Source organism: Lepus europaeus, chromosome 2 (genome assembly GCF_033115175.1).
Source record: "Lepus europaeus isolate LE1 chromosome 2, mLepTim1.pri, whole genome shotgun sequence".
Classification (NCBI taxonomy): domain Eukaryota; kingdom Metazoa; phylum Chordata; class Mammalia; order Lagomorpha; family Leporidae; genus Lepus; species Lepus europaeus.
In genome coordinates, this window is record NC_084828.1 from 23,463,615 (window position 1) to 23,535,703 (window position 72,089).

Sequence of the window (72,089 nt, forward strand, 5' to 3'; positions counted from 1 at the left end):
CTATCTTGTTTCCAAATCCCAGCCATTGTTATGATTTTAAAATCATTTTCCTGCAGTGGTTGCCTGTTATTGATATTGACATAATTCTTTATTCCTTAATTTTTGTTTCATCTTGTTGAAGGAGAAAAATATCACTCACTCCAATATGTGCTAGGTTATATCAGAGGTTTAAATTGATATTTTTCCCAACCATGGCCATTTATTCACAAATATTTTTCTTCAAGATAGTGTTTAAGGGGAAAGGCTTTGCAGGAAACCACTGGCTCAGACACTTGACTCTAAATCACAGCTTTAACACTTCTGAAAATCAGAATGATTTGCTGCTCATTTGGTAGTGAGGGCAGGTTGTGTGAAATAATTTCAATGAAAGCTTATTATCTTAGTGATGGATAAATAGTAACAGTCAAGAACCTGTGAGTAACAGTATTAAATCATTAATAGTATTAAATAATAATACACATTATTTCTGTATTTGTTAAGTATACAGTAAATCCAAAGAAAACAACAGGAAATGAGAAATCTAAAAAATATTGTTGGGAATCTACAGAATACTATTAAAAACCCAACATTCGGGTTCTAGGAGTTCCTGAAGGCATGGAGAGAGAGAGAAACTAGCAGAGAACTTCCTGGGTTTGGAGAAGAACAGAGAGGAAGCTCATAGAACCCCCAATAAAAATGACCAAAAGAGATCCTCACCACGACACTTTGTAATCAAACTCACCACAGTGAAACATAAAGAAAAAATCCTAAAATGTGCAAGAGAGAAATGTCAGATTACTCTCAGAGGATCTACAATTAGACCCACAGCAGACTTCTCATTAGAAATCCTACAAGCTAGAAGGGAATGGTGAGACATAGCCCAGGTACTAAGAGAAAAAAAAAAAAAAAAACTGCCAGCCCAGAATATTATATCCTGAAAAGCTCTCATTTTTGAATGAAGGTGAAATAAAGACCTTTCATAGCAAACAGAAATTGAAAGAATTTGTCACCACTTGTCCAGCCCTGCAAAAAATGCTTAAAGATGTGTTACACATAGAAACACAGAAACACGGCCATCAATATGAAAGACGGTAAAGTAAGAAAACCTCCCAGTTAAAGATCACAAAGCATATATTAGAAATATCTTTGGGAAAATGGCAGGGAATAGTTAAAACTTATCAATAATCACATTGAACATTAATGGCCTCAACTCTCCATTTAAAAGACACAGACTGGCTGAATGGGTTAAGGAACAAAACCCATCTTTCTGCTGCTTATAAGAAACTCATCTTTCCAAGAAAGATGAATACAGACTGAAAGTGAAAAGTTGGAAAAAGATATTCTATGCCAACAGAAACCAAAAAAGAGCTGGTGTAACTATCTTAATATCAGACAAAATAAACTTTAACACAAAAAATATTAAGGGAGACAAAGAGGAGGCACTACGTAATTATCAAGGGATCAATTAAAAAAGGAAGATGTAGCTTTTATAAATGTATTTGCACCTAATTAAAGGGCACCAGTTTATTTAAAAGATACCTTAAGGGACTTAAAGGGAGACTTAGACTCCAATACAATAGTATTGGGGGACTTCAATATTCCACTTTCAGAAATAGATCAACCGGACAGAAGTTCAACAAGGAAACAGTAGATTTAATTGACACTATAGCCCAAATGGACCTAACAGATATCTACAGAACTTTTCATCCTACACATAAAGAATTCACATTCTTCTCAGCAGTACATGGAACCTATTCTAGGATTGAACACATACTAGGCCATAAAGCAAGTTTTAGCAAATTCAAAAGAATTAGAATCATACCATGTAGCTTCTCAGACCATAAAGGAATGAAGTTGGAAATTAGCAACTCAGGAATCCCTAGAGCATATGCAAGCACATGGAGATTGAACAACATGCTCCTGAATGAACTACTGGGTCATAGAGGAAATCAAAAGAGAAATCAAAACTTTCTGAAAGTAAATGAGGATAACAACACAACATATCAAAACTTATGGGATATAGCAAAAGCAATGTTAAGATTAAAGTTTATATCAATAGGTGCCTACATCAAGAAATTGGAAAGGCACCAAATAAAAGAGTTTTCAATGCATTTCAAGGATCTAGAAAAACTGCAGCAAACCATACCCAAATCTAACAGGAGAAGAGAAATAATTAAAATCAGAGAAGAAATCAACAGATTGAATAAAAAAAAAACTATAAAAGATCAGCCAAACAAAGAGCTGGTTTTTTGAAAAAAAAAAATTGACACATCATTGGCACAACTAACTAAAAAAAAGGAAAGACCAAAATCAATAAAATCAGAGATGAAAAAGGAAATGCAACAACCGACACCACAGAAATAAAAAGAGTCATCAGAAATTACTACAAGGACTTGTATGCCAGCAAACAGGGAAATCTATCAGAAATGGACAGATCCTTGGACACATACAACCTATCTAAATTGAACCAGGAGGACATAGAAAACCTAAACAGACCCATAACTGAGACAGAAATTGAAACAGTAATAAAGGCCCTTCCAACCAAGTAAAGCCAAGGACCAGATGGATTCACTGCAGAATTCTACCAGACACTAAAAGAGGAACTAACCCCAATTCTCCTCAAACTATTCAGAACATTTGAAAAAGAGGGAATCTTCCCAAATTCTTTCTATGAAGCCAGAATCACCTCGATCCCTAAGAATGAAAAAAGATTCAGCATTGAAAGAAAATTACAAACAAATATCCCTGATGAATATAGACGCAAAATACTCAAGAAAATTCTGGCCAATAGAATGCAACAACACATCAGAAAGATCATCCACCCAGGCCAAGTGGGATTTATTCTTGGTATGCAAGGATGGTTCAATGTTCACAATTCAATCAATGTGATGCACCAATTAACAAACTGCAGAAGAAAAATCATATGATTCCCTCAATAGATGCAGATAAAGCATTCGATAAAATTCAACACCCTTTCATGATGAAAACTCTAAGCAAATTTGGTATAGAAGGAGCATTCCTCAATACAATCAAAGCAATTTATGAAAAACCCATGGCCAGCATCCTATTGAATGGGATAAAGTTGGAAGCATTTCCACTGAGATCTGGTACTAGACTGGGATGTCCACTCTCACCACTGCTATTCAATACAGTTCTGGAAGATTTAGCCAGAGCCATAAAAGAAAATTAAAGGGAAAAAATTGAGAAGGAAGAAGTCAAATTATCCCTCTTTGCAGATGATATGATTCTTTATTTAGGAGATATAAAGAACTCTATTGAGAGACTACAGGAACTCATAGAAGAGTTTGGCAAAGTAGAAGGTTATAAAATCAATGGACAAAAATCAACAGCCTTGGTATATACAGGCAATGCTATGGCTGAGAAAGAACTTCTAAGATCAATCCCATTCATAGTAGCTACAAAAACAATCAAAAACCTTGGAATAAAGTTAACCAAGGACATTAAAATCTCTAGGATGAGAATTATAAAATTTTAAGAAAGAAATTGAAGAGGTTACCAGAAAATGGAAAAATCTTCCATGCTCATGGATTGGAAGACTCAATATCATGAAAATGTCCATCCTCCCAAAGGCAATTTATATATTCAATGTGATACCAATCAAAATACCAAAAAAATTCTTCTTAAATCTGGAAAAAATGATGCTGAAATTCATATGGAGGCACAGGAGTCCTCGAATACCTAAAGTAATCTTGTACCACAAAAACAAAGCCGGAGGCATCACAATAGATAATACCAGATTTCAGAACATACTACAGGGCAGTTGTAATCAAAACAGCACAGTACTGGTACAGAAACAGACGGATAGATCAATGGTACAGAATAGAAACACCAAAAATCAACCCAAACATCTACAGGCAACTTATATTTGATCAAGGATCTAAAACCAATTCCTGGAGGAAGGACAGTCTATTCAATAAACGGTGCTGGGAAAACTGGATTTCCACCTGCTGAAGCATGAAGCAAGACCCTTACTGGCCGGCGCCATGGCTCAACAGGCTAATCCTCCACATTGTGGTGCCTGCACACAGGGTTCTAGTCCCGGTCAGGGCACCGGATTCTGTCCCCGTTGCCCCTCTTCTAGGCCAGCTCTCTGCTGTGGCCCAGGAGTGCAGTGGATGATGGCCCAAGTGCTTGGGCCCTGCACCCCATGAGAGACCAGGATAAGCACCTGGCTCCTGCCATCAGATCAGTGTGGTGTGCCAGCCGCAGCGCTCCAGCCACGGTGGCCATTGGAGAGTGAACCAACGGCAAAAAGGAAGACCCTTCTCTCTGTCTCTCTCTATCTCACTGTCCACTCTACCTGTCAAAAAAAAAAAAAGAAAAAAAAGAGAAAGACCCCCCTACCTTACACCTTACACAAAATCCACTCAACATAGATTAAATATCTAAATCTATGACCTGACACCATCAAATTTTCAGAAAACATTGGAAAAACACTGTAATATATAGGCATGGGCAAAGACTCGTTGGAAAAGATCCTGGAGGCACAGGCAGTCAAAGGCAAGATTAACTATTGGGATTACATCAAATTGAGAAGTTTCTGTACTGCAAAAGAAACAGTCAGGAAAGTGAAGAGGCAGCAGTAAGAATGGGAAAAATATTTGCAAACTATGCAACAGATAAAGGATTGATAACCAGAATCTACAAAGAGATCAAGAAACTCCACAACATCAAAACAAACAACCCACTTTCGAGATGGCCAAGGACCTCAATAGATATTTTTCAAAAAAGGAAATCCAAATGGCCAACAGACACATGAAAAAATGTTCAGGATCACTAGCAGTCAGGGAAATGCAAATCAAAACCACAGTGAGGTTTCACCTCACCCCAGTTAGAATGGCTCACATTCAGAAATCTACCAATAACAGATGTTGGCAAGGAAGTGGGGAAAAAGGGACACTAACCCACTGTTGGTGGGAATGCAAACTGGTTAAGCCACTATGGAAGTCAGTCTGGAGATTGCTCAGAAACCTGAATATAACCCTACCATACAACCCAGCCATCCCACTCCCTGGAATTTACCCAAAGGAATTTAAATTGGCAAATAAAAGGGCTGTCTGCACCTTAATTCACAATAGCTAATATTTGGAATCAACATAAATGCCCATCAACAGTAGACTGAAGAAAGAAATGATGGGACATGTACTCTATAGAATACTATACAGCAGTAAAAAAAATGAAATCCCGTCATTTGCAACAAAATGGAGGAATCTGGAACACATCATGCTGAGTGAAATAAGCCAGTCCCACAGGGGCAAATATCATACATTCTCCCTGATTGGTGACAACTAACCAACCATAAAAAAGGAAACCTGTTGAAATAAAATGGACATTATGAGAAACTTGATCTGCCCTTGCCCTGATTGTCGATGAACAACTTAATACTTTATCCCTTTTAGTATTTTTTTGTTCTAATTTAATACTATTGGTTGAACTATTTAATTTACACACAATTATTCTTAGGTGTTCAAATTTAACTGAAAAGATATCACTGTTAAATATAAAAGTGGGGATAAGAGAAGGAGGAGATATACAGTTTGGGACATGCTCAATCGGACTTGCCCTGAATGGTAGAGTTAGAAATTTGCCAGGGAATTCCAATTCAAGAGTCAAAGGGATCACACAAACAAGACTAGTGTCTGCTAATACTAAGTCATAGAATAAAAAAGGGAGAGAACGATCCAACATGGGAAGCGGGATACACAGCAGACTCATAGAATTTCAGATGACCTAAACAGCACTCTGGCCTCTGAATCAGCCCATAAGGCATTTGGATCTATCTGAAGAAGCCATGAGAGTATTTTAGGCATGGAAAGCCAAGACACTCTGTAAAAAAAACCAAACAAACAAACAAACAAAAAGAACATAAAAAAAAACATCTAACTGAAAGATCTCTGTGAATGAGATCCCAGTGGAAAGAACAGGTAATCAAAGAAGAAGGTACCTTTCTCTGAAGGGAGGAGAGAACTTCCACTTTGACTATGACCTTGTCTAAATAAGATTGGAGTTGGAAAACTCAAAAAGGCTTCCATAGCCTTGACAGCTCATGACAAGAGCCTAGGGAGGTTACTGACACCATAAACAAGACTGTCAATTGTTAAGTCAACAACAGGAGTCACTGTGCACTTACTCCTCATGTAGGATCTCTGTCCTAATGTGTTGTATAATGTAAATTAAAAAAAAAATTAATGCTATAACTAATGCTAAACAGTACTTTACACTGTTATTTTGTGATCCCTACCCAACTTCTTTCTCTCTATTTCCCTTTCCATCTCTATTTGTCATAATCTTCTGTCTTAGTCTTGTAACTTACTCATTTTTAAATCATCTTGAGCCATTTGAAGTGCATTTATAGTTTTGCTAAACCCTTTTGAACTTTATCCAGCCTCATTGCCATTGTCATAGTTTCAACTATCACTAGTATCATTTTCTTTACAACAAAATTACCTGAATTCAATTCTATAATTCAAAAATTCTGATTTTTCAATCACTGTAAGTGAAAATTTCAAGTGTATGTAATTTTATTCTCCTCCAGGCAAATCCTTTATTAATTTTAAAATAATAGAATATGTAATTATGCCTGTCTAAAGCATACTGCTATTACCTTACATTAGCCCTCTTATACATCAAAAATTTATCATTACATTTCACAATTTCTACTTCCTGCACCCAACTTCTATTTGCTAGTTTTCTACAACCATATTTCCTGTCTTTAATAATTGCTGTCAATATAGTAGTAAAAGCTCAAAATCTTTTCTAGGAAATTCTATCTACTGTGCAATACAACATCTATGAACTTCTTCAATATGGCTTGTATCTAGATTTCCAATCTGATTTCTCCTAAATGTATTATGTATAGATATGTATATTTGTTGACAAGTGTAAAATAAATAACAAAATTTAATTTTTATTTCATAATTTGAACATTGTTAAAGTTACATTCCTTTAGAGAATGGAAACAATCTGAGTCAGTTTGAGGTTTCCCAGCCTTAGCACCTTTGTCAGATTTGAGTTTAGTTCTAGAAACATAATAGATTCCCAAATCAGGTGCACAGTGGGAATGGGTATAGCACTTGATGAAATCTATCAACACAGACATTTCTCCTGTCCTTCTTGATTCTCAGCTTCTATCTCATTTGGATTGCTGCTGAAGTCACTTTGATTCCCATGTACTTGACCCATTATGTCTTATACATTCTCTGCCTGACATTTGATGCAAGTAAATCACAAATTGGGTATCATGCTAAAATCTCAAGCCCTCCGAGGTTGATTTAGAGATCAGTCTGCTTAGATTTCCTATGCAATCTCCTTATCAGTCTTCTTTCCATATGCACCCAGAGCTCTTCTGCTTCTCGAGTACATAATACTCATTGGGACAGTGTTGCCATACTGAAGTCAGGGTCAAGAAAGCACACAAATTGTCTCCATTTTAGCAATTTAGATAGAGACATTTTAGCAATTAGAGAGTGAGGACAGAATACCTCTTTTTTTTAATTGGTGAGAGATAATTCCCAAGTTAATGAAATGCTTGCTTATGTAGGTACATCTCACAAATATGTAGGAAGATACTCTTTTATCTCTGGTTTCTATTTACATGAATACTCTTTGTGACCTGCTGCAGGAAATAAGCTTCTTGTATAAATAGGGAAGGTAGAGGCCAAAGGGAAAGTACTTCTCTATCTGAAAAAAAAAAAAAATAGAATCAAATCTATTTTAACTATACTGATTTGTTTAAATAAATAATTTTTAAAGATTTATTTAGTTATTTGAAAGAGTTACACAGAGAGAGGAGAGGTGTAGAGAGAGAGAGAGAGAGGTCTTCCATCTATGGGTTCACTCCCCAATTGGCCACAACAGCCGGAGCTGTGCCAATCTGAAACCAGTAGCCAGGAGCTTCCTTCGGGTCTCCCAGGTAGGTTCAGGGGCCCAAGCACTTGGGCCATCCTCCGCTGCTTTCCCAGGTCATAGCAGAGAGCTGGATCGGAAGTGAAACAGCTGAGTCTCGAACCGGCACCCATATGGGATGTCGCTGCTTCAGGCCAGGGTGTTAACCTGATGCACCACAGTGCCGGTCCTTTGAATAAATAATTTTTTTTCTGTGGCCAGTGCCATAGTGCAGTGGGTTATGCTGCTGTATGAAGCACTGGCATACTGTACGGGCTTTGGTCCACATCCTGGCTGCTCTACTTCCTATCCTGCTCCTTGCTAAAATGTCTGGTAGAGCAGAAGACAGCTCAACTGCTTGAGCCCTTAAACCTATGTGGAATACCGAGATGAAGCTCTAGGCTCTTGGCTTTGGTCAGGGCCAACCCTGGCCATGGTCATTGGGGAGTGAATCAGCATTTGGAAAATTCTCTCTCTCTCTCTCTCTCTCTCTCTCTCTCTCTCTCTCCATCTATATATCCATCTCTCCCTCTCTGTAACTCTGACTTTCAAATTAACAAGTAAATAAATCCTTATAAATATTTTTCTTGTCATGTCAGAAAACTATTGGCTATGGTGCTGACTTTGAACTTGGCTGACTCCTTACTTGTACTCATCCATATTCTATCCTTTTCATAATATACTTCAAATTTTATTTCTCCTTTAAACTTACCCTTGAGTACTCCAGATGAAAGTGACTACATTTTTCAGATATCCTATAATATCTAGTGAGACTATTTAAATAATCTATTTTATTGCCTTTAATATTTGCCTTCTGAAAATTCTGTAGGTGCACCTGAACACTAGTAAAACATAGTTGATTGTAGTGAATACGATCCAGACCCACAGGCTCCAGAAGATAACTGGATTATCACAGCTATAAAGCAGATATGAAGGCTATACAAAGGAATTTTAAAACCTTCATAGGAGAAGGAATTAAAAGATAAATTTATTTTATTACAACAAAATTTGAAATCTGTGCATAGTAAGGGTCTTTTGAAAGTCCATAAAAATGTACAGTTTGAAAAAAAATAATTCATGTGTTTTAAATTGTTCTGTAAGAAATAAACTTATCTTTTAATTTTATCTTCCATGAACTTTTTCAAGTTCACTTGGATATAAAATAGATGGCTTCATCTAAACTCTACCAGTATATTTATATAGACTTTTGAGTAAGAATTATTTACAAAATTCATCAAACTTGTGGCTAGAAAATGCTACAGTCCAACAAATCCAGCTATTTGTTAATATTTTTCTTATTGCCTGATCATCTGCTATATATTGAAGCAATAAAGGTGGGGGCCATTGTTTTGTCCCAGCGGGTAAAGCCACAGCTTGCGATGCTGGCATTCCACATAGGTTCCAGTTTGTGTCCTGGCTGCACCACTTGTGATCCAGCATTCTACTAATGGCCTGGGAAAAGCAGCAGAAGATGACCTAAGCATTTGGGTACATGACACCCACATGAGAGCCAGATGAGGATATTAGCACCTGACTTTAGGCTGCCCAATCCTGACCACTGCAAATGTCTGCAAGTGAACACGGAGATAGAAAATCTCTCTGTGTCTCTTCTTCTCTTTCTATAACTGTAACTTTCAAATAAATAAATAAATCTTTAAAAAACAATAAAAATGGAACTTATTTTCTAGAGGACGAATAGTATAAAGGATTAAACATTGCACATATTCCAGACTTCATTTTTAGAAAAATAAAATGACTTAAAATTATGACATATTGTGTTATACTTATCATCAGGTTAAAATTCTGTTTTGAGTTGCATGCTTACTTTCTTTCACTAATGGGTACAAACTGTGTAGTTAAGGTGGTCAAGTAAATTATCCACTGCAGGAAACACAAATTTTAAGTCTTTCAAAAGGCATTCAGTTTATTCCCTGTAATTAGATAATTAATTCTAGTTGAGTTCATAGATTGCATGTAGTGAGGGAGCAAGAAGTATAGAAAAACAGTAAAAAAAATCAAATGTTTCAATTTTATTTTAAAGTTCACCAAACTATGTAAAGAACATCACATTGTCCCCCATAAATACGTGTGGTTACGATTTTCAATAAAATATTAAGTAAATTTTTAAAAAATATTTATTTATTTATTTGAAAGGCTGACTTACACAGAAGCAGAAGCGGAAGCACAGCCAAAGAGAAAGAGATTTTCCATACACTGGTTCACTCCCCAAATAGCCACAACAGCTAGAGGTGAACCTAACTGAATCCAAGAGCCAGAAGCTTCTTCCAGGTCTGCCACGCAGGTGCATGGGCCCGAGCACTTGGATCATCTGATTCCACTGCTGTCCCAGGTGATAACAGAGAGCTGGACTGGAAGTGGAGCAGTTGGGTCTTGAACTGGCACCCACATGGGTGCTGGCACTACTGGCTGCAGTTTCACTTACTATGCCACAGCATCAGCCCCAAGTAAAATTTAAAATGCAGTAAAAGTCACTGAATTATATGTACAAATCAGAAGTATCTAATTGACATAAATAATCTGAGTCACTCAAATTGTAGAGTTTGGTACTTTAATTGTTATCTAGGAGATTTTCTTTTGTAAAGCTCAATATTGTATTTGAATAAAATACTTAGACTATTTTGTAAGTATTGAACATCATTACTTACTCACCTGATTTATTTATGGAGATATATGTGATCTATCCAGGATTTTTTTCCAATGATATTTCAATATAAATACAAGTACCAAGATAACACAGGTAAAGATATAATATTTTTAATTAAAATTAAATTAGCTGTAAATCCAATAAACATATACAGAACTTGTTTGTTGAAAATTGTATATAATGATGTAAAAAATACTGTATACTCTATATAAATAGATAGCTGTATTGTTTTCATGGAATAGAAGGCATTAGTTGCCCCCTAACTGAAATTTGGGTTTAGTGAAATTTATATAAAAATTACAGCAAAATTGCTTTGTGTATATAGATAATGTTATTCTAAATCTTATATAAATCAGCTAATGAATTAAAATAATATTTAAAAACAGACTGAAGTATGAGGAATCAGATTTCTCAATACTTCAAGATTTGTAACATAATATATTCATCATATTCAAGTTGGTATTTTTTTATTGGTAGAGGATTGGCATTTAGACAAACACAGTTGAGCATAAATTCCAAACAAAATTCTCAAGAATACATTTACCCAACTCTTGACAAAGTTACAAAAGAAATTCAATGGGCAATAGATAGCATTCCCACCACAAAGTGTTAGAGCAATTGGACATTCATAGGCACAAAAATGTACCTTAACCTATCTCATTCTTTATGTAAAAGAAGTCAAAATGTATGACAAGCTTAAATTGCAAAATTTAAAACTATAGAGAAAGGAATAACTGTTGGTATCTAGAGGTAGGCAAAAGCTCTTAGAGTTGATGAAAAAGCATTGCTTCTTTTTTAATTTTAATTAATTTTAACAGATTCTATATGACTTGTAGATAAAGTCTAATAACATAATGATATTCCCCTACACCCTCCCTTCCATCAGTCTTCCTCCTACCTTTCTTTGTTTTATTTTCAGTTTTTGAGGTAACATATTTTAATTTCACATTACAATAAAAAGTTTGTCGATTAGTCATTCATAATTTCTTTCAATATAATAGAACCAATGACAGTATAACAACTAAATATATCTTGTGTGGTTATAATTAATCATAAAGACTGTAAAGTTATTTCCTTTTAATAGTTCATGTACAGGAATAATTTTATGCAGATTGCTATGTAAATGATTATATATTACATGTTTTTGTACTCTATTAGTCACCAGTGATCAAGGAAAGCCTATGGTATTTGTCTTTTGGGGACTGGCATATTTCTGTAAGTTTAATGGCTCCAAATTGTATCCATTTTGTTTTGAAAGCAAGGATTTCATTCTCTTATGGCTGAGTAATATGCCATAGTGTATTTGTACCACATTCTCTTTATCAAGTCATTAGTTCACAGGCATCTGGGTTAAACCATTCTTAGTTATTGCAAATTGAGCTGCAATAAGCATGGGGATACATAAAATCTCTGCATGCAGAAGCATGAAACAAGAACCCTACCTTACACCTTATACAAAAATCAACTCAAAATGGATCAAGTATCCGAATATATGACCTGACACCATTAAATTACTAGTGGAGAAGTTTGGGGAACCTCTGCAGGACTGCAGAATAGACAAAGAGTTCTTGGAACATACCCCAGAAGCACAGCCAATCAAAGCCAAAATTGAAAAATGGGATTACATCAAATTGAGAAGCTTATGCCCTGCAAAAGAAGCACTCAACAAAGTGAAGCAGCAATGGACAAAATGAGAGAAAATGTTTGCAAACCATGCAACTGATGAAGGATTAATATCCAGAATCTCTAAAGAGCTCAAGAAACTCACCCAAAACAAAGCTAACAATCGAGATAAGAAATAGGCAAAGGACTTGAACAGACATTTTTTGAAAGACAAAATCCAAGTGGCCAACAGACACATGAAAAGAAGCTCAGGATCACTAGCTATCAGGGAAATGCAAATCAAAACCACAATGAGGTTTAACCTCACCCCAGTTAGAATGTCTCTCATACATAAATTAACAAAAAATAAATGCTGGTGAAGATATGGCAAAAAAGGCATCATAATCCACTGTTGGTTGGAATATAAACTATTACAGTCATTGTTGAAGACAGTTTGGAAATGCCTCAGAAAGGTGAAAATAGATGGACCCTATGACCCAACCATCCCACTCCTCAGAATTCACCCAAACAAAATTAAATCAGCATATGAAAGGTTATATGAATTTTATTTAACAATGAAACATAAAGAAATGGAATGATACAAGATTTCATTACTTTATTTTTATTACATGGAAATATATTTTTTAAGGCGTGAGAAAAATTATTCAATTTTGGATATCAGCCTATGAGGAACATATATCAAAACATGTACATAGGACTTCTAAAAGTTCATGGAAATTCATATATGGAAAATAATGTCTTCTATAAAACTTTGTATCAAAATAAACATTTTGATTCAATTTTTCTATAAAATCCATTTATGTATTTGTCTATTTTTATATTTTAGAAGCAAAGAGACAGAGAGAAACAGAATGTGCCAGTCTGCTGGTTCTTTCCATATATACCAGCAACAAATGCTCAAGCTAGGATCCAGGAACTTAGTCCCACTTACCTACATGGATGGCAGGTATGCAGATTATCCTCTAAACCAAATACTCACCCCAAAATAATTTTAAATATGAAATATTTTTGGGTTGGTATTTAACACAGTGGTAAAGATGTATCTTGGTTTTTTTGCATCCCATATCAGAATGCCTGGGTTTATGTCTTGGATCTGCGCTCCATTCTGGCTTCCTTTTAATGTACATGCAGATATTCTCAGAGGAAGCCAATCAAGTACTCAGGTGACACAGGGATTTAGTTCTTGGCTCCTACTTGGTCCTAACACTGCCCCCAACAATTCTATGCACACATTCTAGTTCTCTCTCTCCTCTCTGTGTGTGTTTCAACAGAACCTGAAAAGTATTTTTAATAAGTATTTCAACAAGTACAATATCCAATTTGTTGACACCATGAATATGAATTTTGGGTATATTCCATTATATTTACAGCATGCAGTGTTTAATGCTTCCATATGAATTGTGTTTTCTGCAAAACATTTTTTTCAAATCTGTTTGAAAAAAATTATTTATTTGAAAGACAGAGACACACAGCATGAAAAAGAGAGAGAGAGATTCCATCTAGTGGTTCACTCCCTAAATGGCCACAATGGCCAGGACTGGGCCAGGAGGAAGCCAGAAACCAGGAAAATCTTCTGGTCTCCCATGTTGGGTCAGGGACCCAAGTACTTGGGCCATCCTCCACTGCTTTTGCAGGCACATTAGCAGGGAGTTGCATAAGAAGTGGACTAGGCCAGCGCCGTGGCTCAATAGGCTAATCCTTCACCTGCGGTGCGCACACCCTGGGTTCTAGTCCCGGTCAGGGCTCCAGATTCTGTCCCGGTTGCTTCTCTTCCAGTCCAGCTCTCTGCTGTGGCCCGGGAGTGCAGTGGAGAATGGCCCAAGTGCTTGGGCCCTGCACCCACATAGGAGATCAGGAGAAGCACCTGGTTCCTGGATTTGGATCAGCGTGGTGCGCCAGCCACAGCGGCCATTGAGGTTTGAACCAACGGAAAAGGAAGACCTTTCTCTCTGTCTCTCTCTCTCTCTCTCTCTCTCACTGTCCACTCTGCCTGTCAAAAAAATAAATAAATAAATAAAAAGAAGTGGACCAGTCGGTACTTGAACCTGTGCCCATATGCAAAGCAGACATTGTAGTCGGAAGCTTAACTTTGCAAACCACAGCACTGACCACTCTTTCAAATCATATGGTAGACATTCATTTCATATCTATTAAGACACAAAAATTCCTGAATAGATTTTCATGTGCAAAAAAGAAGTATCATTTTCCACAGAAACTACCACAGGTCTTCTTTGACGGTGAATACATAAACATGGTAATCAAATCAAAGAGCTTCACAAATATACCTACTAAATTGTTCTAAGTTTAAAACATAATTATAACTAGTTAATAAATAATTAATTTAAGAAAACCAAGTGGGTTTTCTACTGTGGCAGAATTGGTAATATTCTGGCCTTCATAGTATCCCCATGTCTTACAGTTAGGAAGGTTTCTGATGGACCCATGAGCACATAGCTTAAACTACCTTTTCAGCCTCCCCTGCAGGTGTGGTTATAGATCTAGATTCTGACCTCATGTGGGTCAGAGGAGAAGAAATATTTGTAGTCCGATCTTGATTGTGGATGAGCAAAATGTGCCATTCCCTTAAGCAACTACAGTGCGGTTGTGATGCTGAGAGCAAAACAGCCATTTGAGACTATCTGTTCGATAAGGTAAAGAAAGAAGAGAAAAATCCAGGATCCATCCGTGTGAAAATTTCTCTTTCTACCATTATCTGAACATGCTGGATATATAAGAAAAAATGAACTTCTATTTGCTTGAAGAATTGTATACTTTAGTATTCTTTTTACAGATCACAAACTTACATCTTAATTAATACATTTTTATTGTTCATTCGCTGCCATTCTGAGAGATAAAATCATTGTACACTATTAATAATACCCTCTAATACCATTTTTTATTTGACAGGCAGAGTGGACAGTGAGAGAGAGAGACAGAGAGAAAGGTCTTCCTTTTCCGTTGGTTCATCCCCCAATGGCCACTGCAGCTGGCGCGCTGTTTGTAATAAGTCCTAATGATTCTTTGGATCTTCTTTTTTTTCTCATAAAGTGGGCTAATGATTAATCAACTTTGTTTATTGAAAAATAGCTCTTAGTTTCACTGATCTTTTGTATAGCTTTTAAAAATTATTTCTATTTTGTTTATTTTTCTCTGTCATTATTTCTCTACTTTTACTAATTTTGGGCTTGTTTTCTTCACGTTTTTATATGTTCATGAGATGCATTATTAGATTATTTGATTCTTTGCAAACTGTTTATGCAGGTAGGCACTTTTTTCTGTAAGCTTTTTTTCTCTCTCTCTTTTGATTTTTTACAGTCAGAATGGACAGTGAGAGAGAGAAATACAGAGAGAAAGATCTTCCTTTTCCATTGGCTCACCCCCCAGTGGCCACAGCGGCTGGTGTACCGCGCTGATCCCAAGCCAGGAGCCAGGTGCTTCCCCTGGTCTCCCATGCGGGTGCAGGGTCCAAGCACTTGGGCCATCCTCCACTGCACTCCTGGGCCACAGCAGAGAGCTGGACTGGAAGAATCCGATGCCCCGACCGGGACTAGAACCCAGTGTGCCAGTGCCGCAGGCAGAGGATTAGCCTATTGAGCCGCGGCACCAGCCTCTAATACCATTTTTGATGTGCTATTGGAGACAAAATAAAATCCATCAAAACTTTGACACACCTTTATCTTTGATACATGTTTATGTGCATTTAAATAAATTATTCTTAAAATTTCAACTTTTTAAATTTTTACTTATTGGAAGGTAAATTGATATATAAAGAGAGTACCAGAGGGAAAAAGAGACAGAGTTCTTCCATCTGCTGGTTCACCCCCCAAATGGCCACAATAGCTATGGCTGAATCAGACTCAATCCAGGAGCCAAGAAATTAATCTAGAACTCCCATATGGGTGGCATGGTCCTAAGTGCTTGGCCCATCTTTCACTGCCTTCTTAGGCACATTAGCAGGAAGTGCTATGGGAAGCCAAGAATTCAGGACCCAAACAAGGGTCCAATATGGGTTTTTGACGTCACAAGCAGAGGCTTAATTTTCTGTGCTGCAACCCCTGACTCTCAAAGCTTCAAATTTTACAATTAGCAATTTAATTCAAGATAGATGTGATATATCTGTTACCTAGTACATATTTGTTATATATTACTCTATGTACTTTATTTTCTTACAGAGAGCTCAAGATGCATACACATTTTGCTATTTTTTGAAAGATCACTATTACCATCTTGATCCAATTTACTGTCATGTTTCAGATGGTTTACTGCAATAGTTTCCATATTTGCTCCCAGTCTTTTCTGGGATTCTGTACTGTTCCCATTGTCCTTTTTCAATAGATATCCCCTTGTAGATTTTCCCCTGAAGTTTGTTTCTTTCTGATATTCTCTTGCTCTGATATCTTAGTTGATTGTCACTTCTTTTAAGTTCATGTTCACACTTTGCATCTTCAATTAGCTTTTTTCTTTATGATCTTTTAAAATGCAAATATCTCCTTGTTTCATTGTTTATAGTCCATACTTTGCATTGTCATTGCCATGGTATTTGTCAAAACATAGTATTTACTCATTAGCACATATGTTAGTATCAGGTTTCCACAAAAAAAAAAAAAACTAGTAGTATGTGCACAGACACACTCATATGCACACAAGGGGTCTTTAAAAAATTCATCAAAAATGTGTATCATTATGTTCCTATATCTATATATATGAAACACATGAAATTTGTCTATCTTAAATTAAAAAATGAAAAAAAATAAAATGTGTATTATTTAAAAAAATAATACATGGATTTCTTTTATTTTTTTATTTTGTTTTTTTTTATTTTTGACAGGCAGAGTGGACAGTAGAGGGAGACAGAGAGAAAGGTCTTCCTTTTTGCCATTGGTTCACCCTCCAATGGCTGCCGCGGCTGTCGTGCTGCTGCCGGCGCACCGCGCTGTTCCGATGGCAGGAGCCAGGTGCTTCTCCTGATCTCCCATGGGGTGCAGGGCCCAAGGACTTGGGCCATCCTCCACTGCACTCCCTGGCCACAGCAGAGAGCTGGCCTGGAAGAGGGGCAACCGGGATAGGATCGGTGCCCCGACCGGGACTAGAACCCGGTGTGCCAGCGCCGCAAGGCGGAGGATTAGCCTAGTGAGCCGCGGCCCTGGCTATGGATTTCAAAACTCTTTGCACCAAAATAGACAGTATTTTGACATCATTGTCCATGAGCCTTTTCAAATACCCTCATATATAGAACATATGATTTATGGGTTAATTCATGAATTATGAAACTGGGAAGTCCCATGATTTGTTATATGTGAGCTGAAAAACCAGGAAACGTGGTACAACTCCAATCTCATTTCAAAAGTTTGAGAACCGAAAAATCAATGGTGTAAGTCTTAATGCATATCCAAATAACTTAAGAACCAGAGAGATGATAATGTCAATTTCCAGTCAAAGGTTAGTTAAATCCAGTATTGCACCTTATGCAGAGAGAGAAAGGGAGGAAATTCTCCCTTCCTCCTCTTCCTTCTTCTTCCTCTTCTGTTCTTCTGCCTGCACTTTCTCTTCTTCTTTATTGCTTTATTCAGTCTCTCAGTGGATTGGATGATGTTCCTTCACCTTGGGAAGAGAAATCTAGTTTACTCGATAAATTTAAATGTTTAAACATCCTTATCAACAAACCAGCAAATAATGTGCAACCAGATATCTGTGCATGCTGTAGCCCTGTCAGTTTGCCACACAAAATTAATCATCATGATAAAATTGTAACTGTCTTTCACTTATTGTATGCATACACTTATTGTGTATATATAATGTGCATGTGTGTATATATAGACTAGTGGGAATATTGTATTTTTATCACTATTGTTATGGTTTATTCTAAGAAAGTGTAGAAAATAGTCACTCAATGTTTTATGAAAAAATGAAAGAAGGAATAAAGGAAATCAGAATAAAGCTGGAAGACATCATGTTGAGTGAAATAAGCCAGACCCAGAAAGGCAAATAGTGCATGTTCTCCGTTATATATGGGAACTAAAATTAAAAAAGAAAAAGGAAGGAAAAAGGAAATAAATGTCTGTGTGTATCACTACTGCTGCAAATACAGTTTGGTAAAACTTTGTGTTATACCTTTTTGAAACCAAAGGTTAAGAACGTTATACTACTATAGTGTTAATGATATTTGATTTTGTTAAAATTTACTGTATATGGCTGAAATGGTCATTTTTCCATTCAATTATTATTTATAGACATTGTCTATATTCCCACTAAACTAGAATTTAATTTTTGTTTTTTAACTTGTAAACTTCTTATTTTTTACTATAATGTAAACTTAAAATATGCTATCTCAAAACACAGCACGGGAGAATGAAGGAGGGTGGGAGAAAGAGGGGGTAGTAGAGAGGGAGGCAAGGAACATCACTATGATTTTACAGTTGTATCTACAAAGAAGATTGAATCTATTAAAAACTAATTAAAATAAAAAGGAAAGAAAGAAAAACGAATGAAAAAGAATGCACATGTGCTGGGTTTGAATATTAATTTTGAAGCTGAATTTCCCTCAAAGGCCATAATGTTTAAGGCTTGACTCACAGCTAGGCACTATTGAAAGGTGGTGTAAACTTTAGGAGGTGAAAACTAGTGGGAGGTCTTTGTGCCATGCAGGTATTCCCTTGGAAAATAGTTCTTGTGTGACTTGTTAATTCTCCTGCTATGTTTGTAATAGACGCATGAGTTTGGGCCTGTCTGTGCTTGCTGACTGAAACCATGCCCTTTCATCTGCACATGCTTCACCATTGACCTCTCCAATTCCCACACAAGCAAACCAACAATGTTGTCAAATCTTTGGCCTGAACCTCTAAACTTGTGATGGAAAAAAAAAAAAGCTTTTCTTCATAAGTGATTTGTCATAATAATTTAATGTAGCAATAAAAACTAACACAAAAGGGAATAAATATAAAAGTTTGAATAATGAATATAGGATTCAATAGATGAATTTGTTTGAGACAAAAACTAACTTTAGAGCTAAAAGAAATTAAAAATATGGAACATAAAAATATCAGTGAATTCAATTTAGCTATTGCACAGGATGTAGGAATAGATGATAGGATATGTTGATTCAAGGCAATAGTATGGACCATCTATCTTTATCTTTACATGGGTGTGTTAATGCTGTTTTGCTTGTTGATTTGTTTTTTATTTTTGTTGATGATCAACAGCTGCAGTTACACATATAAAATTAAATATCATGTAAAGAAGATTTTACAAAGCCATACATTGATTTATTTATTCATGCTACTCACAGAATAAAAACCACAAAGATTATTAAGATAGATAGATAGTGAAGACATTAACCCACATACATAGAGCCAACTGATTTGTGACAAAAGTGCACAGTCCATATATTGGAAAAAGGATAATTTCTTTAATAAATGATATATGTGTATGTTTGTGTGCATATGGGATGGAATTATATCCATACTTCTCACAATATACAAAATCAACTGAAGATGGTTCAAAAACCTAAATTTAAGACATGAAACTATGAAGTTGATGGAAGAAAATGTATGGGAAACACTCCAAGATATTGGTGCATGTAATGGCATCTTGGAGAAGACCCTCAAAGTAAAGGCAACAAAAGTGAAATTAAATAAATGGGATTATATGGAATTTAGAAATTTCTGAGTATCAAAGGAAACACTTGGTTGAGTGAATAGTCACCAACAGAATGAAAAAAAACAATAATTGCAGGCTACCTATATAATGAAGGATTAATATCCAGAATATAACAGGAAATCAAAAGATCAACAAGAACAAAAACAACCGGTCCAGTTAAGAAATGGGAAAGGGACATCAATAGAAATTCTATAAGAGGTAAAAATGATGAACAAATATATGAAAAAATGCTCAGCATTACTTGCCATCCATGAAATAGAAATCAAAACCACACATCAAAATCACCTTACCTCTGTCAGAATGGCTATTATCCAAAGACAGAGAATAACAGATGCTGGGAAGACTCTGAAGAAAGGTGGATTGTTATAGAATGTTGGTTAGAGTGTAAACTCGAACAATCACTGTGGAAAACAAAATGGAAACTTTCGCTACAAATAGACCTGCCATATGATCCCACAATCCTACTATAGGGTATATACCCAAAAGAAATGAACACAGTGTATCAGAGAGATATATGCATCACCACCTTTATTGCAGCACTGTTCACAGTAGCCAAAATATGGAATCAATGAAGGTATCCATCATCAGATGAATGGATACAAAATGTGACATATATATGCATACACACAATGGAATATAGTTCAGACATAAAAAGAATAAAATTTTATCATTCACAGCAAAATGGTTGGAACTGAAGGGCATCATGTTGAGGTAAGTAAACCAGACACAGAAACACAAATATTGCATTTTCTCCCTTGCATGTGTGAGCTGAATTTTTAAAAATAGAAAAGCAAAAGCAAAAAAGTAAATACTTATGCATATAATTTATCCCACAAATTTGTGTTTTGTTAAATTTTATTTTATGTTTCTCGTGTGAATTGCTAAGAATGATATCTTGTGATAGTTTTAATGAATTGTGACTGTTTTATCATTTATTTTACATAAAGCAAATAGACATTTTTTCCCCTTGATTATTGTTACTAGCCCTTGACTTATTCATGCTCAATTATGGTCTTTTTCGTTCTTATCTGTTGATGTCTTTTTTAGTGGAGCATTAAACCATTGACTATAAATTAAAAATATGCCATCTATAAATAATAAATAATAAGTAAAGCTCTCACCAATGAGATACAGATGGAAAAGTAAAATATCCAAAATATGATAAGTGAAAATATTACCATGATGAGTTGGGAAAAAGAGAAAATAAATTAAAGCAAGGAAAACAAAATGATATTTATGTACTATAAGGAAAATTGATGGGAGATAAATATTTATTAATTTTGTCCAGTTCTACAATTAGCAAAGAGGTACAAAATTAGAAAAAATAAAAAGTTGAATCAAATGATTACAGTTTAATCAAATCAATCACAGTAAAACTCTTAAATAGTAAGATTAAGGCTACAACAAGAAGAACTACATTTTATGTCACAGGGTAATTTAAAAGGAAATCAAAGTAAACAAAATCACTGTAGTAGATGAAGAAACATTTTCAACAAGATAATACGTAGTGCATAGAAATTAAATAAGGGTGTTAGATTGCTATAAAGCATTTGAAGAATCATGAAGTTTGCTCCTGTAATACATCTATAGTAGCTGACAAACTAGCAGAATTGAAAATATATAAAACAAGAGGTTCTATGTAGCTAATGATCAAAATCCATCAATCTTATTATTCTGGCATTAATTCATTAGGAAACTCATCAATTATTTTTAGTATAACTGTAAATGAAGCAACTTTAAAATGTTTTTAAAGTCAAGTCTCAATGTTTCCCTAGAGACCATTTCTTTTAACATCTTTAGGATAGCAAATTGTGTTGAGGGGATGAGCGCTTATCACAATTATGTAGAAATCCTTATGATACATGAGAGTGCTTTCACCTGTCCCAAATTTCCAAGGTAATAAGGAAATACTGAGTTTTAACAAAATGGTGTTCTGAGTAAACAGGAGATGGCAGTGTCTGATCATTATTTAAAATATGAAGCGCTAGAATTGATCTAATACTTAAGTCTCAAAATATGCCATACACACAGTACAAAGTTCGCAATCATTTTGCCATTTAAGATAGAACATTATATATTTAATTTGACAAAGGCATTAGAAAGGAAAACAGAAATAGCATGTACCTTTGTTTACTGGCACAAAACATTATGAACCAAATTATGGTGTATTTTTAAAAATTCAATAATAAATAAGCTGTAATATTTTATGTAATGTTCTGCACTTTTAGGAAGCTGGTCTTTTTATTCAGTATTATTATAAATTTGATTAATACAATTTTAATGCAATCACTACAATTAAAATCAGGCACCAAAATTTAAAACAAATAAACATTTAAATCTAGGAATAACAATTGGATAACAATTAGCAAAGAAGGAAAGTAAACTGAAACAGAGTTTGATATGTTTGCCTACCACCTTGCTATTTCCATCCGTATAAGTTAACAGATATTGTTTTCTATGCCCCACATTGTTGCCAATCCCTTAAGATCATTTGCCCTCACGTTTCTTTCTTTCCAATTCTACCTCTATTAAAAATAACAATGCTGTCCACTCTGCCTGTCAAAAATAAAAAAAAAAAAAAAATAACAATGCCCAATGCTTGTACTTAGTCCTCTTGTCCTTGAATCACTTTCTGGGAGCACACCATGGGTGACTGGGAGGCTGAAACTGAATTTGCTTCCTGATAAAGGAAAAAGTCATATATGAAGAAGATGGACTTTGCCAGAGTTTGATCAATACTGAGTAACAATGTATTATTGGTGCTTCCATAGCCATTTAACAAACATGGGAGAGATGGAAGCCATACTAATAAAATTGGTAAGACATCATATATTTTTTGCAGCTACTGAAGTAGATGGCTAGAAAATTTTGGAGACTCAGGGAAAAATGAAAATAAAATAATAATTTTGGATCCCTCCTTCATAAAGCAGGATAAATTCTATTAAAGTTAACAGAATATTATCTATAAAATGAAATATACATATGTAAACTTATGTTATTTGAAATCAAATAACATGTCTCCATTTATTATTTTCTCCTGACTTGTCATGTTTTTCTATTTAAGGTAGTTCTATGTTAGAAAAAAATCTATAATTTTAAGTCATTTCTGTGACTTTTGCCATTTATCATTGTACAATTCTAATTTTGATTGCAAATATAAGCACAATTAACATGCATGCAGTCACTGAAGTTACATAATTGATTTAGCTTATAACACATATTTTTATTCCTACCTAAAATGTAAAAAGTTGCACAGCACAAAAACTACTGTTTTTGTTTCATATCTTGATACATGCCCACTCCACAAGCACTCTCTTTTTTTTTTCTTACTGATGTGTAAGAGAGGCATTGAAAGAAAAAGAACTATGTATCATCCTGTCTTTTCCTATAGTACTATGTCATGATTCTGTGTGTGTGTGTGTGTGTTGTTGTTGTGCAGCAGACAGAAGTAGCACAAGGGAGAAAAATGTGATATGTTTCCTTATGTATTCATGTTTCTTAGTATGCCATTCTCTTCTTTTTGCTTTTGAAACAAGTTCTTGTTTAAATAGAAAGTGTGGCCTTGTGGGCCTGTCAGTACACCCACTAAACTGCAGATGTAACTTATTTACCATGTACTTTTGTTGAGAACCACTGGCTTCCACACCTTATGGACCCATTAGAATGCTGCACTCACGGGTTTATCATGAATGTCTGCATGAATGACTGTAAGGAACAGCAAACATGCATAATGTATAGATCTCCACTACTTCCAAGCTCCATTGCTCCACAAGATTTTACCTTCAAAACACAAGTTCTATGATTAAATTATAAAGCATCGTAAGATGCTGACAAGCACACCATTTAAATCAGGCTGGATCTGCTTTTGTGTGGGGTCTTAAACGCTTTTGTAAGTTAGACACCTGAGAAACCAACTCTGATGCTGCATTTTATCCTGAAACTGCTCACACTTATATATATGTGAAAGATAAACAATCCTATCATTTAAGCCACTTATAGATATGTAGTAGATTTTCTCCACTTATCCCCTAGAAACAATCTATAGCTTCCACACTTGTTCAAACTTCTATGTGTCTCAAAAATGTAATGATTTACATATTTAAATATTTACAGTAGTATTGCTCAGCCAATATAAATTCTTTAAGGTTTTGATTTTGAAAGGTTACAGGCTTATAGCATCATAAGGAGGATATCACTCTTTGAAATTGTTAAGATAATGAGCCTGAACTAATAAAAATTATACTTAACATAATGGTGATATTTTCTGCAAAGCAAGTGAGTTAATGTTCGCTATTTATAAATATGTACATATGGTTCACAGCATCAGCACTTGCTTAAAACCCAAAGGGAAGACAAAAATGCATTGCCATTCATGACTAAATAAGTGCTTAATTATATTTACATGCGTGCCTGATAATAAAAACTATCTAATGCATTCCTTTCCATTTTCGTGGGAAAACCGCCTTATGCGTTTTCCACTTTACCTAAGACTTTCCTTGAGGCAAGTATTTATAGTCCATAGCATTGTTATTTAGCTACAAGTAGTTTATCCTCCACATATTGCCAAATCTTAGAGATAATGTGTCTTTATTTATAAATTTAAGTTTTGAGACTCCAGATATTTTTCCTTTTCCTACACAAAATTTACATATAACACCAACAAAAGCTGGAAAAGGTATGAACACATCTACAATTTAGGCACTGTGTAAATCCCAGGCATTATTCCATCACATCTTTTAAGATTTCTTTCTCCTGGATTTAGGAGGTCTTCTACATACATGTTCTGATTTCTAACCAACTGTTCATTTTATGAATGGAGGCTTTAGAGTTTTGTTTCTTTTTGGCTTTCACTTCTCCTATACCCTTCCTTGCAAATTCTTGCTGCTTTGACTTCCATGGGCATTCAATTCTCACCTCAAGTAGACTTTCATAGATTGCCTGGATTCCTTCTTTCTGTATCATAGACTGTGAATATCCTCTGCATAATATAGTTGCACAATCTGGAACAAAGTATTGTTTCCTTTCTTCCGTGCTTCAATAATATGAGTTAATTCTACATATATTTTGTTCATTTAAAATATTTTTAATCTAATGAGTAATTTCGAAAAATGGATAGAAAAGAGAATCAATTTTTCAATGCTCCTGAATTGTTGATATCTAATAGTTGTGCACACTCTTCTGATCAACTTCAGAAATTCTAGTATGTGTATAAGAAAATGATTTGGTTATTTAATCATGTTTTGTCTTTCATCCCAATATTAGTATTTTCCTCTATGTGATTATTAGATAAGAAAAATTTGCTTATAATCAGTAGAAAATTAATAGATAACTCATCCTACTTGCCTCCTTACAATTTATCAACATGTTTTCATTATTTTGTGAATTATGGGAATAACTACCTTTGAGAAGATGAAAGAATTGTGAAAATGTTACACTTTTCATATTTTTATTATGATAATCATAGACAAAATATAAATGCTTTTTCTCTGAGAATCAGGCAGCCTTATCTCCACTATGGCACATCTATGTGAATTTCTATTACACTTTCATAAACCTATCATATCTTTTTTGAAAGTTACAGGTCACAAAATGAAATTTATAAAAGGACAGCCCTATGTTGTTGCTTTCTCCCCAGCTATTGTTAGCTCTTTTCTTTTCTATTTAAATGTCTATGTTATTGTCTCTTCAGTCACTAACATATACCCACACAATATTTCAGCTTCCAAAAAGGATATAAGTGCTGTAGTTATTAAAATGGATGAACTTAACCTCAGTTGGATAATAGAAACCTTTATGTAGTGTCAGCTTAGATACAATGAAATATTATGCTGAAATACTTTGCAATTATGATAAGGAAGGAATACCATAAATTAAATTGGTACCAATGCTGGAAAGGGCTGTTTGCATGTAGCTTGCTCAACCATTAATAACTTAGCCAAGAATATATACATCTTTAAGATATCAAATATACACTGGTGAGAGAAATATCCAGAATCTGTTGAAAATCTTGAAGAATCTAAATTGTTGTAAGTTCTGTGATTGAAACTAAGTTTCTGATATTAAAATGAGTACCTGCTGTGATACAGATGGCAAGATCCTAGACTGTAACAACCGAAGGGCAATACCAAAGCAACAGTGACAGAATGCATTCCATGACATCTGCCAGAGGCCCATTATTCCAAATCCATGGAGTTTCTCAAAAGAATATAGATGGGTTTAGCTGAAACAGGTTCAGATATGAAATTTGAAGAACAAGTGAATCCTCAATTTCCAAACCTGAATCATTTCACAAACTGAATACCTTATCAACAAAAGTGATATCATTGCTGATCAAATTCCCTGTGATACAAATTCAGACACTAAATATATATCTTTCTGTTGGATTTGTTGGCTTACTTTATATAATTTATATAAAGATATCACATATACAGTCTTAAGTGCAAAATGATACTTCCCACACTAGCCTCCATCCCTCCCTTACCCCCTTTCTTCCTCTTTCTTATTTTTCTTTTAATTTTTATAATGACATACTCTCCATTTACTTACTCATCACTTTTTTTTTCAGGCACTAAAATTTAATTATTGAAATGAAAAAAAAAATCTCATAGAAGGTTTTGGATAAAATATAAATGATCAGAAAGTTAAACAATGTAAATAAAAATATTTAAATGTAGAAAGGATTAATCTATGAATTATATAAATGTGCCATTAGGAATTCCACAAATTAATCACAGCAAAAATGAGAAGTAATTAATAATTACCAAAAAATTTTCCAGAGTCAAAGGCACAAATTTGTAGATCATAAAGTTCCAATAAGTGTTTAGTACAACTAATGCAAAATAGTCAAAGCTAAACATGTTACCATGAATTTTCTTTTTTTTTAACTTTTATTTAGTAAATATAAATTTCCAAAGTACAGTTTATGGATTACAATGGCTTTTTCTCCCCCATAACTTCCCTCCCACCCGCACCCCTCCCATCTCCTGCTCCCTCTCCCATTTCGTTCGCATCAAGATTCATTTTCAATTCTCTTTATATACAGAAGAGCAATTTAGTATATATTAAGTAAAGATTTCATGAGTTTGCACCCACACAGAACATAAAGTGTAAAATACTGTTTGAGTACTAGTTATAGCATTAATTCACATTGAACAACACATTAAGGACAGAGATCCTACATGAAGAGTGAGTGCACAGTGACTCCTGTTGTTGACTTAAATTGGCACTCTTGTTTATGGTGTCAGTAATCTCCCTAGGCTCTTGTCATGAGTTGCAAAGGCTATGGAAGTCTTTTGAGTTCAACTCATCACTTCTAAAGAATTACTAAGACTATTTATCACATTTACTCTAAGTGAAGATAGAAAGCTTTTCTAATAATTTGAAATTTATTGAATCTGTACTAATACTAATTCCCAAGAACAGAGAAAATATTTCCACTGATCAGAGTCAAATATTATGAGTCCATACCACAAATGGATATAGTAAATGCAGTTCCTATCAAGAGCTTTCAGAGTTTGATGTTATTACATCTACTCAACCATCCTGTAGCTATTGACACAATCTGAAATGCAAATTGTTAAGCACAGACATACTACACACCTTAGTGCTCTTAAATGGAACTTTTCTCAGGTTCTTGAAATAATAGGAAATGCTGATACCCTCAATGACTCATTCCTCTAAAATTCTCATTGCTTACAGAATTATAATCAGGTGAAATCCTTAGAAAGTATCTTATTGGCAATTTTTGAGTATAATCTAGGACAAGGTACCATATTTACAAATAGAATTGTAAAATTTCCTCAGTGTTTTACTTATAGCAACTTAACTATTACTACAGTAATTGTAATATAGGGACAAAAGACTGTAATTTTAGAACAGTTGTAGTCATTCACATTATTAATCTGACTATAATTCCAGACCCAGTGATAGACTTCATTAATGAGATGAAATAACATAGAATACCTGATATATTGTTGAAGTAGTCAATGATTGGAGTAGACTTATTTGGATAAGAAATTTAGCAATGATTAATGAAATTCCAAAAGACATCCCTTCAAGAAAATTTTTGGAAAAGCATTGTTGAAAGAACATGTGAGATGTGGGTATCTTCATAGATTCTTTGAATGCAGTGAGGATGTTCCCAGGATGTCTGATATTTAGTGACACTTTATTCCATAACAGAGTAGACATGGCTAGCATAATGGACAAGTTTAGAAAAATACGAATCAAAATGAATTTATAGAGTCAAAACTTTTATGGTGACTAACTTAACATAATGTCCCCAAGAACAAACAAAATTGTCCAGCCAGTAAAATGTGGTTTTAAATTACATAAGAAAACTTTTCTAGGTGTGACCAACATAGTTCACAGTTGATAATCATGGCCCCTGTTACATTAATAGTAATGAGTAAAGCTTCAGACTCAGAACTCCCTAGATGAGGGAGGAAGTTGGATGCCCTTGAAGAAGAATCCTGGGATAATTCGAAATTACCGTTAACATTCATTCTGGTCTTTCTCGAAGATACATGTGATCCTTTTCTAAGACAATTGGAGAAAGAAAACTACCACAAATTTGGGCCTGCCGGCAATGCTGGCATTTCATGTGGGTGCTAATTCCTGTCCAGGCTTCTCCACTTCCAATTCAGCTCCCTACTAATGGCATGAGAAAAAAACAGTAGAAGATAGCCCAAGCATTTGGGTCCCTGCACCAACATGGGAGACCCAGATGAAGCTTCTGGCTCCTGGCTTTTACCTGGCTCAACCCCTGCCGTTGCAACCATTCAATGAGTGAACCAGCAAATGTAAGATAATTCTCTCTCTCTTCCTCTTTCTCCTTCTCTCTGTAGCTCTGACTTTTAAATAAATAAATCTTTAAAATGTATATCATAAACTGTTGACAAATAGGGCAGTGGTTTTGAAAGAAATAATTTCTTGTACTACAATCAAGTAATGTAGATAACCTATAGATTTGTGGAGGTCAGATTATTAGTGGAATTTTGGCTTAAGTTTTTATCACATTGAATCTAGTATGATCCTGAATATGCATATTTACTGGTTTCTAGCTGCAGAATCTATAATTAGAATAGACAAATTTGACTAGTAGCAGAATTCTAATTTTGTTTTCTTGACCTGTGTAGTAATTGATACTAAAGTATAGAAGACTAAATAAAATATGTCCCAAATTTCTCTAAGTCTAAGACACTTTCTCAACATTTTATTTCACAGAAATTTTAATTAGTATCAGTAATGAGTAATTAACTCCACTCATCTAAATTCAAGTTACTTATTTAGACTCTACAGAATACAGAATAGTTTTAAACAGTTATTGTATGTTGTAATAAAGAAGATCATGTAGTGATTCTATTGGTACGTGATGTTCAGAAATTTGTTTTTGTTTTGTTTTCATTTTCTTTTTTTTTGACAGGCAGAGTGGACAGTGAGAGAGAGAGAGAGAGAAAGGTCTTCCTTTGCCATTGGTTCACCTTCCAATGGCCGCCGAGGCAGGCATGCTGCGGCCAGCGCACTGCGCTGATCCAAAGGCAGGAGCCAGGTACTTCTCTTGGTCTCCCATGGGGTGCAGGACCCAAGCACTTGGGCCATCCTCCACTGCACTCCCAGGTCATAGCAGAGAGCTGGCCTGGAAGAGGGGCAACCGGGACAGAATCCAGTGCCCCGACCGGGACTAGAACCTGGTGTGCGGGCGCCGCTAGGTGGAGGATTAGCCTGTTGAGCCACGGCACCGGCCCTTGTTTTCATTTTAAGAAAGACTCAATAGAGAGTATGATACCCCAAATGCAGCTGTTAAACTGGAAACTGTTTTTGTTCCAATTCTTGGTAATAAACATTAAAAAAGGCATTTGCTTTCATTTGAAGTAGATATTAATTTATGGTCTCAATTAAATCTCAGAATTACATAAACAATCTGTACTTCCATTAGAACCCGGCTCTACTTGATTAATCCATTTAATGTATAATTCTGTAAAACGAGTTTCTTTGTCAGTAGTAATTATATGTAAGATGGATGTTGGTGACGTCATGATGCCCCATACTTAGGTGATATTTTACTGGTAGGACTTAGAGTAGGGAAGTTGCAACTCACTCGGTCACCTTGAAAATATATTTTCTAGTGAGTGGAAATAAACTCAACAAAATTCAGAGACTTGACATCTCATAAAGTAGATAGCATGTCCATCAGTGTAGAAAATGCCAACATTTTTCATCCAAGGTAAAGTCAAAATCTGACCTGTTCTAGAACTGGAAAAAATATACCCTAGTCAACATCCTTCAAGTTGAGAGGCAAGGCATGTCAACCCATATACTGAGCAATCTTAAAGGATGACAGTTTTGGTTAGGTTTCAGATCAGAAGAAAGCTCTCCAGTTGGTCAAGGCTCCTGAACCACATATTTTTTCAGTAATTTGATGCTTCTTAAGAATCTATGATTGTTAAACATGTTGAAGAAGCTTGCAACAGGCACCTGTAAATGAATCATAGTATAGGTTTATGTAATTTTGGATCTTTTTCTGCCATATCTGAAGAAAAACATTTGTCTTTCAAGAAGAGTCATTTGACTTCCTATGAGTCACTTCCTATGACTGACTGCTGAACATATGACACAAAGTCAACCTTTGTACTCATCGTGAATTAGGTATTAATAGGCTGTCCAAATAAGGCAATAGTGAACTACCATCAAACTGGATAAAGTGTTACAACCATTAGTACACATACATGTGGCCTTGTTCCTTATGGCATAAATACATCTGCCCTGATTTATATCTGTAATTTCAAGGAGAGTTTTCTATTACCAGTTAACTTAGGAAAAAAAAAAACAAAAAAACAAAAAAACAAAACAGAAATCAGACCAGATGGGCAGTGCTGCACAGAATATTGACTACCTTAAAGTGAATTTTGGCTGTTATATAATCTCAATGACCAGTATTTCTGAGAGAACCATGAAGGGAACCTCTTCCAATGGCAGAAATGTAAGCAGTGCATTGCATATCATAATTTTTTAAAACTTCATATCCCCCCCCCCACAAACCAGCTGTATTTTTTAAAACTTCATATTTTCCCCCCACAAACCAGCTGTATTTTACCCAGGCAAACAAGCAATCCTTTGTTACCCTTCTTGCCTCCTGCTACTCAGTGAAATTCAAGCATAATGATATCTCCTTATTCCAGAACTCACCAGACAGGCAATTTCTCATCAATTTTAACTGTTTCAGCTCCTCACATGAATGTTCAAGCTTGCTTTTTGGGAACTCTTCTCATATGAACCATGAATAGTGTGCTGTGCTTGCTCAAGTCTGAAACTGTGAGCAGAAGAATATTTTTACTTTAATATTCCTCTCCAAGTGCAATTTCCAATTCAATGGAATGTTCTTCAAACACAATCCGATTGACTCTCTTACATAGAAAAAGAGCAGGAAAAAGCCGGCGCCGTGGCTTAACAGGCTAATCCTCCGCCTTGCGGCGCCGGCACACCGGGTTCTAGTCCCGGTCGGGGCACCGATCCTGTCCCGGTTGCCCCTCTTCCAGGCCAGCTCTCTGCTGTGGCTAGGGAGTGCAGTGGAGGATGGCCCAAGTGCTTGGGCTCTGCATCCCATGGGAGACCGGGAGAAGCACCTGGCTCCTGCCATCGGAACAGCGCGGTGCGCCGGCCGCAGCGCGCTACCGCAGCAGCCATTGGAGGGTGAACCAACGGCAAAAGGAAGACCTTTCTCTCTGTCTCTCTCTCTCTCACTGTCCACTCTGCCTGTCAAAAAAAAGAAAAAAAAAAAAAAAAAGAAAAAGAGCAGGAAAAAGTCGTATTTTGTATTTATTTATAAGCTATAGCTAGTAATTTGGCTGGATGGTCAGGGAAATGGAAGAAACACCCTTAGACAACTGATAAAAATATTTTTATAAATGAGCACAAATTTGAGATTTCTACCTCAGTTTAAATGACTATCAATTGTAACCATTACATCATAAATAAGTGTCAATTGTTAACAGGAGTCACTGTGCACTTACTCCCCATGTAGGATCTCTGTCCTTAATGTGTTTTACTATGTGAATTAACGGTATAATAGTACTCAAACAGTACTTTATACTTTGTGTTTCTGTGTGGCTGCAAACTGCTGAAAATTTTACTTTGTATATACTAAATTGGTCTTCTGTATATAAAGATGATTGAAAATGAATCTTGATGAAGAATGAGATGGGAGAGGGAGTGGGAGATGGGATGGTTCTGGGTGGGAGGGTGATTATGGGGGTGGGGGAAGCCACTATAATCCAAAAGTTGTATTTTGGAAATTTATATTTATTAGATAAAAATTAAAAAAAAAACAAAAAAAGAAAAAAAATGTAACCATTGCAAAAGGAACTCTTAATTGGACAAAATAATCAATTGTACAGAACTCAGTCATTCGCTTTCCTATATTTTTTTTTTCTGAATATATATCTCAGCAGCTTAGCCACAGGAAAATGAATACAGATTACAAATTCGTTTAGCAATTGAAATTCTATTTGTCAAGCTGATACTGCTCTAGCCAATTTTGTGAAGTCATCCTAAGGTAACCAATTATTGAGTTCCAATAAGTTACTTTTCTCCATGCTATTTGTCCGATGATATGATATTTAATAGAATCTATTCCATTATTAAAGATAACATGTTGTTTCTATCAGAATAACATTTACTCTGGGAATTTCTGTTCCCAGTTCTTAACAGTTTTGTGAAATCACAAATGCATGTATTTACAAAATGACTTATTCACCACCATATGTCATATATGTTGTCACTTCAGACAAAAGAAATCATTTCAAAGGAAAACTATTGAAGTGTGAATCCACACAATTCAATTTTACTATGGTTTCATCACTCTGAAGAAGATGGTTTGATGTGGTGGAATGTCCAATGTAAAATGCATTTATAATATTATTTAAGTGACAAAAAATAAATGGACAAGGGAAAAATTCTCCCTGGATTCACTTATGTTCTAAAAATCTATTAATACACATGATCTGTGATCAGAGTGAGATGGTTCCAAGGTACAGGTTATGTAAGTAGAATTCAATTGGTAAAAATAAAAGTTTAAAAGTTACTACTCTTTTTTTTTTTTTTTTTTTTGACAGGCAGAGTGGACAGTGAGAGAGAGAGACAGAGAGAAAGGTCTTCCTTTGCTGTTGGTTCACCCTCCAATGGCCGCCATGGCCGGCGCACCGAGCTGATCCGATGGCAAGAGCCAGGTGCTTCTCCTGGTTTCCCATGCGGGTGCAGGGCCCAAGCACTTGGGCCATCCTCCACTGCACTCCCAGACCACAGCAGAGAGCTGGCCTGGAAGAGGGGCAACCGGGACAGAATCCGGTGCACTGACCGGAACTAGAACCCGGGGTGCCAGCGCCGCACGGCAGAGGATTAGCTTAGTGAGCCGTGGCGCCGGCAAAGTTACTACTCTTAATCATGAAATCATGAACAGATCTGTCTTCAGATGCTTTACTTAAGTTGGAATTCTTTCCACTTCTTTTTTTTTTAACTTTTCTTCTCTTTGCCTTTGGTCTTACATATGTTTAACTTAATATGAGCCAACTAGTTTTTGTTTATGTATCTGAGAAACAGAAAAATAGATACACAAAAAGACATATACATCCAAATATTCACTTCTCAAATGTCCACAATGTCAGAAACTATACCAGGCAAAAGCTGAAAGTACAATCCAATCCTGATCTCCCCCAAGGTGACAAGGACCCAATTATATGAACCATCATCTCCTTCCTCTTATGGTGTATATTTCTCTCTCTCTCTCTCTCTCTGTCTCTCTCTGTGCATTATATATATAAATCAAAGTCAGGATTGGATTTAATATTTGAACCCTGATATTCAGATGTGTGACCTGTGTTTCAGAATCAAAATCATCACAGCTTGGTCAAGTGCCTGCCTCACTAGTGCTTGTTAAAAGGTGAAAAGTAGGGCAAAGAAGAACCTTTTCCTATCAAAATAGGCCCTTTGTCATGGTACTATATAACATTTTAAGAGAAGCAACTGAATGATAATTTGATCTTCCCGATGTCCCACATAGGTGCAGGGGGGCCATCTTCTACTGCTTTACCAGGCCATAGTAGAGAACTGAATTGGAAGAGGAGCAGCCAGGACTAGAACCAGCACCCACATGGGATTCTGGTGCTGCAGGCAGATTAACCTACTACACCATGGCGCTGGTCCTGCTTAGTCGTTGTCTATACTCTTGATTCAGTGTTTTTTCTACTTACTGCTTGCTGGATTCTTTGCTCAATGGAATGTTAAGTTTGTGATTATAAATTAAACTGAAAGTATGTCATTGTTAAAGTTAAAAGAAAAAATAAGAAAGTCTGTCATTGTGAAAGTTAAAAGAAAAAAAGAAAAAGAAGAGATTGTGGGGGTATGGGAAGTAGAGAAGGTACAGTGAGAAGTATCATTATGCTCTTAAATATGTTTATGCTCTTAAATATTATACTATTAAATTATGCTTTTAAATATGTGTATATGAAATGCATGAAATTTGCTCACCTTATATAAACAAAAAACAAAAAAAAATCATCATCATAGTAAAAATAAAATAATTTTTACCTGTGAAGGTGAGAAGTCTAGGTACATAGACTACTAACTTGAATGTGTGTTGACTTTAGGCTGCTATAACAAAGTACCATAAGCTTGTTGTCTCATACACAACACAAATTTATTTCCCACAGTTTTGGAGACTACAAGCCCATGAGCAGTAGGCCAGCATGAACAGTTGTTGGTAAGGGACATTTCCCATCTTGTAGGCTTCCAATGTTTTTTGTAACATCCCATACCAGAAAGAGACTGAAAAATCTCAATAGATTCCTTTATATAAGGACATTAACTCCATTCATTAGGGCTCCAGTCTCATAACTTAATTGCCTTTGAAAATCCTGAATACCTAATCCCATTGACTTGGGGTTAAGATTTCAACATAGCAATTGTGAAAGGTTTGAAAACACTCAGTTAATTAAAATTTGGTACTGTGAATAGAATCTTGGAATGGAAGAAATTAGGAAAAACTGAAGAAATCTGAATAACATATTAAAAACTACCACGCTAAGATTTGAGCCTAGAAGAGTTTTGCAACAAATGTGAAGATATTTCCCAATAAATTTTAGGTTATACAAAGTTTTTTTTTTTTTTAATGACAGCTTTCTATTTGTCAGAGTCTGTAACTTATGTATGAACATTTTTTGTGCATTAGTCATTAACTTATGACTCAATGAAAATTTTTGTGATAGAAGGAGAATGATACGACCATCATTTTTCTTAGGTTTCTGAAAAGCACAAACTCGATTTCTATGCTAATTAGTGAAAGAGGTAGTATATTTCAAAGCTAGTCAAATTACTACATTGAAACCTCATTTTGGAAAAGGAGGTCACAGTTTTTGTAAATTGTTAGTCATACTCTTTGTAAATGTACAATTTTTATTTTAAACCAATTATAACAAAATATAATCATTAGCACACAAAAGAACAATTTAAATCTTTTAGCATGAAAATATACTAGCATTTGTGCAAATTCATTTAAAAATTAAAAGCTTTATTGATTTTTTTAGAATGTAAAATATTGGCATTTCAAGGAACACTAATTTACATGTTCAATTCTTTAGAAATCAATAAGGATATATGAAGTGAAAATCAATACCATTAGCAATTTAAAATTGTGTAAATATAAGTTTCAAAATATAAGGCATTTTTTCATGGAACCAAGGGAAAAGCTGAATCTATTGTTTGTCATATAAATAAACACTGTTTTGAAGAGAGAATCTGAGCAAGTTACATAATACACAAATAAATTAATGCATAAAAATTGCACACATGCACCCTGTTTAATGTATGTACCTATGCAAATACACACACATATATAAATAGTACATATACACAAATAAACTAATGCTATAACTAGCAAAATAGTAGCAGAATGACAACTTTATTTAAGAAAGGCAACCGTTGCCTGTCAATTGTATTATTACTGAAAGTATGCGTGTGTTTGGTATGTCAGAAATAAATACATTTATAGCAAGCATAATAAGTAGCTAGAATAATAATTTGCCTGTTAGTTGATACTTAATTCTATATTGAAAGCCATACTGTATTACAAATAAACTGAAAATATTTAAATTGTAATATTTATTGTAATATTCGATTCTTCTGTTTTATTAGATATGTTGAAAATAATATCAACACACACTATTTAAAACAGATGAAGATGGCATCTGATTCACTTTCATGTTATTGATTAAAACAACTTATTTATTGGGCCTAATATACTGTAATGATTTTAAGGAACTTTAAAATTATCCGTCTCAATAGTAGAATCATTACAACAGTAAGTTTCTCGATGAGTGAATTTTAAATACATTTATGAAACAAAATAAAACACGTCAACTGTCAAACTACAAGGAATCTCTAATTTGGAGATTGCTGCTGTCAGTACTGCTCTTAAATATTCAGTCACCATCACAATTGTTACTGGACATATCTTGCTATTGTAGAAGCTTTCTTCTTCTACTTCTGTATGGTCAGGTTACATATTATTCACTGCTACCATTCAGCTGTCCCGGCATTTTCTGTAACTGTCTCAACAATCAAATATCAAATGGAGTACCCTTTGCCCAAGCATCAGATCCTGCCTTTAGCTTATCTACTAGCATAAGGATAGTGGATGTACATTTTTACTTAGCATGTACAGTTAGAAGACTCTTCCAGACTAGAAGTGATCAGTGGTGGATTGATCAGATATTTCAATCGATGCAATAGTTCATCAATTTGCTTGTCCAAAAAAAAGCATGCATATTTTTGCCAAAATCACACCCAAAGAAAGTGATATGCATATCAATCCCAATTCAAATGTCCTTGAAATTATTACGTGATCAAAAATTATTACTACTTCCTAAATCCTGATTTATTTTGAAGATAAAATGTGTTTCCTGAATTTGATCAAATAATAAATTAATTTAGGCATTTATTGAATTGGCACGCCAAAATTAATTTTTGATATTATTCATAAGCATTCTTTCTCTTATTAATTTTATGATATATATCAAGTTGTCTATAAGAACATCTATGTGTACCAAAATAACACCAACAGTAAGATAACATAATTATAATGCAATATAATTTATTTTAAAAGGTTTTTAATCATAGGTTTTATTCAGTAATTATATTATGTTTCTTTTCTCATGATCAGAAAATATTTTCTCATGATAATAAGTATACTCCATTTGCATTTGTATGCTGGATGATTTTTGCAAGTGGTTTTGAATGTTGTACAGAAACTCTGATTTTAAACTTCAGCTGATTGGCAGTTATCCTTGAGAGTAAATATTCTTAAGGACTCACGCAGAGATAAAATAATCTGTCTTCAAAATTACTTGAGTTCAAGAGTTAGGTTAAGCATATTTGCCTAACATAATGTATCAAATAGAGTCAAAATTTAATCCTGTATAGAAAAAAAAGCTCTTCAGATGGCAAAAATGAATGTTCAATCTGTTTATAATGAAGTAATTTATGTAAAATAAAATTAGAAAATAAAAATATAAATTTTACTTGATGATTCTAAAACAATCATGAAATTAAAGCCAAAAAAAAATAATTAGCAGTATGCCTCTTCCCAGTCAAATTCACTCTTTCTTAAAGTTAACTATTCTTATCTTCATTATCACAGTAACAATTTTCTTGCTTTTCTGTATCTTTTTGCCACTTATTGTCAATGTTGTTAGCAACAATTTAAGGATAAAATGAAATTAAAATAGGACTTAAGTATATGTAACTAGAACTAATAAAATAAGAAAAAAAATGTGTATTGGAAACAGTGACAGAGTTATGCAACTCCTTACAGAAAAATTTAAAGATCAGAGATGTACTTCATAAAGACTATTCTATCAGTGAAGTGAATAGCAAGTACAAGTTTACAAATTGTATCTTTGCCTCAGTTGTTAGGGATTAAGATGGAGCACTTGTTTTCCTTGTTCACTAGATTTTGAATTTGTTCTGTGCTAACTTTTAACGAAAATGCTAAGAATTGAGTTAGCATAATATTTTAAACTCTTTTCAAGCCAAATCAGTTAAAATTTTCATGATTCTGGAGATGGAAATGAACAATTATCTGCAGAAGTTAAAAGGAGAATGTATCTGAACCTTTCATTTTACACACATTCAACTATTGTTTGCTGAAAACTTTTAGTAAAAAGATGTACATTTTATTTTAAATATTCATCTGTTGTCTTTGGTGTGTGATTAAGACTGGAACCTAGTAGATTTTATTATGTGGTTAGTAGTCTTATAAGGAAGTTTTAATCTTAACCTAACCTTTCAAGTTGGAGAATATTTGACAAGATGTTCCATTTCTTCCACTATTGAATAAGAGGTTGGAAATTCACTGTATGAAATCTCTGCTTGAACTCTGATATGTTTAAAGTTCCCATTTCTTATCTTCATATTGAAAAGGGAGTTCTTGCCCTCTGACTTAATCCAAGGTGGTGTGATAAACTTGGATTTATGACTTTAATCTACTTGAACAGAAATTGTGAAGCTATATTTCTCCCATATTGAAAAGCTGAATTAATAAAGGTATTTGTTTATATGGCCCTTTGGCCTCAAAATCTGATTGAGTTCAAAAATGCAACACTAGCTGATATGTGATCTTTAGATAATCTTGCCAAGAAAAATTATAAAATGATTAAAATTCAACAATATATGTTTTCAAAGAAGCTGGTTCTCTTCTTTCTCCTCTTTGAAGGGCAAACAAGAAATATTTTAAATGAAAGAAAAGATAAACACCATATTGGATAATATTTTCCAGCACTTAGAAGAAACTAGCAGTAACATAAATGCCAAATACTCTGTAAAATCAATGATACGGCCAGTGCCGTGGCTCACTTGGTTAATCCTCCGCCTCGTGGCCCCGGCACCCCGGGTTCTAGTCCGGGTTGGAACACCGGATCCTGTCCCAGTTGCTCCTCTTCCAGTCCAGCTCTCTTCTGTGGCCGGGGAAGGCAGTGGAGGATGGCCCAAGTGCTTGGGCCCTGCACCCGCATGGAGACCAGGAGGAAGCACCTGGCTCCTGGCTTCAAATCGGCACAGCATGCCGGCCGGCTGTAGTGGCCGTTTGGGGGGTGAACCAATGGAAGGAAGACCTTTCTCTCTGTCTCTCTCTCTCTCTCTCTCGCTGTCTAACTCTGCCTGCCCCCCCCCCAAAAAAAAAAAAAAGATGATATGTCTTTGTTGAATCTGGGACCTTTCAAAGCTTTAACTTAGCTCTCGTCCAACAGAGCACATGTAAGCATCTGTACTTATATTGCTCTAAATTATGCATTTTGATGATGTGCTTTCAAATTTTCTTTCTAAATTAAGATCACATATTCTGCCCATGCAAAATAAAGTGCCCTCTATGATCATCTTAAGTTAAACAAAGTTAAAAATCTTGTATTATTTCAAGAAGTATTTATTTATTTGAAAAACAGATGGACAGAGAGAAAGTGAGAGAGAAGATTATCCAAGCACTGGTTCACTCCAAATGACCACAACAACCAGGGTGGGGTTAGCCTGAAGGCAGGAGACAATAACTCTATCTGGATCTGCCAGGTGAGTGGCATCAACTCAAGAACTAGAGCCACCACCCAGTGCCTTCCAGGTGCATTAGCAGTGAACTGGATATGAAGTGTAGTAACTAGGACTCACACTTGCACTCCAGTAAGGGATGCAGACATCACATTCAGTGGTTTTGTAGCACAAGATTGGCCCCCAGAAATCATTTCCTATCAGCTCCTTATTTTGTGCTTGCAAGGATTGATTGTTTATTATATATTTCAGCAGGTAAAAATTATAAATCATGCTAACAACTGCTATAACAAACCATATTCTGAGTAACTCTTTTGACAAATATCTTCACATTGACCATAACACTATGTTCAACTTTAAAGTTGAACATGCACTTTCCAATTCCTTGCATTTCCTGGTCAGTGGAGTGCAATCTATCCTTTTTGTCTTTCACTCCAGCAGAGTCTAGTGTGTATCCAAGTGGCTGAGAAGCCAGCATGCAATTCTCTCTCAGCTACTATCTAAATCTTTGTGAGTGCACATTTATAGTGCATTTTACACTCACGAAATGTTTTAGTTTCAATGTATGAGAGAAAACATGGTATTTGTGCTTCTGTGCTTTGCTTATTTCACTTCTCATAAAGTGAAGTGATTTCAATAAAGGTTGGAAAGACTGAGGGGTGGGAGGATAAAAGAATTTTAGCAAGGAGTATCAGAATATGTCACATAGAAAGAATAAATATAGAGTTCCAAAACACAGTGGGATGACTCCAGTATGCAATGACTTATACTGTAGTTTGTAAAGAAGTAGAAACAAGGAGTTCAAAGACTACAAACATACAGAAGTGATAAGGGCCTGAAAATGTCCATTACTGTGATTTTATCATAGCATGTTCAATAAGTAGTTTGAATTATTACACTGGACTCCATAAAATGTATAATTAATACATGTTAATAAAATATATAAAAGCCATGTAGAACATAAAGTATATTAATAAGTTTTTAAATATAGTCCATTTTCCCCTTAAGGAATAGATAAGAATAGAGTATTATGAATGCCATACATGTGATGTTGGATATGTCATCAAAAATTTTTAGAGGTCTGGTTTAGGAGGAAGGATGTTAGTGGAGACAAGTCCTTGGCCTGTCACAGTATTAGTCATGGGCATAAGTTCATGGTACAAGAGGAGGCATTTCCTGGCATGGACAGAGCTCAAGCACTTACCTTGCCTATATCTAAAGAAAATACTCCATGTTGTCTTCTCTATGAGAGCAGAAGCTATGTCTTATTCATCTTTATATCCTCAGGGTATTTGACCCTCAACAAATTGATTTTGCTTGTTTTATTTATCATTTATGAATGTGTAAGTTTAAACCGAGAGACATAATATGATTGTGACTAGACCTTATAACTCCTGAATGTCAAAACAGACTTAAAATTCAGACAGTAAAACCAGAATCTCCTGGTTCCAAAGTGTTTATATTTAGTTACTGTTTCACCCTGAGTACTGCCACTAAAGAATATATAAGGAGAACCATAACAGGCATTATTCAATCAGAGGTCGATGTGCTATAGGAGCCAACTGCAGGAAAGATTAAACTAGCTTGCGAATATGAGATACAGTTCTGTGGAGGAAGTGTAAATTGGTCAGGGTCATGCAAGTCTATATACTGTTTAGTTAAGGATAGACAAGGACACCAGATCTATATTTTATATACTTTATTCATCAAGAATATAGAAAAAAAAACATGCTGAAAGCAAATTGTCACTCAAAGTAAGTCATCATTAAATTGATGTAGTAAAAAGAATGCTATAAAATTTTGCTTTTGATACCTCTACAACTTTCTCTATATGTCGGGCACAACTTATTGGAAATTTTTAAAGAATGTTTTTATTTATTTGAAAGGCAAACCTAGAGAGAAACAGAGATGGGGTAAGGGTCCTCCATATACTGATTAATTTTCCAAATGGCTGCAAAAGTCAGGACTGGGTTGGAATGAAGCCAAGAATCAGGAACTCCATCTTGGGTGGCAGGGGCTCAAGGATTTGATCCAACTTAAGCTGATTTCCCAGAAGGGTCAGTAGGGATCTGGATTGGAAGCAGAGCAACCAGAACTAAAACTAATGTTCAGATATGGGAATTTCAGTATCACTGGAGTTGATTTAACCCACTATACCACAACTCTGGGACCTCAATTGAAAGCTTTGCATATTATTTTGAAGACAAAATCTTAAATGAATCTATTCAAACCAATATATGTAAAATCTACCCCCACTAGTGGTCGGCCTTGTGGCATAGCAATTAAGCCAGTTTGGTGACACTGGCATACTGTATGAAAGTGCCAAGATTTGGTTCCAGTGCTCTTCATCTGTTCCATCCTCATGCTAGTGCACCTTATAAGACAATGGACAGCAGCAAAAGTGTTTAGGATCCTGTCACTGATTTTTCAGACTTAGATTTTCCAGGCTCCTACGTTGGTCTGGCCAACCCCAGTCATTATGGCCATTTAGCAAGTGAACCAGTAGACGAAAGATCTCTTTCTCTACCTCTCTGTTATTCTGCTCTTGGAATAAATTATAAATCATTAAAATAATATCTAACCCCTCTAAAAATTAAGATTCAATTTATCAACTATTTTTAAAAAGATCTTTTTATTTATTTGAAAGGCAGAGTTAGAGAGGGGCAGAGGCAGAGAGAAAGGTCTTCCATCCTCTGGTTCAGATCCAAGATGGCTACAACTGCCAGGGCTGCACCATTCTGAAGCCAAGAGCCAATAGTTTGGTCCAGATCTCCCATGCAGGTGTAGGGACCTACGGACTTGGGCCATCTTCTATTGCTTTCCCAGACATAGCAGATAGCTGGATAGAAAGTAGAGCAGCCACGACTTGAACTAGCACCCATATTGGATGCTGGCACTGCAGACAGTGGCTTTACCCACTACACCACAGCTCTGGACCCTCAACTACATTTTTTAAGATCTCATCTTTGCAATTCTGGCATCCCACATGGATGCTGGTTTGTGTGGCTGCTGTTCCACTTCTGATCCATCTCCCTGCTAATGCACCTGGAAAAGCAGCAGAAGATGGCCCAAGTGCTTGGATCCCTGCTACCTACATAAGATACCTGGAAGAGGCTACTGACTCCTGGCTTCAGCCAGGTCCAGCTTTGGCTGTTGTGACCAAAAGGGGAGTGAACCAGTTAATGAAGATCTTTCTCTGTCTCCCTCTCTCTCTCTCTTTGTGGCTCTAACTTTCAAATATTTGAATAAATTTAAAAAATTGCAAAGTAAATATATAAATATATACACATAATTTGGGTTTTAAAATTCTCTGTTTGTTCCTCTCTCTTTCTCTTCCCTTTACCTCTATAAAGGTCACAAGGAAAGCTAATTATGATGCCAACCACAAAAACAATTTTTCAAAATACTATGAAAATATGATATCTGCATAGACAAAGAATGTGCTGAAATGTTTAAAAGAATAGGAGTTAATGGGAGAAAAAGGGTAATGATTCTTTTTCTCCTGTGATAACTAGTCTTATTTGTCCCACTTTACAGCTGTGGGGGAGGAAAGATGTAACTAATATGCAAATAAACCATCCAGGTGCAGAGTGTGCATACAAAAAGATAAGCTGGGGAGTGGCTGAGTAATTATAGTACTACAGGACATGTAAATATAGCCTATGGGCCAAAGAAGCATAAATTGGTGTAATGGAAATGGAGCAATTAAAGAAAATATGTCTTTAGATTACATAGCAATATACATTCCAAAGGACTTGGTGGCTCAGTAGAACAAAATCAAGCATATAGTGTCCATTTGATTTGTTTCTAACCATATTTCAAACTCAAGTGTATGCTAAAGCCAAATCAATTGTTGTTGATTATTTGAGATAGAAAAAACTATAGTATTCCATTCCAGGGATGTCTTATATGAAAAAAAAAAAGTCAAATTAGGCCTATTTCATTTTAACTTAAACTTCTTTGAGAGACAGTAATAACTCACTAAGGCAGACAACACAATCAAGAAGCAATGGAATAAAGTGGAAGAGAAATTGCTTCATAAGTAGTGCACTATACCATCTGACAATTAGTTGATTTCTCAAAATGAGAATGGCAGAGCCAAGGAATTATTAACCCTTTTCCAATTTCAGACATCTTTAATTCTCTGTTGAAGGTTATACCTTGCATTCATTTGATTTTTATTAAAATATGTAATGTAACATTCTCTAACATATATTGACTAGACACAGGTCTGCTTAATGCAACCATATGAAGTGTTTCAATGTGTGGAACTGGGCTAGGTTGAATCTGAGATGTACGTGAGAAGCCTGAAGAACACAGGGAGGCCGGCTCCGTGGCTCACTAGGTTAATCCTCCGCCTGCAGTGCCAGCACCCCAGGTTCTAGTCCCAGTCGGGGCGCAGGATTCTGTCCCAGTTGCCTCACTTTCAGTCCAGCTCTCTGCTATGGCCTGGGAGTGCAGTGGAGGATGGCCCAAGTGCTTGGGTCCTGCACCCACATGGGAGACCAGGAGAAGCACCTGGCTCCTGGCTTCGGATCAGCGCAGTGCGCCAGCCGTGGTGGCCATTGGAGGGTGAACCAACAGCAAAAGGAAGACCTTTCTCTCTGTCTTTCTCTCACTGTCCACTCTGCCTGTCAAAAAAACAAACAAACAAACAAACAAACAAAAAAAAAAACAACCACCACCACCACCAACAACAACAAAATACACACAGGGAACAGATAAAGTCACCGTGCATCACGTACTACTCTGAGAATGTTCATTGGCTGGATACTATAACCTCCCTTTCTCGTGGTGATTTAGGTTATATCTGTCCTTGAAGGCAAAATATTTTGGCCACCTTTTTAGTACGGATTATTCCTCCAGATTATAGGAAACATTACTTTAATTTTATGAGTTTGTTTTTGTTATTTAAATGAAATCTTAATAAACCTTCTAGATAACTCATATTGAGATTTCTCCCACACACAAAGTGATGAATGATATTCCTCAGAGGACTCTCATGGGTCTCACAGTGTAGTTAATGGCCAAATAACACACCAGACAGGGCAACTGTGCAAATAAAGAAATTATATAATCACCTCATAAATAAAGGGCTTTAGCTTATACGTTCTCACTTCTTGTGATTCCTGTAGTACAGATCTTGCTTTCACTGCCCAAAATCTCAATCAGGAGCTTCAAAGCAAATCTTCAGAAATGTCTGAAGTATCATATACAATTTCTTTAAAAAATCCAGTAAAATAAGAAAAAAAAATTATGTTTGTACGCCAACAGCAATGTATAGCAGCCTTTTAAAAAGATTTTGGGGACAGGTATTGTGGTTCAATGTGTTAGGTTGTCATTTGTGTCACCTGTATCCCAGAGTACTTCTTCAAGTCCTAGTGCCAGCTGCTTACTAATGCACCTGGTAAATGGCAAATTATGGCTTAAGTATTTGAGTCTCTGTCACCCATGTGGAGAACCAGGATGAAGTTTCTTGGCTCCTGGATTCAGCCTGATCCAACTCCAGCTGTTGTGAACATATGGGGAATGAACTAGCATGTGGAAGATTTCTCACTTTTGCTCTGCCTTTCAAAGAAGTAAATCTTGAAATATTATCTTCTCTTTTTCAAAAAAGATTTATTTTTTATTTATTTGAAAGATAAAGTTACAGAGAGAGAGGCAAAGATAGAAAGTAATATCTTCTATCCACTGGCTCACTCTCTAAATAGCTACAGCCAAGCCAATCTGAAGCCAGGAGCCAGGAACATCTTCAGTGTCTCCCATGAAAATACAGGGGCCCATGCACTTGGACCATCTGCTGCTACTTTCCTGGGCTATATCAGAGAGCTGAATCAGAAGTGAAGCAAACAGAACTAGAGCCAGGACCTGTATGGCATGTTGGCATTGAATCAGAGGCTTAGTCTACAATGCCACAGTGTCTTAGAATTGCATGTATGCTATACATGAATTCTGCTTGCCTTATATTAATAATAAAAATTAAAAGCTTTTTAAATAATTATGAACAGAAAAATCAACCCATAAATACACCATTACTACACTAATACACACGTGCCCATACATACACAGTATCTTAAAAATAAACCACAAATGCTTCTTGGTTGCCAGTTTTATATACAAGCATTTAAAAATTCACATGTAATCAAAATTTGACAAAACAGTACTGATGCTTATATTTTTTCCAAAGAAACCTTTATTTAAAGAATACAAACTTCATGTAGTTCATAAATACAATTGATTCTTCCCACCCACCCACACTCCCACTCCTCTTCCACCTCCCTCTCCTATTGCCAGTCTTATTTTTAACTAAGATCTATTTTGAATTAACCTTATACACGGAAGATTAACTCTATACTAAGTAAATACTTCAACAAATTTTATGAAAAAAATTTCTTAAATAGTTGATACAAGGGCTTTTCAATGTCATTGCATCTCCAAGTTGATTTCACATCTTTTTTTTAAGCATTCTTTTTTTTTATTTGAGAAACTTTAAAGAACCCAAAAACAATACATCTTTTGTGAACAATTAGACATAACTGTAACTTATGAGATATAAGAATATTCTCCACTTACTGCATTGAAACAAAGTAACTCTTTGAGAACAAGTTTTACTGTTAACTCTTATTATACAACTCTGATGACAGAGTCCTCTATGAGAAGTTAGTGCACAGTGACTCTTGTAGTTAATTTAACTTAATACTCATATGTGTGACGTCAATGATCACCTGAGACTCTTGACATAAGCTGCCTAGGCTATGGAAGCCTTTTGAATCTCCATCAGTATTAAGATAAGATCATAAGTAAAGAGGAAGGTTTCTTCTCCCTTCAGAGAAAACTACATCCTTCTTTGATGACCACTTCTTTCCACGGGGGTCTCATCCACAGAGGTCCTGGATAAAGTACAGTTTTTGTCACAATGTCTTGGCTTTTCATGCCTGAAATGTTCTCATGGGCTTTTCAACCAAAATGCTTTAAGGGCTGATTCTTTTTAATTTTTTTTTTAATTTTTTTTTTTTATTTTGACAGGCAGACTGGACAGTCAGAGAAAGAGTCAGAGAGAAAGGTCTTCCTTTTGCTGTTGGTTCACCCTCCAATGGCTGCCGCGGCCAGTGTGCTGTGGCCGGCGCACCGTGCTGATCCGAAGGCAGGAGCCAGGTGCTTCTCCTGGTCTCCCATGCGGGTGCAGGGCCCAAGCACTTGGGCCATCCTGCACTGCACTTCCTGGCCACAGCAGAGAGATGGCCTGGAAGAGGGGCAACCGGGACAGAATCCGGTGCCCCGACCAGGACTAGAACCCGGTGTGCCGGTGCCGTTAGGTGGAGGATTAGCCTATTGAGCCGCAGCGCCGGCCTAAGGGCTGATTCTGAGGTCAGAGTGGCACTTAAAGATGCTTACAAGTTAACTTAATTCTATTACGTTGTGAAGGATGATATTTATTTATAATCATTTGCTTCAAGTGTTGAATTCTGTCAGATTCAATTCTAGTTTACATTGGCATTAAAGAAGCTACCTTCCCAGCCATCTGGAATGTTCCACCACCTTAAGTTCTCAGTTGCTTTCTTCTACAGTGTCATGGTCATTCAAGTCACAAAGATTTATTGTGTCTAATATTTAATATTGTCATTGTAGCTTACCATACTAAAAAACTGCTGGTTGCTTTCTCTTCTATTGTCAAGGTTTTATGTTTTAGTGTTTTATACGAAAAGTATGGGAAATGACTCCAGGGCTAAGGAGGCCACCAGAAAGTTAGCTAAAGGTCGCTGCACATGAGCAAGTTGGTCTTTCAGTCCCTGGCTACTTGGGCACTATCATGCTTTTAAAAATTTATTTTAGGGTAGTTTTGTGGCATAGCAAATGCCTGTGGTTTTGCATCCCATATAGACAGTTCTACTCCTGGTTGCTCCACATCTTATGCAGCTCACTGCTAATGAATATGGGATAGCAGTGGAAGATGGTCCAAGTGCCTGAGCCCCTGCACTCATGTGAGAGACCCAAAAGAAGCTCCTGACCCCTGGCTTTGGATCAGCTTAGCTCCATCCCTTTCGGCCATTTGGAAAGTGACCCAGCAAATGGAAGATCTCTCTCTCTCTCTCTCTCTCTCTCTCTCTCTCTCTCTCTCTCTCTTTTAAATCTACCTTTCAAATAAATAAATCTGATAAATTTATTTTAAATTTATAAAAAACAAGCACTGCCCATTTTCTCTATATATAACTTCTACAATTAACTTCCCTTATTTCTGTGATATATTTGTGACAATTAACTAACACACCCAACTTCTCTGATTTTTTTAAATCAAAACTCCTTCTATCCTTTCTACTCCGCTAAGCTGTAATAATCACCATTCTGTGTTTAGTTTAAAGCTTGCTTGCTTGCTTTCTTCTTCTTCAGCTTCTGCTTCTGCTGCTTCTTCATTTTTGAACCCACCTATAAGATAACATATACATGCTATTATTTTTATGCTGGATTTAATTTTATTTATTTTTTGACTTTTATTTAATGAATATAAATTGTCAAAGTCAACCCTTCCCTCTCCCACTCCCTCTCCCATTCCATTCACATCAAGATTCATTTTCAATTCTCTTTATATACAGAAGATCAATTTAGTATATATTAAGTAAACATTGCATCAGTTTGCACCCACACAGAACATAAAGTGTAAAATACTGTTTGAGTACTAGTTATAGAATTAAATCACAATGTACAGCTCATTTAGGACAGAGCTCCTACATGAGGAGCAAGTGCACAGTGACTCCTATTGTTGACTTAACAAATTGACACTCTTGTTAATGGCATCAGTAATCACCCTAGGCTCTTGTCATGAGTTGACTAGGCTATGGAGGCCTTTTGAGTTTGCTAACTCTGATCTTATTTAGACAAGGTCATAGTCAAAGTGGAAGTTCTCTCCTCCCTTCAGAGAAAGGTACCTCCTTCTTTGATGGCCTCTTCTTTCTGCTGGGATCTCACTCACAGAGATCTTTCATTTAGTTGTCTTTTTTTTTCCCCCCACAGTGTCTTGGCTTTCTATGCCTAAAATACTCTCATGGGCTTTTCAGCCAGACCCAAATACTTAAGGGCTGGTTTTGAGGCAGAGTGTTGTTTAGGACATCTGCCATTCTATGAGGCTGCTGTGTATCCCACTTTCCATGTTGGATTATTCACTCCCTTTTTGATTCTATCAGTTAGTATTAGCAGACACTAGTCTTGTTTATGTGATCCCTTTGACTCTTAGTCCTATCAGTATGATCAGTTGTGAACTGAAATTGATCACTTTGACTAGTGAGATGGCATTGGTACATGCCACTTTGATAGGATTGAATTGGAATCCCCTGGCACATTTCTAACTCTATCATTTGGGGCAAGTTCGATTGAGCATGTCCCAAATTGTAAAAGTTGATTTCTTTGAATAAAGAGTGGCTAATATACAAAATATCGGAATGGCTAATATACAAAAGAGAGTAACAAATGCTGGCTTGGATGTGGACAGAGGAGAAAAATTCTACACTGCTGGTGGGAATGTAAATTAGTGCAGCCACTGTGGAAAACAGTGTGGAGATTTCTGAAGAAACCAGAAATTTACTTGCCATATGATCTAGCAATTCCACTGTTGGGTACATATCCAAAAAGTATTGGATACAACATATCCACAAGACACCTGCTTGACCATGTTTATTCCAGCACTGTTCACAATATCTAAAACTTGGAATGAACCAAGATGTCCATCATCAGATAAATGGATAAAAAAAAATGGTGTATATATAGACAATGGAATATTATTCAGCTATAAGAATGAAGATAATTCTATCATTTGTAGCAAAATATATGCAGCTAAAAGACATAATGTTTAATAAAATAAACTGGACCAAGAAAAAAAAATACCATATGTTCTCCTTTATATGAGGGAACTAAAGTAAATAAATAATTAAGCCAAAAAGAAGGAAAAAAGAAAGGAATGTCTCTGTGTATCAGTATTACTGCAAATATAGTTTTGTAAAACTTTAGTTTATAGTTTATACCTTTTTCAGACCAGAGGTTAAGAGTGCTATACTACTGTAGTTTTAGAAATCTGTAATTACTTTAAAATTTACTGTATATGAGTGAAATTGTCATTTTTCCATTCAATTGTTGTTAATAACCATTGCCTGTATTCCCACTAAGCTAGGGTCATTTTGCTTTTTACTTGTTAAACTTATTGCTGCAGTAATAAGCCTCTTTAATGTAATGTAACTTTTTTTAATTAGTTGTACTAATTTTTTTAAAGATTTATTTTATTTACTTGAAAGACAGAGTTACAGAGAGAGGTAGAGACAGAGCTAGGTCTTCCACCTCCACTGGTTCACTCCCAGATCTCCACAACGGCCAGAACTGCACCGATCTGAAGCCAAGAGCCAGGAGCTTCTTCCCAGTCTCCCACGTGGGTTTAGGGGCCCAAGGACTTGGACCATTTTCTACTGCTTTCTCAGGACATAGCAGAGAGCTGGATCAGAAGAGGGGTAGCCAGGACTAGAATCGGCACCCATATGGGATGCCGGCGTTTCAGGCCAGGGTGTTAACCCATTGCATGACATCAGGACCGTACTTTAATGTAACTTTAAAATGTAATCTCAAACTCTTAAAAAAAAATACGGAAAGGGGAAAGGTAGAAGGGTAGAATGGAGAGAGTGAGAATGAGTGAGGAAAGCAATATCATTATGTTTCTTAGAATTGTATCTATAAAGCACATTAAATCTGATATAAACTAATTAAAACATAAAATTAAAAAGTGAGAAATCTAAAGGTAAAATAAAACAAAGACTTTTAAATAAAAAAGTAATTTTATTAAAACTGCTTATTTATTTATTTAAAATGCCCAGTGTCAGAGAAAGACAGTGAGACAGAGATTTTCCCATCCACTGGTTCACTCCCCAAATTACTGCAATGGTTCAGGAGGGCTAAGTTGAAGTCAGGAGCCTGAAATCCCAGCTATGTCTCGCATATGTGTGGTAGGACCCTAAGCACTTGGGCCATCTTCCACTGCCTTATCAGATGAAAAATACAGGAAGCTATACTGGAAGCTAATAAACTTTCATTTAGTGCATTATTTTTCTTTGTTAATCAATATTGTGGTTTCAATGTTACTTTTTTGTTGTTTTTTTCCCATCAAAATATCGCCACATTCCAAATTATTCAACCAAATGCATCTATGATGTTTTGCTATGGCCCTTTCAAAACACATGTGCATATTGAGAAATTGGTCTTTTGTTACACTCTAAGAGAGCAGAACATTTATTAATTGGTCTCAACTTGGTAGCTACTACAATTTTGGCATAATGGTGCTCATGGAGTACATTTTTAGGAAACAAATGAATGGCATTTTTCAATTCCAGACTTACTGTGCCTTGTATATTTATTGCCATTGAATGTCATTTTTTGATCTCTCAAACACCCTGTATCATTAATGCCATTCTTTGTAAGTATATTGATTCATGGTACTTTAAATGTTTTTATTATTATAAGTAACCTTATTTCAATGCCTTTTAAAATATATTCTAAATTATTAGGTGCTTCTTTTAATGTGTGCACATTAAAATAGACTCTGACATGCAGATAAATTATGCTATTATAAAATAACTAAGTGCATTTCATATTTACAAAATTATGTACCTAGAGAGTTGTCATAGCAGTTTACAAAATATAAGAAGCCTAGACTTTTCTCCAGGCTTTGACTTTCCATTCTACATTGCAAACACTGTTAGTTCAATATTATATCACTTCTCTATAGCAATATGAATTTTTAACTCAGTTATAACCTCTGCTTACTTAAGAAAATGATCATTTGAATTTTAAAAGGTGTACTCAGTATTAGAAAAGGAGTTTAACACTATACTATGTAATAAGTGATGTGGAAAAGTTTGTACACCACATTTATTGTACACCCATCAATGTGGCTATACTTATTACATTTGTCTTTTGACTTGCTTCACAGAAAATAATTATTTGTGTTTATCACATATGTAGAAAAAAAGATATTTTTACTTTCTTTTTCTCAAGTGTTATAACTTCATAAAACTGAATTTATCCAAAGGAAATGAAATCAGCATATGAAAGAGTTATCTGTACCTGCATGTTCACTTCAGATTAATTTACAGTAGCTAAGATATGAAATCAACCAAGATGTCCATCAACTGAAGGCTGGATAAAGAAATTATGGTATATATACACTATGGAATACTACACAGAGGTTATAAAAAAGAAAATAAATCCTGGCATTTGAAACAAAATGGATGCCACTGGAAACCACTTTATATTTTGTGAAATAAGACAGTCACAAAAGGACAAATATCACATAGTCTCTCTGATCTGTTGTAACTAATAGAATACTTAAAATGTCATCTATCAGAGCAAAACTGACACTTTGAGATGCAATGTATTTGAATAGCCCTTGCTTACTTGACTGTCAGAAAACAATGCTTTTCTTGTTTGTATGTTTGTTTTAGTTCTTTCTTCCTTTCTTTCTCTTTCTTTCTGTCTTTCTGTCTTCATATTAATTAATGACATCTTTATTTGGTGTAGAGTTAATCTTATGAATATAAAAATTAACTGAAAGTTGATCTCTGTGAAAAACAAGAATGGGAAAGCAAGAGGGAGGAGGAAGAAAGGCAGGAGTATGGGTAGGAGGGAGGTAGAGGAGGGAGAAGCATCGTGTTCCCAAATCTGTATATAGTATGAATGCATGAAGTTGTATTACTTAAGCAAAATTTAAAAAAAATGTTTGTTTAAAAAAAAAGATACATATGCAGTTTGCAGTATAAATTAAATGAGGCAATTTACTTTTACCCAACATGTTGAATTTCACATTTTTGATTTTTCTTTTTAGGAATCATTACATCAAATGAATATAGTAAGTTAGAAAGCAAAAGAAAATATTAGCAAACTCCATATCCTTATTTCATAATTTACCAAAATAATTTATTAAAATTTAATAATCAACATGTGTGAATTTAAAACTGATGTTAGTATGTTATTATTCTGATTTTCCATCATCAGCATTTATTTATTTGCTCTTTCATTTTTATTCCTTTAGTGAATATGAAATGCTTATCAAGTCTGTAGTACATTGACAGATCCCAAGTATGTGTGATAAATTAATAAGTCAGTTAAAAATAAGACTTCATCATGTCAAACTCTCACATAAGATATATTATCATGGCCTTCATATGCTTCTGCTTTGAGTTTTGTCTTTTCATACTTTAAACCATTTATCATCATTACCAATATAAGTAATATAGTTTAAAAATGTTCAGATTTATATACATGAAAAATTTATAATAAAATTCTTATTCCAATAACTTGTTTTTCTACTACACTACATTTAACGTAGTTAGATGAAAATTTCAGTTTATCTTTCATTCTGATAATAAAAGGGAATGAATGAAGCAAACAAAATATTTTGATGTACTATATTTTAACATTTTCTACAGATATTTATTTTCTAGAATAGATCTGTGTTGAAAATATAAAGCTATTCAAGAAATGCTTGAAGATAACTCCACGAAGGTCAAATAGGGTGTTTGTGCTTAAAATGAAATGAAAATTGATCTTCTGAAAAATTATTTCAGCATAAATATTATGCATTTGCTAAAGTATAACCTACATAGGCCTTTCTTTAAAAATGTTTATCAATGTTTTGAAAACTACATATAAAATTTAAGTATGGATTTCATTCACAGTTTTGTAACTTGTTTTTAATTAGTTTAAAAATCATTAATGTATTAATAATATTTTCTAATTAATGTGCTACATGTTCACCATATGGGACACATTAACAGAGAGTTTATAATTAGCTTTATAATTAGTATATCAGAAACAGCTTTGTTCAAAAGCTTGTGTTGTATTTATTTAGTTATCATTCAAATTTACTGAAATGAGTATGTCATATCTTCCATTCATTTTAAATGAACTCACATGCTAAATGCATTGGCAGTCCAGTTTTAATATAATGACTCAAGATTAGTGGAAGTTTCTGAGTCAACAAGACTAGTTACCTTTTTTTAAAATTTTGTATCTTAATTTTTAATTAGCTTTTAACAGATTCAATGTGACTTCTTATAAATACAATTCTGGGAACATAATGATATCCCCTTCCTCCCTCCCTTTGACAAATGCTTGCTATTGTACTTTGTCTATTTTGAAATTCATAACAATATTACTATATCAAGAAGCACATGGGAGTCTTACAGGTAGAAAATAGCAAGCTACATCAGACAGAATGCCTTCAAAAGACCTTTATTTAAATTTATAAAATAAAACTGATGTCTTAATGTTTATTTCTATCCTCCTTCTTACAGTCAAACTCATTGTGGGTTTTGATACCTACGTTCAATTCTTCTGTCTTAACAGCAATGACCATCACCCAGGTATCCCACACGAAATCTCATTTTCTCCAATATTTCAATTAATAGATTATGAATGGACAGCTAATATGTGCAAGTGCTAGTTCAGGAAAACAGAATATTGCCTATGAATATTATCATTGTGTCATTTACTGAATGATTAAGGAATGTTGAAACTGCACTAGTGTCCTTCAAATACAAATTATGACCAAAGTTCTCTTATAACAATTCAAAAAAATTTTTTTTTATTTTTTTTATTTTTTGACAGGCAGAGTGGACAGTGAGAGAGAGAGAGAGAGAAAAGTCTTCCTTTTTGCCATTGTTTCACCCTCCAATGGCCGCCACGGTTGGCGCGCTGCGGCCGGCGCACTGCGCTGATCCGAAGCCAGGAGCCAGGTGCTTATCCTGGTCTCCCATGGGGTGCAGGGCCCAAGCACTTGGGCCATCCTCCACTGCACTCCCTGGCCACAGCAGAGAGCTGGCTTGGAAGAGGGGCAACCGGGACAGGATCGGTGCCCCGACCGGGACTAGAACCCGGTGTGCCGGCACCGCTAGGCGGAGGATTAGCCTATTGAGCCGCGGCGCTGGCACAATTCAAAAATTTTTAGAATGCTGAGTATATACATATTTCACACCTTGTTATTTTTACTCATTTTGTTAACATTGCAACCAGAGATCAAAATAATCATCACTGTGGCTCTTCTTCAAAAGGAAAAGTCAATTCTTTCCCATCAAAATGTAGTTCATCCCAATTTAACTTGTCATCAGGAATTCAATGCTTTCATTTCATCTGATGCAGTAGTGCCTGCATACCACTAAATCTACTTCAATTTTATACATTTATTTCTTGAAGAGGGTGAATCTTCCAAATATGAAAGCATAAGGCTTACAAAATTGTGAGCAATTACATGGTGAAAAGGATAAAACTTACATAAAACTGAAAAAAATGGAGTTTGAAGTCTTCGTGTTTTTGTAATTATTTTAATGTGCAAATGGGGAATGGTTGTATATTTTGAAAATAATATTAGGTGTGCACAATTCAATTTTATGCATTAAGTTATACTAAATATGCAATAATTAAGTCAACATATTTAATGTAATATAATTAGATGAAAGTAACGTTAAGTATCAAAATTATGACTAAAATGAAGATATGCCTTCTATACAGAAAATCATAGTAATAGGTTTAGTTGTATAAAATATGTTTTAATAAGTTAATTAATTTATTTTCATGTTGTATGAAACACAAAGATAAAGATAGAGATATCCCATCTATTGGTTCACTAGCTCAAAAAAACTTGGACTAGAGCAAGCCTGAAGCAGGCAGCATAGAACTCATTCCAGCCGGCGCCGTGGCTTAACAGGCTAATCCTCCAGCACACCGGGTTCTAGTCCCGGTCAGGGTGCCGGATTCTATCCCGGTTGCCCCTCTTCCAGGCCAGCTCTCTGCTATGGCCCGGGAAGGCAGTGGAGGATGGCCCAAGTCCTTGGGCCCTGCACCCCATGGGAGACCAGGAGAAGCGCCTGGCTCCTGGCTTCGGATCGGCGCAATGTGCTGGCTGCAGCGGCCATTGGAGGGTGAAACAATGGCAAAAAGGAAGACCTTTCTCTCTGTCTCTCTCACTATCCACTCTGCCTGTCAAAAAAAAAAAAAAAAAAAAAAAAAAAGAACTCATTCCAGGTATCCCATGTGGACTGAAGGTTCCAGAGTACTTGAGCCATCACCTGCTGCCTCCCAGGGTGCATTTTATTAGGGGCAGGAAATCTGAAGCAAAGCTAGCACTTGAACACTTGAACCTGGGTGCTCCATATATGATACATGTGTCCCAAGAAACGTCTTAACTCCTGCACCAAACACCCTCTATATATTTCAAAGAAAATAAAGAGAAAAAATTATAAATTAGGGAAATACAAACTCACAAAAGAGAGGAAGAATATGTTTTTTCCATGTGTATGAGCAATCATGTGGATTACTGTGGTATGTTTATAAATCACAATTTGAATGAATATAGCTTTAGAGAGGCAGAAAGATTGGAACTGGTATGTATCAGGTACTTAGGATCAGTTTGAAATTTAAAGTAAATTATTAATAGTGTCCAAAGCTATTGACTCTTATCTTCCCCAAATTGGAAATTCTTCATTTACCTTAGTATTTAAATATTTTAAAATAATATTATAATGAGTAATCCTAGGATTAAAGTGTTATCAGAACTGTCCCACTGTATCAAAATTACTTCCCACAGCAGAATTAACACCATAGGTTTATAATTAACACAGTTTTTCATTTAGTATACACCATAACAGATAATGCGAATATATCTAAATTTGTTTTCATCACCAGTAGATTCAGTTCAGGGTCAATATATCACAAAATAACCACTCTCAATCACTCTCAAAGACCTAGATATTTTTTTCAGTCTCCTCCAAACTGTGACTGCTTGTTAAATTTTTAGAGTTAGTGTTCAATGTTCAATTACTTGTACTTTATAATTCAAACAGATTTGTCTGCCTATTGAAAAAATAATGTGCATTTTAATGATTCCCTATCTACTTTATTGCTAAATAACTCTATTGATTTATCTACACATTCAACCACACATGTAATAAACATATTCGAAGTATGAACATATCATGCATCATATTAGGTCACCAAAAAATGAGTAGGACAACAGAACTATTCTTACAAAACTTTGCCTCCTCTAACCCTCTTCTCCCTAATGGCTTAAATTAATCTTTTATGAAGTCTTCAAATGAAGTCAAACTGGAAGAATTCCTTCTGAATTTACTGACATGTACAGTCTACACTTCCAATTCTAGAAATAAATCACTCACATGCATTTCTTAGCCATATTTTGGTAATAGTTTAACTAAATGTATGTCATTTTATTTGATCTACCCATCTCAATCACTAGAATAATGCATTATAACTTCTCACAATAACAATTGTGTTATAGTGTCTTTCAATAGCAGATTAGCAATGCTAACACAGTAGACAGAAATCTTATTTATAAGCAATACAAAACTGAATTTACAAAAAATAATTATTAAAACCCATCAGTGGATAGCTTCAAATCAGAGCTTAGCAAACAAGAAAAGAAATAAACAGAAATAAGTATAACGTTGAAGTTAAAGCTCATTTCAAAAATCAGTCTGAGAAGCAGGAATTTGGTACAGTGGTAAAATTGCCACTTGAGAAGCCCCCAACCAACATTAATATGCTGTGTTTGATTTCCAACTCTAATTCAGATTCCCCTTTCTTGCTAATAATACACCTTGGGGAAAAAAGCACCCTGCCGCTCAAATGGAAGACTTATATTGGGTTCTGGCCTCCTGGCTTTAGACTGGCCTAGTCCCAGTTGTTGTGGGCATTCGGAAGAGTGAATATGCCAACAAAGTTAGTCTGAGCACCCAACAAAAATTGCCATCACTTAAATAGGTAGTTGTTAAATATCAACATAAATGTATGCTACATCTATAGCTTGAAGGAAATAGAAAATACATAAAGCAGTTTTCAGCAAATGGGCAGGCCATTGGCATTGGTCAAGGGGCATCAACATTAATATCACAGCACTGCTGCTGTAATAAATTGTATGTTACTACTGTATTAATGTTATGCATGAGTTTTTGATATATTAGCTCTAAATTTGAAATATAAGGTGTGTACATTTGTTCCCTGAGATTTAATCCTGTTTAAATGTTGTATCTCCAAGGCAACTCAAGAAAGTAAATGTCTAAATTTTTTCAAAGTCTACAGTAAGAGTAGTTTCTTTAACTGTGGAAGATTCACAAGGTGGGAAAATATCCATACATAGTAAATAAATCTTTATTTAGGGATAGACAAAAAGCCAATGTCTCTTAGGTGACACTGACATCTCTTATATTTCATGAATGAGACCTATTATACAGAATTATCCTGAATAGCAGTTCTAAAGGTAAAACAAAATTAAAAACTAGTAGTGAAAAATAATAAAGAATAGCCAAAATTATTGTCCTGAATTTATTTACATTGTGAACTGTAATTTCTGGATTGATTAACATGTTAGCTCTAAATTAAATATTAGGTCTTCAAATTTTTTCTAATAGAGGAAAATTTCCCTAACATGAGAAAGAACATCTACAGAAAAATTAAGGCCACATCATACTCAGCAGTAAAAACTTAGATGCCTACCACTAGGATTAAAAATAATGTTCTCCTCTGACTATGTGTATTCAATCTTTACAGGAAGTAGTAGCATATGCATTAGAACTAAGCAAATCAGATGTATACAGATTGAGAATGATGAAATTCTCATTGTTCACATTGAGATAATTATCTAAGAGGAAAATGTAAGTGAATAAATAAAAAATATGGGAATTCTTGATGTATAACAAGTTTAAGCATATTAGGTAAGCATACAAAATAAATTGCTTTCCCATATAATAACAATGAACAGTTGGAGTTCAAAACTAAATATAAATACCATTTGCAGTTGTAAACTGGGATTCTTCGATATATACCATTTAACATAGGTACAAGATTTATATGAGAAAACCTAAAAATTTTTGAAAGAAATTATGAAAAGTATAAGTAAATGGAGATACATTGTAAATAAATGCATCGGAAAACAACACAGTCATATTGTCAGCTCTTCTATTTTTTTAAGATTTATTTGTTTATTTTAAAGATGGAGTTACAGAGGCAGAGAGAGAGAGAGAAATTTTCCATTCTCTGTTTCATTCCCCAAATGGCCACCAACTGCCAGAGCTGGGAGGAGCTTAAACCAGGAGCCAGGAGTTTCTTCCAGGTCTCCCACCTGGTGCAGGGGCCCAAGGACTTGGGCCATCTTCCACTGCTTTCGTAGGCCATAGCAAAAAGCTGGATGAGAAGTGGAGCAGCCAGGACTCTAAAGGGTGACCATATGGGCTGCCAGCACTGGAGGCAGAAGCTTAGCCCACTACTCCACAGCGCTGGCCCCGTCAGTTCTTCTTAACTATGCATAAGATTCAACATAATATCTGTCAAATATTTGACAAATTAACTTTATATTTAAACAACCCTTAAAATTTATATGGGAAAATAAAATACAAGAATAATAAACATGATAATGAAAAATAAGAACGACTGAGGAATGACACTAGCAGATGTTAAACCATTCCATAAAGCTACAATAATCCTGTGTGTCACAGGGTTTATACTAAATCTTGTATGTTTGTTTTCTAATATTACCTCAAAATATTTATATTCCTTCCAATAACTTGTTTCACATCTCTGTGATGCTGGATATTTACATACATTTTTATCTTTCTTTTAGGCAATTCAAATAAAATAAGAACTTGAACAACTAGTTAATATATTATGCATAAACTAAATTCACTTTCAAAAAGCTCCAACTGTCTTATTCTAATGTTAACCGTCAATGTGTCTAATCTTTATAGAAAATAACCTTAATGGCCTTCTCAAGTTAGTTCTAGCAATTTCATTTATGGATAGTTATAATACTTAACCCATATATTCCAAATTTTTTAGAACCTTGATTATAGTTTTGGCATAACACTTTCTTTTATGAGCAGTTTTGTTAACTAGTTTAGGCCAGAACACATGAAGGTTTGTTAAAGACAGCATTTGAAAATTCAAGATCATAGTGGTCTTCATCCATACTGGATAATCAATCACATATAAGAGGATAAAAATAAAATGGGATGAATCTGGAGAGCTGTATTATGGAACTTTTTATTTATTTATGATGTGCTCATGGAGGTATAGACTACTCAACTCGAATTTTGAGATGTATTTATGGTAACTCTCAGAATAGTCACTGGAAGATCTTATCCATATTTACTTGCTGGCTGTTAGGGCCACTACAAGCTATTATGAAGGTAGACATAATTCCTAGGTGCTCTCAGATTCATCTCAAATACCGTAACACCTGAAATAACTTAAAAGTTATTACTGCTGCTATTAATAAAGTTAATGCCATGTGAGAATCACAGGGGGATACACAGAGACATTTGGAAAACATTTTATCAAAGTGCTAATGAGGTCAGTCTGAGGAGGACATCAGTGTTTACAGGAAGGAAGAGGGAGGCGTTTCTTATCTTTATAATTCATTAATTATTTGTTTTCATCGATGGGAGAGTTGATCATGAAAATTCCTTAATTCAATATAGTGGCTTTTGTTGTGTAGCCACCTATCCTACGCAGAGTAAGTGAATTCTTGAATTTTCTGAAAGTGAATTATTTGAAAATGCAAGTGTGTACTAATCTTCTTGGCTACTATAGCAAAATATCAAAGACTGAGTAGCTTCTAACAAAATACTCTCATTTACTTAGAATTCTGGAGGCTGAAAATCCAAGATCAAGGGCAGTGAACTGATTTCTCCTGGGGCTGCTCTCCATAGTTTGCTCATGACCACCCACTGTCCATATGCACGCATGACTTTCCCTTGTGCATCTGCCTGAGTGGAGTCTCTGTTATGATTTCCTCTTTTTTTTTTTCTTTTTGAGAGAGTGAGCTTCCATCTGCAGATTCATTCCCGAAATATTCATAACAGCTGGCACTGGGCCAGGAGCCTGGAATTCCATCCGAGTCTCCTTCACAGGTAGCAGGGGGCCAACTTCTTGGACCATCATCATTAGCAGGGAGCTGAATTGGAAGCAGAGTGTCCATGACTTGCACAGGCACTCTCAGATGGGATGCCTGCATGCTGATCCTGAGGAGCAAATCAGACTAGTCCCCGACTTCCTCTTTTTTTAAGGGCACCAATCATATGGGATTATGGTTCACCCTGATGATTCTATTTTACATTCTTTACCTTTTCAAAGAGTTTATTTCCCAATAAAGGCACATTCTGAGGAACTGGGCATTAGAATTTCAACACGTGAATGTTGAAGGACTTAAATCAGTTCATCACAAGAAGTAACTGAAATTTACCAGCACTATTATTTGCCACCTCTAGTTCCTGCCATCTGACTCCTTTGCTGCCTGCCACGCTGTTTTGTTTTTTTTTTTTTCAGTACCAGACAATCAAAGAAAGCATAGTTTTTCAGAAACGCATTTCCCTGCTGTGCCATGCTCCTGACTTGTCTCCCTGCTTCCTCTTTTGTTCAGTCTCTACAGAGTCATTTTTCCTCACTAATCTTTATTAAGAGGTTTAAAAGAAAAAGCATAAGTTATACTACATCTGAACCTCTTCATGAGACCAAACAGTTGTTCATTTGAACCATAGATGTGACAATTTTTAGACCAGAAACAATTATAGAAAAGTTAAGAAACACATTCATCATTCAATTTTTGTCTTGATCCTGTATCTGCTTAAATTGTCTCACTGTCTTTGCTCCCTCAGATAGGAACGTTACCATTTTTTACAAATTAGGACACCAGGTTACTGTGGGTAGGTAAAGGACTCAAAAAAGCATAAATTACTTAAATATATTTTAAATTGGGGCCTGTGCTGTGGCACAGTGGGTTAAAGCCCCAGCCTGAAGCGCTGGCCCGATTTAAGTCTCACCTGCTCCTCTTCTGATCCAACTCTCTGCTGTAGCCTGGGAAAGCAGCAGAAGATGGCCCAAGTCCTTGGGCCCCTGCATCTACATGGGAGACCTGGAGGGAACTCTTGGCTCTTGGCTTCGGATCAGCCCAGCTCTGGCCATTGCAGCCACTTAAGGAGTGAACCAGCGGAATAGAAGACCTCTCTCTCTCTCTGGCTCTACTTCTCTCTGCAACTCTGTTTTTCAAAGAAATAAAATAATTCTTTAATATATATATTTAAAATACACTAAATTTACTTTTATATAGCAAGTGCTTTATTTTTTGCTGGCATCTTAATTTGCAATTAATTAATTGAAAATTAATGCTGTTTATGGATATTATATAATTAATTACATCTACAGCAGTATGAGAGAGCTAAAGACTTTCAAGGAAGGAAAAGTAGAAGAGATAGTAATTAGAAAATCCAGTAAACAGTGATTCCAACTAGCTAAATATTTGCAAATCAAAGTTGGTATCTTCAATAACACCACCTTAAGCTAACATTTTCAGTAAATAAACTGCTATAGTTGAATAATTTTCCCAATCTTTAAGAGATTCTTTTTAAATTTTTTCCTGACCTACTATTTATATTTTGTGACTGTTATAAAATTAATTCTTTGAGCCTCAAAATAAATTTTCTTCTGTTCTTTCAATCTCACTTTTTGACAAGTGGTAAATCGGTAACTCTCTTTCACAATAAGATTATACAACAATGATACCATTAGTGAATTTTCTACATGTTTCAAAAATGCTGATAAGCATTTGGCAAGCCTTGTTATGACCTTGGAGAATAATGTGGCAGTCTCCTAACTGATACTTGCTAAAAACAAATCTTTCCAAAGGAAGATTTTATTATTATTAATCTCTAGAATGAAAGTAATCAAGACATATTCAGAACTTTATATAGGTTCTCCTCTTATTTTGTAAATTTTATATTAACTTATCATTTCTATGAATATATTTCAAGAATGCTTTCAAAAAAGAATAATGATGATTTTAACTCTAAAATATGAAGTTTTCACATAATTATGTATTAAAATATTTATAATTAATGTCCACTTAGAAGACTTTTTTACACTTTCAAGTACATGGATTGCTTTGTTTCAAGATTTTTATACCTTCAAAAATATTGTTTTGTTTTTTGAATGTTACTCCCAGTGAGCTTAATTACCTTGAATATAACCAGTAGAGAACAGACTAATCAGCAATGGGGACTGTGGCCTTTGTAGTGTGCATGTCCTCTTATTTTATAATATTTATTGAGGTTCTATCTTCACCTATTGTGCATTCATGTGTTTACTTTCCTTTGTGAAAAAAAGTGTGCTTTTTCAGATATGGAGCTGGCTGCAGTACTGGGAAATCCAAACACATCAGCCCATTAAATAAATTAGGTATTTTTTTTCTCTATTTTGTCGTAATCTAATATTCAACATTCCTAGAGAACATAGTGATACCATTTCGTGAGGGATCAAATGTCTTTCTGTCTTGTTGTCTGTTATCCTCAAAAGGCACTTTTGTGTCTGGTAAAATTGAACTTCAATGAAAGGACAGAAGAGAAGAGTAAAGCCAGCCCTTTCTGCCCCACAACTGTGTGCCCTGACATGGGGCAGTGTCTACTCAGAAGGGCACCTTTTTCCTTGGTGCAACAAAAGGAAGTACTTTTCTTTTCCTTTTTTAATCTTGTCCGGTGAAAGGTAATACCTTTTTTTCAGTTCTCACAAAGGCTGATCTGTGCTATCAGTCCTTATTATTAGGATGGTTTTATATCCCATATCATAGGTCACAAAGACCTTTTTATATCCCTATTCCAGCTACTATAGAGGATCAATGTTCATCCCTCTACTGTGTATACCACGGCTTCACAGAGTTAATGAAACGGACATATATATTTATGAAACCCAGTTTTTAGAAACTGTATTTGATATTTTCTAAGAAAAACTTTTTTACACCATCTTCAACTTTAATTTTCTGAAAGAATAAACCAAAGACAGCTATCTGCATGAATGTATTCTGTATCTATTATAGTATACAATGTCGAATTTTAAAAATTTTATTTATCTAAGACTCTGATATTTTTCAATCGTTTTAGAAATGTTATTGTATCATATAACCATCTTGCAAAGTTCGTTTTGCAAGTCACTACCCCAAGTGTAAACAAAATCCTGACTTTTTATTTTTAGTTGTGTTTTCCTGATGAATAACTTAAATATAATCATACAAGATAAACTCTAGTGTGACAGGGTCTTTTATTCTACAATTTACTTTAAGACTCATCACTCTTTGTATGTATTTTTTGAGAGGTACAGTCATAGACAGAGAGAAAGGTCTTCCTTCCGTTGGTTCACTCCCCAAAAACCTCTATAGCTGGTGCTGCGCCAACTCAAAGCCAGGAGCCAGGTGCTTCCTCCTAGTCTCCCATGCGGGTGCAGGGGCCCAAGCACTTGGGCCATCCTCCACTGTTATCCCAGGCCTCAACAGAGAGCTGGACTGGAAGAGGAGCAACTGGGATAGAACCCGGCGCCCATATGGGATGCCAGCACCGCAGGCGGGGGATTAACTAAGTGAGTCATGGCGCCGGCCCCATGTATGTTTAATTAATTTATTCTATTTATTGCATAAAAATTCATTGAATGTGTGTAACATAATCTATGTATCTAATTTGGGATAATACACATTAGTTTCTCACTTTGGGGATCTTAGAAATAATGAAACTATGTATTCTTGTATAAGGTTATAGTTAAATATATATACATATGTATAAATATTACAATTTTCATCTTAACTTTCTTGTTTTAGGAAGTGATTGTACAATAAGTACTCCTTCCTTCTTTTCTCTTCAAATGCTTATTTTTAGCTTTATCTATTTTTCTTTGAGAGCAGTGATTTAACTCAAATGTTAATGGTTTCAGTTGCTTTCTTTGTTGTGACTTTTCAATACTATGTTTCAGGTTTATCCACTTGAGTTTGTGTATAGGCATGGGAGCAGAAAAAAGGAAAGTAGAACAGAATGTACAAGCTTGGAATTGATTAAAATTATCAATTCTAGGAGTTAATTTGCATCAAGCTTAGAAATTATTGACTTCATTAAAATTTAATAGTCATTCTTTTTTTAAAGGTATTGTTTATTTATCTAGAAGTAGAGGTACAGAAAAAGAGAAAGAGAGAGGGAAGGAGTGAGGAAGAAATGTCTTGGATCCACTGGTTCACTCCCCAAAATGTTCGCAACAACCAGAGCTAGGCTGATCCAAAACAAAAAGCCAGGACCTTCTTCCTGTCTCCCATGTTGGTTCAGGGGGACCAGGAATTGGACAATCCTTTACTGCTTTCCCAGGCCACAGCAGAGAGCTGCATCAGGGAGGAGCAGCAGGAACTCAACCAGCACCCATATGGGATGCTGGTGCTGTAGACAGAGGCTTCACCCACTACGTCACAGCACCGACCCCAAGTTTGGAAAATTCTTAGTCATTCAATTTTAAACACAACTACCCTATTGAGCTAGCATGCCAATTGTGCACACATCAAATCTTTCAAGTATTTCCCTTGCATTATTTTATTCTATTTTTCCACTGTGCTTCATTTTAAGTAACTTCTATTGCTCTGGCTTCCACTTCACTAATCTAATAATTTTCTGTGTCTCTCTGTAATGAAACCTACTCATTATAGTCGATAGTATTACATCTTCAATTTTGAAATAATCATTAAATTTCCTTTGCAGATGATAATTTTTTATGATGGAAATGGTTCATTATTTGAATTATATTTCACCTCTGTGTTTTTAAATTGTATATTTTATCTATATGACAGAGTAGAATGACAGTGAAGAGAGAGAGAGAGGGAGAGAGAGAGAGTTCCCTTCCACTGATTCATTCCCCCAATAGTTCCCAGCCTGCAATAGTCTCCACCCAGGGACTGAAGCTAAGAACAGGAAACAGGAAACTCAACCTAGACACATGGTTTACCGAAACTCTATATTTTGAATTATCACTACTGCCTTTTAGCAATTGCACTAGGTAGGATGCTGAAGTCCGGAGCTAGACCTGTTTTACACTGAGGTACTTTGATGTGAAACTTCTATGCCTTAACCAATATCTTCACCCCTAGGCTAAAAACCTTACCCACATCTCTCTATTTTTAATAAGTGTCCTGTTCATTTGGATCATTTGATTAGCAGTCATTTTTTCATTCATCTTTTGATGAGTAGTAATTATTTTCATGGAAGATTCTGAGACAAGATTTTAAAATATAAATAATATTATATTGTATAAGGGAAATTTTCCCCTTTCTTGTACTATATGCATAGAATGAGACACTGACAGAATCTATCAAATTGGAAAATGAACTAGGTTGAGTTTGGGAGCATACCATAGTAAGATTCATTCTACTTCTCTTCTAGGGATATAAATTTCTCAGCTTTTTTATTGATCTTGGTATTTATACAACTCCTCTCATCTGAGATTCAAAAAGATAAACTTATCTCCCTTAGAAGGTTTCAGCTATGACTCTCCATATCCCACTTCACATTATTTCAAGAAATATTTATATTGACACCTACATCATTTAAATATGATAGTTGAAATTGTGTTCAAAAGTTACATACCAATTGATGCGGGGCATGATCGCAGGCAAGGCGCGGCCGGGCCAAGCCCGGGGGCTCTGCATGCGCAGCTGCCCCCGGGTGCCCCCGCCTGAGCTGCTAGAACGGAGCCCAGCAGAGCCGAGTAAGATGGTGCCCGGAGGAAGTAAGATGGGCAGAATCCAAAGTTGTTTACCACTAAAAGTAATTGGCTATGCAACATCAGGGGAGGTAACAAAACTAGTAACAAGTGTATAGACATATGGCTAGTCCTATAGAAATTCCCCCCATAAGGTGATTTTTTAAGTGATTGGTTGGTCCTTAGCCCTGCCCCAATGACCCTGCAGTTTTGTGCTATAAAAGGTATTGTTACGCACAAAGTAAAGGAGTCCTCGCTACTAGACTTGGCTCCCCGCTGCGTCTGACTGTCTCTGGGATCAGGAGGCTGGGGAATGGGTGAGCGGCGCACTTACCTTTCCTCGGACCCAGTCCATCCTGTAGGGGTGGACTAAGTCCCTACAAGTTGAGACAAAAAAGTATAACCTAGTCAAGGAAATTAAAGTAGCAAGCATGGTTTCTACATAGAATATAGGGAATAAATGTACTGTGTACTAGTTAGCTAGAGCTGGTGTTCCCAAGGATTTAGAAAAGGATGCTTAGCACAACAGAAATTTACTTATTCAAAGGTTTAGAGGGCAGAAGTCAAAGATGAAGGTGTTGGAATATTTGGTTCATTCTAATAGTTATGAAAGAATAATGTGCCCCACACTTCCCTTCCATTTTCTGATGATTTTCTATTGATGTTTGTTGTTACATTGTTTGCTTCAGATGACCCATCCCTGCCTTCTTTTCTTTTTTAAAAATCTATTTTATTTATTTGAAAGACAGAGTTACAGAGAGAGGTAGAGACAGAGAGAGAGGTCTTCCATCCACTGGTTCACTCCCAAGATGGTCACATCTGCCAAAACTGGGCCAATCCAAAGCCAGGAGCCAGGAGTTTCTTTTGGGTCTCTCACGTGGGCACATGGGCCCAAGGGCTTGGGCCATCCTTCACTGCTATCCCAGGCCACAGCAGAGAGCTGTATGGGAAGAGGAGCAGTAGGGATCTGAACCAGCACCCATACGGGATGCTGGCACCTTAGGCCAGGGCTTTATCCTGCTGTGCCACAGCACTGGTCCCCATCCCTGCCTTCTTCTGAGCATAATGTTCTTCATGTCTGCCTTCAAATTTCAGCTTTATTTAAGAATACTAGTTATGTTCTAGTTAGGGACCTAGTATACTCCAATATAACCGCGTCTTAACTTCATCTCAAATGATCTAGTCTCCAACAAAGATCACATTCTTAGGAATTGAGGTTTAAAACTTCACCGTATCAGGGTCAGCGCCGTGGCCTAGTGGATAAAGCCATGCCCCATAGTGATAACATTGCATGTGGGTTCCAGTTCAAGGCCCTAATGTTCCAGTTCCCATCCAGCTCCCTGTGGATGTACCTGAAAAAGTAGCGCAAGATGGTCCAGGGCTTGGGCCCCTGACCCCATATAGGAGACTCAGATGGAGTTTCTGGCTCCTAGCTTCAGCCTGATTTAGCCTTGGCTGTTGCTGGCATCTGGGGAGTAAACCAGCAGATGGAAGGTCACTCTCTCACTCTGTATTTCCTCTCTCTCTGTAACTTCATCTCTCAGATAAATAAAAAGAAGGAAATTCACCATATTAATCTAAGGGGGATATGATTCAACACACACACACACACACACACAAAATGATATATTTCTGGAGAATTGTGACTCCATTAAAAACTTTAGGTATTATTCCAGAATAGAAAATAATTGATGATATAATGTGCTGTGAGGAATGATGTTTAAAAATCAATAGCGGCTGGCGCCGTGGCTTAACAGGCTAATCCTCCGCCTTGCGGCGCCAGCACACAGGGTTCTAGTCTCGGTTGGGGCGCTGGATTCTACCCCGGTTGCCCCTCTTCCAGGCCAGCTCTCTGCCTTGGCCCGGGAGTGCAGAGGAGGATGGCCCAAGTCCTTGGGCCCTGCACCCGCATGGGAGACCAGGAGAAGCACCTGGCTCCTGGCTTCGGATCAGCGCGATGAGCTGGCCACAGCGGCCATTGGAGGGTGAACCAACAGCAAAAAGGAAGACTTTTCTCTCTGTCTCTCTCTCTCACTGTCCACTCTGCCTGTCAAAAAAAAAAAATCACAATAGCCACAATATTGAAAATGAAGTAGAATGAATGAGGATTGCAACAACATAACTGAAGGAAAAAATAAAATCTAAGAATTTATTAGAGCAATTAAATGGGAAGAAAAATGTGTCTTAAATTAGTATAGTGGCAAAAGAGAATAATAAAAATGAATTAGGCTGTTTAGGGAATTTGGTACCTGCTTTGGTTGTCTTAGTAGGGGAAAATGACATTCAAGAACAATTGTAAAGGATTTGATGTGTAAAGTTTACCTGAAGTAGACACATCTAGGAATATTTAGTGAAGGTAGTAAGAGTTTTTATTTGCTAGTTAAGCTTTTGTTTCATACTGTCATTTTTTGGTAATTATAATTATAGTTCAAGTATGGTATGGAAATATTACTTTGGAAGACATATAACTATACAATGATAAAGGAGGCAATGAAAATGAGGATCTTTTCTAGACTTAATGAATACAGTTAAAGGCCTTGTGAGAACTTGGTGAAAAATGAAAGAAAGAATTTATATCAAAGGAATGGACAAAAAGAGAACCCCAGATTCAGACCTTATGGTAGTATAGCATCTAAAGAAGATGGAGTTTTGGGGCCTGCACCGTGGCACATTAGGTTAATCCTCCGCCTGTGGCGCCGGCATCCCTTATGGGCACTGGTTCTATGCTGGGTCTTAGTCCACCCGTACAAGGATGGACTGGGTCCGAGGAAAGGTAAGTGCGCTGCTCACCCGTTCCCCAGCCTCCCGATCCCGGAGACAATCAGACGCAGCGGGGAAAGTCTAGCAAGGACTCATTTACTTCGTGCGAAACAGAACCTTTTATAGAACAAAACTGCAGAGTCATTGGGGCAGGGCTAAGGACCAACCAATCACTTAAACGGTCATTTTACAGGGGGATTTCTATAGGACTAGCCATATGTCTATACACTTGTTACTAGTTTTGTTACCTCCCCTGATGTTGCATAGCCAGTTAGTTTTAGTGGTAAACAACTTTGGATTCCGCCCACCTTACTTCCTTTGGGCACCATCATGTAACTAATTTCCCCACAGTTCTAGTCCTGGTTGCTCCTCTTCCAGTCCAGCTCTCTGCTGTGGCTTGGGAAGGAAGTGAAGGATGGTCCACTGCACCCACATGAGATACCAGGAGGAGGCACCTGGCTCCTGGCTTCGGATCGGAGTAGCTCCAGCCATAGCGGCCATTTGTGGAGTGAACCGATGGAAGGAAGACCTTTCTCTCTCCCTCTCTCTTTCTTTCTCTCTCACTGTCTGTAACTCTACCTGTCAAATAAATAAAAAAAAATCTTTAAAAATAAAGAAGATGGAGTTTTAAGAGTAAATTTCAGTACAATAAACTTCTGCAAAAAGTCTTGGAGAAGTACAGATTATGACATGACTGCTGAATTCAGAAATTATAGAAGGAACATTCCTCAACATGAAAAGGCAGTTTACAACAGATCCACAGTGAATATCATATTGAATTGGGAAGCTTCTAAGCATTTCCATTAAGATCTGGAACCAAACAAGGATGCCCTCTTTCATTACTGCTATTCAATATGGTCCTGAAATTTTATCTAGAGACATTAGGCAAAAAAAAGAAATCAAAGGGATACAAATTGGGAAGGAGGAAGTCAAATTAGCCCTGTTTGCAGATGGTATGATCCTACATCTAGGGGAACTAAAATTCCACGAAGAAACTACTGGACCTTATAAGACAGCTTGGGTAAACTTGCAGAATATAAAATCAATACCCAAAAATCAATAGCCTTTTTATACACAAACAATGCTGTGGCTGAGAAAGAACTTCCAAGATCAATACCATTCACAATATCTACAAAACCCTTAAATAACTTGGAATAAATTTAATCAAGTGAATGAAAGATCATTACAATGAAAATCACAAAACATTAAAGAAAGGAAAACACAAAAATGGAAGAATCTTCATGTTCATGGATAGGTAGAATAAATATCATCAAAATTTCCACACTCAGAGCCAATGCTGTGGCATAGCAGGTTAAAGCCCTGGTCTGCAGTGCTGGCCTCCCTTATGGGAGCTGGTTTGAGTCCCAGCTACTCCACTTCTGATCCAGCTCTCTCTATGCCTTGGGAAAGCAGTGGAAGATGGCCCAAGTCCTTGGGCCCCTGCACCTGCATGGGAGACCCTAAGGAAGCTCCTGGTTCCTGGCTTCAGATTGGAGCAGCTCTGGCTGTTGCAGCCATCTAGGGAGTGAACCAGCAGATGGAAGAACTTTTTATTTCCTCTTTCTTTCCTCTCTCTCTTTGCCTCTGCCTTTCCATAACTCTGACTTTCAAATAAATAAATAAATAAATAAATAAATCTTTAAAAAAAAGTTCACACTACCCAAGGCAATTTTAAGATTCAATATGATCCCAATCAAAACACTAAGAACATTGTTCTTAGATGTAGAAAAACAATGCTAAAATTCGTATGGAAACACAAGACATTGCGAATATCTCAAGCAATACTAAACAACAAAAAACAAAGCCAGAGCTATCAAGACATACTACAATGAAGTTATAATCAAAATAGCTGGGCCGGCGCCGTGGCTCAACAGGCTAATCCTCCGCCTTGCGGTGCCGGCACACTGGGTTCTAGTCCCGGCCGGGGCACTGGATTCTGTCCCGGTTGCCCCTCTTTCATGCCAGATCTCTTCTGTGGCCTGGGAGTGCATTGGAGGATGGCTCAAGTGCTTGGGCCCTGCACCCCATGGGAGACCAGGAGAAGCACCTGGCTCCTGCCTTCGGATCAGCACAATGAGCAGGCTGCAGCGTGCCAGCCGCGGCGGCCATTGGAGGGTGAACCAACGGCAAAGGAAGACTTTTCTCTCTGTCTCTTTCTCTTACTGTCCACTCTGCCTGTCAAAAATAAAAAAAAATTTTAAAAATTAAAAATAGCTGGTACTAGCAGGCAAAGATATAATAGAAACAGACACGTAGACTAATGGAATAGAATAGAAACACTAGAAATTAATCCATGCAACTACAACCAACGAATCTTTGACAAACAAGCTAAAATCAATCCCTGGAATAAAGACAGTGTCCTGAACAAATGCTTTTGGGAAAATTCCATCTATACATTCAGAAGTACAAAAGAAAACCCCTACCTTACGCTTTACAGAAAAATCAACTCACAGTGGATCAAGGATCTAAATCAAGGATCTAATATCATCAAATTAATAGATGAAAGCATCAGGTATACTCTGCACAATATTGGCATTGGAAAAATCTTCTTGAAAAAGACCCCAAAAGCACAGGCAATAAAAGCAAAAAATAGACCAATGTATTTACATAAAGCTAGGAAGATTCTGCACTGCAAAGGAAACACTCAACAAAGTGAAGAGGCAACTGACAAAATGAGAGAAAACATTTGCAAACTATGAAATTGATAAAGGATTAATATCAAGGAACCAATAAGAGCTCATGAACTTCAACAACAACAAAACAAAAAATCCAGTTAAGAAATGGGCAAAGGACATTAACAGGCATTTTTCCAAGAATGAATACAAATGGCCAAAAGACACATGAAAAAATGTTCTTTATCACTAGACATCAGGGAAATGTAAATACAAAACACAATGAGGTTTCACCTTTGCATAGTTAGAAAAGTTATCATCCAAAAATCAAAAAAACAATAAATGGTGGCAAGAATGTGACGGAAAATATATCCCGATCCTCTGTTGGAATGGATATAAACTAGTATAACCATTTTGGAAGACATGGAGATTCCTCAGAAATCTGCAACTTGAAACATTTATAATTTTCAACAGAGACCAAATTACAAATAGCGTGTGTTTTCTCTTATCTGCAGTAGTTAATATAGAATACAAAAAAAGTATAGGAATAACATGGGTATCTTTTGATTTAATTTTTTGTTGTTAGTGCTTATTTATATTCCTGTGGAACTGTGGTGTTTTCATTTTTTACTTCTTGCATATTATTGTTAGTGTTGCATTAAGGCTGTGATTATACAGTTTACTGAAATTATGTTTTTTGAGAAATTATAAAAAAG